The sequence below is a fragment of the Trichosurus vulpecula genome, chromosome 3 (genome assembly GCF_011100635.1).
Source record: "Trichosurus vulpecula isolate mTriVul1 chromosome 3, mTriVul1.pri, whole genome shotgun sequence".
NCBI lineage: Eukaryota > Metazoa > Chordata > Mammalia > Diprotodontia > Phalangeridae > Trichosurus > Trichosurus vulpecula.
The window spans coordinates 284,665,367-284,737,455 of NC_050575.1; the positions used below are offsets into that span (position 1 = coordinate 284,665,367).

Here is a 72,089-nt window from a genome sequence, read left to right on the forward strand (position 1 = left end):
TAAGCAGGCAGGGAAGAGACTACTAGCGGATGGAATCCAGGTGGTTAAGTGAACCACTGATCACCTGGGCTCCTAAATACTGAAAACTTACAGTTGAGACTTAAGCAGCAATAGGCATTGAGGGAAAACATCAAAACATCAGCACCCACCTTCATCACGGCAGGTGCCCTGGAGTAGCAGTCTTTCTTAATGTCAGGATCAAGTTATCTGAAGGGAAAAACAGCAAAAACGTTGTAGAAGACCCTTCCAGAGATACCACTGCTATTGACATTCCCCAAGGAAATAAAAAAAAGAGAGAAAAGCCCTTAAATTATATGCCAAAATATTCATAGCAATAGTTTCTGTGATAGTGAAGATCTGGAAACAGATAGATACCTATTGAGTGGGAAATTGCTTTAAAATTGATACGCAGATGTAAGGGAATATGAATGTGCCATAAGAAATGATGCATATGAAGAATTCAGTGAAGTATGGGAAAAGTTACATGAGCAGGTACAAAGTTCAAAGTAAACAGAACCAACAAATCTAAATAAAAAAATCTACATAATGACTACAACGACGTAAGTGACAAGAACAAAGATGTCAACAGTGAAACAAAGCAAGGCGTAACTTTAAAAATCATACTTGGTCTCAAAGAAGAACTGAGAAAAGGGACCTCCCTTCCTTCTTTATCAAGGCAAGTTACTGTGGGTATGGAACCTTATATATATTATATATTGTCAGACTTAGTTTTGCTAACTGTCTTTCCACTTTTTAAATTCTTTATTATAAGGAATGGCTCACTATGTAGGGGAGAAGGAAGGATATATTCAAAAATGAAAGTTATGTGAGAACATTAGACATAAATGACAATTTGTAATGCTTCTAGACAGCAATAACCGTATTTCCAATAATGTTGCCACACTTCAAACTCTTAGACCACATACTTTTCTTGTGACTTCTCTGCCCTCTCCTTGGCTTCTGTGGTTGTACCATTTCCATGCGTCTTCTCTAGACTATCATCTTGACGGGATTAGGCAGTAGAGGCAGTAGGAATCATGTGCCAGGCAAGTCAAATTATTACCACCACCTTGACCACATCTTCCACCAGACCCTGATGTAGATAGTCCAGGAACCTGAAACAAAAAGCCATGAAAATAGTAGCACCTCTTCCCCAAGAAAAATCACCAGACCTGTTTCCAGGCTATGCCCCTCATCCATCACTGAGGTGAGGAAATATTGTGGAGAAATGACTCGCCTTCCTCTCTCTACTACCAGGAACAACTGCAACCTGCTGATACAAATTTTGCTGTTGTTCTTCAGTTGTTTCAGTCATGTCTAAAACTTTGTGACCCCATTTGGGATTTTCTTGCAAAGATACTGGAGTGATTTGCCATTTTCTTCTCCAGTATATTTTACAGATGAGAAAATGGTGGCAAACAAGGTTCAGTGATTTGCCCAAGGTCACACAGTTAGGAAGTGTCTGAGGCCATATTTGAACTCATGAAGATGAGTCTTCCTTAAGCTTGGCATTCTATCCACTACACTGCCTAGCTGCCCACAAAGAGACATAAGTATAAAGGGCCCCAAGAATGGCAACACTGCCCAGATCACTCATTCAGCCCACACAGACATCATTGGGGGAAGCAATTTCTGTGGATAAGGGATCTTTAATCCCAACCAACTGCCACCCACATGGCAGGCAAGCTAGTTTAGCTAAAATATCAAGAAACCCTGAGAAATGGGAGGTAGCACATGCCAGGCAAGTTAAGCTACCACCCACATGCAACTTAAAAACCATCTCCCCTCAGACCCAGAGGAGACACATTAAGACTTTGAGCCCAAAACCTTGGGAAAAGGAAAGTTTCTAGCCCAGTCCCCATAGCCACCATCTTTGGAAGAAACCCCTATGGAAATGCAGCCTGGAAACTGTTCTTGTGGGTTCCACAGTCAAAGCAACTGACTCAGAACATGCATTTCTTGCCATCAAATTCATTGGCACTGTCAAATGGTTCAATATCAGATTGTATAAGTGAAAATGACATTAAAGAAGAGGTATTGCCATCTGCTTTGCCACTGTACCCTAAGGACTACAGGACCTTTTCATCCTACTTGCAGCTAAAATCTTCCATATGTGTTATGTCCCCCATTAGCATGTGATTTCTCCTTGAGAGTAGAGACTGTTCTACTTTTTTATTTGCATCCCTATCACTTATCACAGGGCTTTACAAATAATAAGCACTAAAGAAAGAATTTTTCATTCATTCTTTTATATTAGATAACAGGTTGCCTTAGTGGTCCATTTTTCATCCTCTTTCTCTGGTGTCCCAGGCATAGAGGGGACAATTGAACACAACTAAGGGTAAAAGCTTTCCTCTTGGGAGGGAAAAAGGTATATCCTCTTTCAAAGTTAGGAAAGGTAGATATTGTTCTGTTAGTTTTACTCTTAACACCGTGTATATTGTGAGCTTGAAGCTTAAAGATGAAGATTCTGAATATTGCAGGTTTAAGAAAACAAAAACCAAAAGTGATCTCTGTAAAAATGTCTAAAGTAATGGTTTGAGCCCAGCTAGCATATTTGACCATAGTGCTAAACATTCATTTTCATTAATGAAGGCCTTTGTATAATAGCAACTGTGAGCTTTCTGGTCACCACACCACTTCCCCTGCCCAGCTATCTCATTCTGTGATATCTAGCCAAATTACCCAATCAGTTCTGTCATCTCCCAAATGCAACAAGCATAATGCCATCTATTTTTTCTTGCTAATTTCCCTAAGAGACATCTTCCCAGTTTTTTAAAAAAAAGTAATTTATTGACACTAACTGAAGGCTAGTAATAGAGATATCACAGTTGGGGGAATAGAAATCATCACTGGGGATATGAGAACATTCTGTTTCTAATTTTGGGTATTGTCGATAGATAAATCATATAAGGTAAACATATCCTTAGCAACAGGGTAACTCATAGAGACTTAGAGCTAGAAAGAACCTTGTCACATATTTAGAGCTGGAAGAGACCTTAGAGGCCATCTAGCTGAGCACTCATTTTCTAGGTGAGGAAGGGAAATCTAGGTAGATCAAATAACTCATCCAAAGCTACACCGCAGCAAGTAATAGAGATGGGATTCAAACCAAGGCTGGATTTGTACCAGCATCCTCAGACTCCAAAACAGCAGCCTTTCCACAGCACCATAATGCCTATTCTATTCCCTCATTTGCCACAGGAGGCCTAGGGATTTTAAATGACTTACTCAAAGGTCTAAGGGAAGAAAAATTGCGAAGTTGGGATTAAACACAGGTCTTCTTCCTCTAAGTCCTGTGATCTCTCCACTGCACTATGTTTTTGTAATTATGTTTTTATTTGAAAAGACTTATAAGTTTATTGTAAATGTAATATAAACAAGACATGGGAATGTAAAATACGGGAATTGTCCATCCTGCAAAAAGCATCCCTTGCAAATAATAATTGAGGTTATGCATCAGGGACTTAAGCATATTTTAATCAGGTTGCCAGAGTATGAATAAGTAAAGTGTATCATATATGGGCAAGATATGCCTCAGAATTTGTCACATATTAGTAACCATCATATAATTGGCCCCTGTCCATTGTGCTAGAATATAACACATTAGCAAACAGGTACAGTGTACTCAGCATCAGACGGATACCTCAGAAGACTATCAGGTCTATCAGATTTGCCAATCATCTGTGACAGTGGTCCCCGAGTAGTGGTTTGGCAACAATTGTCTGAAATAATTGTCCAAGGAGTTCATACTACAAATGCACTCATGATACCATATGTAGTCAATAATTGCCCAATTGTGTTATAAATATGAGTAGTATATTAATTTTTTTGGTGTTTCACAACACACTCTTGTTGTTGTCGTCATCATCATCATTGTCAAAATGGATTCCAGAAACAAAAAAAAATAGGACATACTGACCTCTGGTACTTTACTCAATTGTCCCCTGCTTGACAACTTTCAAAATTCCTTCAGTGCCTCCAGGATAGGCTAGATTCCTTAGGATGACTTTCAATACCTTCCAAAATCTGACTCCAACCTAAGAGAACCACAAGACAGCAAACAGTATTGTGGTATAGAAGAAAACATTACACTGGGAGCCAGAAGGCCAATGTATTTTTTTCCTAACTATGCCATTAAACATCTGTGTGGCTTTGGGCAAATAATATCCACTTTGGGGGTATAAATTACCTCATTGTTAAATGAAGGGTCTTGATAAGGTTGTCCCTAAGCTCTAACATTCTATGAGACTATGATTCTACCTTCAAGCTTTCTCTTTCCCTATTCTGTTAAACAATTTACCTACATCAAACTGGTCTATTTCATGTTCCTTACATGGCCATACATATATTTCCTACCTCCATGCATTTCCTTCCATTATTAATCACGGCTAGTGCCAAGTGCAATACTGTCTATCCTATGCAGAAAGGTGCAGTAAGAGGAGGCACATAATAAAAGAAAACTGATCTGCAGCAATTGAGGTGTGAAGTTTGCAGTAATGGAACTGATGTCTACAAATTCTAAGCTATGATTAATTTTAGCCAGTGATGGTACAATCCAAAAATAACTGTGATATGTTGTAGACAAGGAAAGGCCTAGCAGATAGGGGATCACCAGAACAGGTAAGCATAAACAGTGGTAACTTTGCTGAAAAGAGACAATCATAAACAGGACTGAGTGAGGGAGATGGTGACTAGAATCTGGAAAATCCATGGAAGGCCAAGAAACAATTATTTGTGTGTTAACTTTACAAGGCAGAAGCATATGCAGCAATATGAATGCTATGCTTAAAACTGCAGAAAAGACTAGGGAAGAAATAATGTTCTTTCAACTGATCTTTATTTAGTATGATTTATTCTGGAAGCTCTTTTCCATCTAGTTTGTCTCCTATTAAATATCTTTCTAAAATATGGTGTCTTAACTGAACACTGAATTCAGCGTTGGTATCATCAGGGCAGAGTAGAGTGGGATTATCATCTACATAATTCTGGACAGAAGATCTAATATCCTATGAGCTACAAGTTAGAATGTTAATAGGATACTTGTGGGTAGGATTAATTTCAGGATCAGAGATCTGCACTTTGGTGAAAATAAGATACATGTAGAAAAAGCCAGTTTATTCCATAGAAATGAAACAAAGACAGTCATGATTGATACTCCCCTGCAGAACAGATACTTATCAAAGTAACTAAGCATGCTCCCAACAGAGTCTGTGGCATGTATCAATAAATAGATAGATAGGTAGATAGATAGATAGATAGATAGATAAATGATGAAATGAATGAAGAAATGAAGAAATAAAGAGATAAAGGAGGCGATAGACTACTGGTATGTAAAGTTTTTTGCCTTTTTGCCAGCTGAGAAGTACTCAAAAAAGAAAAATAGAACCATGTTAATATGTAAGTGGACTAGAACATTAAATGTAAAGGCTATGTCTATCCTTGTCTATATCTATACATTAGATATAAATAGATATTGTAGATATAGATTCAGTTACAGATATAGGTATAGCTGGAGACTGATATGTATTACACACCCAGGTATAGATATAGATATAGATCAAGAGGAAAAGAGAGAGATAAAGACAGAGAGAGACAGAGACTGAGAGATACTTTAAATATTCATAGCATATTTTGTGATGGACATCATAAAGCTCCAGGTTGTGGGAGAATATTGCCACCAAAGGAGTCACGATTAAAATAAAGCAGAGGTGAAATTCGTCATAGACATTGTTCAAAACAAAATAATAGTTTGAAGCAAATGAGAAGAGTGCCCAAGAATAGATCAAGCCATCAAGATAAGCATTATCCAGCAAATGGTCATGTTACTGAATTGGCACAGTGTCTGGGCCATCATTATAGGAAGATATTTCAGAATTGCCAAGAAATACTTATTATGACATAGAGGAAGATATAAGTGTAAGGACAGGATTATAGGCAAAGGAAATTTCTAGAGACATAATGAATATGATGAAATATTTGCCCCCATCAATAAAGATAACCTCTTACTAAAGCAAATAGAACGATACATACAAAATTAAGACTTTTTCTCATTTCAATTTATTTATTTAGTTTAGTTTACAACACTCATTTTCACAAGATTTTGAGTTCTATTATGCCCAAAGCACTATAAAAACATGCATACCCTTTGACCCAGCAATACCACTTCTAGGGCTATATCCCAAAGAGATCACACAAGTGGGAAAGGGACCCATATGTACAAAAATATTTATAGCAGCTCTTTTTGTGGTAGCAAAGAATTGGAAATCAAGGGGATGCCCATCAATAGGAGAATGGCTAAACAAGTTTGGTATATGAATGTAATGGAATACTATCATGCTTTAAAAAATGGGGAACATACAGACTTCATAATAACCTGGAAAGACCTACATGATATGATGCTGAGTGGGGGGAGCAGAACTAGAACATTGTACAAAACCACAGACATATTGCTTCTGTGATTACTAACTTTGATAGATTTGGCTCTTCTCAGCAATACAAGGTGCAAAGACAGTTCCAAATGACTCATGATGGAGAGGGCTTTCTAGATCCAGAGAAAGAACTACAGAGTCTGAATGCAGATTGAGGCAAGCTATTTGCTCTTTCTCTTTTTTTCTCCTCTTTTTTGGTTTTGTTTCTTCTTTCTCATGATTCATTCCTTTGGTCATAATTCTTCTTTACAACTTGACTATTGTGTAAATAAGTTTAATGAGAAGGTATATGTAGAACATATATTGGATTCCATGCCATCTTGGCAGGGAGAGGGAGCAGAGGGAGGGGAAGAAAATTTGGAACTCAAAAACTTGTGGAACTGAGTGTTGTAAACTAAAAATAAAAAATCTAAAAACTTTTTAAAAAAGTATTTTGAGTTTCAAATTTTCTCCCCTTCTTTCCCCTCCCCCCATTCCACGATAATGTGTTTTCTGATTACTCCTTTCCCCAATCTGCCCTCCCTTCTGGCTTTCAGGCAGTCCAATAATTTTAAAATTAGCTCTGCTGTCTCTATTTTCCAGATCAGTTGTTTTTCCGATGAGATATTTCACATCGTCTTCTATTTTTTTTCATTCTTCTGGTTTTGTTTTATAATTTCTTTACTTCTCATAGAGTCCTTATCTTCCATTTGCTCCATTCTAATTATTAAGGAAATATTTTCTTCAGTGACCTTTTGGCCTTCCTTTTCCATTTGGTCAATTGTCCCTTTTAAGGCTTTCTTCTCTTCATTGGCTTTTTGTACCTATTTTGCCATTTGGTCTAGTCTATTTTTAAGGTGTTATTTTCTTCAATATTTATGGGGGAGTCTCATTTAGCAAGCTATTGACTCATTTTTCATGATTTTCTTGCATCACTCTCATTTCTCTTCCCAATTTTTCCTCTACTTCTCTTACTTGGTTTTCAAAATTCCTTTTTGAGCTCTTCCATGGCCTGAGACAAATTCATATTTTTCTTGGACGTTTTGGATGTGGGAGTTTTGACTTTGTTGTCTTCTTCTGATTGTATGTTTTGATCTTCCTTGTCACCAAAGTAAGATTCTATAGTCTGATTTTTTTCTGCTGTTTGCTCATTTTCCCAGACAAATACTTGACTTTTTAACTCTTTGTTAAGGTAGGGCTCTGCTTCTAGTATGCAGGGAATACTGTCTCAAGCTTCAGGGATTTTGCGCAGCTATGTTCAGAGATACTTCTAGGGACCTGTAAGTTTTCAGTTCCTTCAAGGTTGTATGATCTAATGAGAAGTGTTTACTCCTCTCTTGGCCTGTGCTTTGGTTAGTGAGTGACCACAAGCACTCTTTTCTACCCTGAGACTGTGAGGAGGGTTTCCTCTCCACTGCTGCCTGCTGCCACAAGCTTTTCTGTGACAGTACTCCTCCTTACCCCAGGACTGCCACCCAAGACTACAACCCAAATCCAGGTATTTTTTTAAATTTTTTTTGTCTCTTCTCCAATTTATTAAAGAAGGAACCAAGACCATTGTGGTGTCAAGAAGAATAGTAGTTACACAGCAAGGAAGGCTGATACTTAACCACTAGGAAGCTGAAGAAGAGAAGGAAGGAGGAGGGCAGCAGTGATGCCAGCCGGAGCCAGGGAGGGCAGTCATCCCACAAAGGGGCAACTGCAGAGAGGGGCCGGCAGGCTGATCCCGGCTGCTCTTTATCCTACTGGCTGCCAGGAAGCAGGGGAGATGGCAGCAGCCAGCTCTAGCAGGATCTGCAAAGTGTAGGTCCCAGGTTCTAGCTACAGCTTTGGAGGGAGAATGAGGAAAAATTTCCTGGGCCAAGGGGCCAACGAAAGAATGGGAAGGGACTGAGCTGGAGGAGGCTGTTTGGGGTACTGCTGCTGGGGGGCATGCTGTTTAAGGGACTTCTGCATGGGGGACGGCTGTCTGGGAGGAAACGGAGAATGGCCCCACCGGACCCAGCAGTCACAAACAGAGCAGCCCAGTGGAGGGAGATCTGAGACATGGGACGTGATGGCAAGCCCCCCTCCCCCCCATGGTGGGCAGGCCGTTCCCTGGTCCAGGCCCAACAGGATGGTTCCCTTGCCATGACCTCTTCACAACAGTGCTGGCTCACAACTGCCCGGTAGCCCATCCGGGCCCACAGCTGGTCCCTCCGACAAAGGAAGCTGGGCAGGAGTTTCTGCCAGCCCCTGCCTAGGGCCCAGGACAAAATCTCATACTTGGGGTCCTCTCTGTCTTCCTCTGTGTCATTAGCTAGACACAAGGCTAAGAAGAGGTTGCTGTGGGTATATTCACTGAGCTGCAGGCCAGTGAAAGAGATCCCTGTAATCTCCTTTCAATCAATTGATTGATCCCCTTACTATCTGTGGGCTGAGTGCTTTGGAAGCAGCCACTGCCATTGCTGCTACAACCCTGAAGCTGCACTAGAGTTGGGGCTGGTTTTCTCTCCTCTCTCACCCAAGTCTGACAGACCTTTCCCACTGACCTTCTAAGTTGTCTTTGACATTTGTTGGTTGAGAAGTCTGGAAATGGCCTCAGCTGCTGGTGATTCAGTCTCCTGAGGCCTGCTCCAGGTTTGCTGGGGCCCGGTTTGTGTTGGCACAGCCCATGCCAGACTGTGCTCTTCTCCCAGCCCGGCATAACCAACCTTTCCCATTGACCACCCAGGTTGTCCTGGACTGGAAAATGCTTCACTGTGTCCCTTTGTGAGTTCTACTGCTCTAGAATTTGTCCAGAGGCATTTTACAGACATCTGGAGGGGTTTGGGGGAGAGCTCAAGAAAGTCCCTGCTTCTACTCCACCATCTTGGCTCCACCCTCTTCAAGATGTTGTTAACAGTAGACTTGGATAGTAGAAATAGCACTTAACTTTGAGACAAATTAACTAGCTTTTCCCTAGAGAAGAGTCCCTGAAGCAGTTACTAACATTTAATTTTTGAACCACAAACCACAAGGTATTAATTTAGTTTTCACAGCCAACAGGTCAAGTGCTCAGGGTGGCCACTGCAGAGCTTTATGAATTGGAAGGAACAATGAAGTTGCCTTGAAAGCATCCAGAACAAAAGCCGAGTTTGTAGGATCAAACTAGTGAATGTAAGCTTTGTTTCCCTATATGCTGAGAGAAAATGGCAGGAAGCAATTCAGTCTATTCCCTGTCAGGAAAATCTTAGAGATGGGGGAGAAGACAGAAAAAAAAATCAATAACTTGTTCTATTTCCTGAATTTGGTTCTTTGTAAAATGTCAAAGAACTTGGTTGTTGTTTTATAATGCTGAAATCACCATGGGGCAGATTTCAATGAGATAAAACTCTCTTCCTCCTGGCAACCTTGCAGAATACATGGTGGATAGAGTCATGGTATTTTCTCATTGATAGAGATAGAAGAAAGTCATGTCATAGGTACAGAAATATCACCAAGGAAAGTTGGCCTGTTTTATTTTCTAGCTCCTCATGAAGTTAATGATGCTGAGGTCTATTCTATTCACATGATCTAGTTATAGCCCTTTTCATGGTTACAGAATGAACCTCAAATGCTGGCCAACCATCCCCCAAATGTGTGTTCTCCATTACAAGGTCCACCATACAAATGAATGTGGCTGATGGTTAGTTCTAATTCATTCTATTTTGTTTGTTTCCTCAGGATTACAATTTCATCAGAGTTGGGTGCTCCTAGTGAAGAACTTCCTCTTCCAATGTAGGTTAACAGTTGCTTTGCAACCAATAATGTTAGAAGTTGCTTGAAACCTGAAGTTAAGTGACTAAACAGCTACTACATATGTATCAAAGGCAAAACTTGATCCAAGGTCTCCCTAACTCTGAAGCCAGCTTTCTAGTAACTATACCACAATGCCTTTCAACTAGTTAAGAACTCCAAGGTGGGGGAGAGGGACAGCCCAAGTCCCTTTGCAATTGGCCACACTCAGGAGAAGATGTAAATACACAAAATCAAAGGCAGTTAAAGCTTAAAGGAACCTGAGAGATCACCTAGCCTAAGCCCTTGGAAAATCTCTGGTAGTTTGTGGTTCCTATCACTCTCCAAAGTTTACACTCACCAACCTGGCAGATGGAGTATCATAGTTATGAGGCCTATATTGTGAAGGAAAAGAGATGAATGAAATTATCATAGGCATGGAAGAAAAAGGAGAAAAAGAGGGAAGATGGGAGGCAAGGGTAAAGGGAGGAAAGAAGGAAAGGACAAAGAGGAGGAAGGGAACAACAAATACAAGGAAGGAAGAAATCAAGAGAAAGGAAAAAGGAAGAAGGAAGAGAAAGAGAAGAAAAAAGAGGAAGAGGGAAGAAAAAAAGAGTAGTATGGAGAAACAGACTTAGAGAAATAAAATGACTTAACCCAAGGTTGCACAGCTACTTGGTAACAGGCCCATAGTAAAACTCTTTCAAACAACAATAAAATACCTCCACCATCTTCTTCTTTGCATTTCTGGTAAGAGCAGGGCAGAAGAGGGGCAATCAAATGACCATGACATGTGAAGTAGGTCCAAACTCAGCATGTCACACCACAGAACTATATGTTAACCCAGCCTTCATTACACTGAAGCATAGCTCTGTGAAATGTGGAGGAACAGCACAATATAGCTACAGGCTCCCTGTGGGGAGGACAGAGCAAGGTTGGCATCTGTGAGCTATGGCTCAGAGAGTCATCATTTTTAAATGGAAAATACTAACATGTAATTCTTTGAACTTGTAGCCAAGAAGAAAGTCAAAAATAATCATTACTTCATTGGACAGGGCTCCACATTTCTTTCTCATTTATCTCTAATCTCCCCCCGCCATTCTTAAAATATGGCCTCAAAAGCTATATTTTTTTCTTTAGAGAGAGCACACCTCTGATCCTTTCAATAATCCTCCTCCTTTAGCAGCACAATCATATTTTTCTCCTTCTTTGGGGGTTTCAATTTTTGAATCCTTTAGTATGGTGAATTCCCAGTAAGAACACTCTTTCTACCAATACAGACAGGCAAGTCTTCTGCAAGGTATAGTCTTACAGAGTTATTTTGTGACATTGAGTTATTAAGTTATTTGCCCGGGGTCACACAGCTGATATATGTCAGAAGTAGGACTTAAATTCAGGTTTTCCTGATTCCGATACCAGCTTCTATCCACCATGATCTCCTGCTTCTTTAACATAATTGTCATTGAATTAATTGCCCTACTACTACACATCTATTGTACCTTCCAGTCTGGAGGATCCTCTCCTACCAGACATTCATTGTCAAATCTATGCAAGCATTAAAACTTTTCATAGTATCAAAGCTAGAGCTAAAAAGAACATCAGGGGCCATGAGTCCAATTTGCTTGTATCACAGATGAAGAAACCAAAATCCAAAAAGGTTAATTTCACATAGATAGTAACTAACAAGGCCAATATTGATACTCAGATCCACTAACTCAAAACCAAGCCCTCTTTCTAACACACGTTATTAACTGCTACCATTAAGGTCTCAGGCCCCAGTCATCCCAGTCTAAGAAAAACATGGAGTTATGGGACTGCCAACGCAGAGTTGTACCATGTTTCACAAGTCTTCTGCCAATGAAAAATCTGATCTCGTAAAGACATATTTGTATTCAGATGAATCAGATGAGTAGTGTGAAATATAAGAAGGGAGAGTTATTTGTATATCCAGTTTACATTTGTTTTCATGGAATCAACTGGCTCCAGGGATAGAACAAATCCATATAAAGTTATATATATATATATATATATATATATATATATATATATATATATATATATATATATATATATAGCTATTTATTTGGATATTTTATAGTAAATAATAGATTAATGTAGCCAAAGGAGATAGACTGTGGTAGTTCCTCCTCCTCCTCCTCCTACTTCTCCTCCTTCTTCCCCCACAAAAAACCTGAAGTACCCTCCTCCCATCACATCCATCCATCTAAACCCTACCCATTCTCCCACAGGCCAGGTCAAATCTTTCTGTCTCAAACTCATATTTAATTTTTCCTGAGTGTTGATCTTGTTTTTACAACTAGATTATATTGCTTGTTATGCTTCTTTGTTTTCCCACAGAGTCTTGAATATAGTAGCTGCTTAATGGGAATTGGATAGAATCATAGACCTAGAAAGGACCTTAGAAATCCAGTCTAAGCCCTTCATTTTACAAATAAAGGTCCAAAGAGATAATGGGTCCTAATTTTGTGAGTTACAGAAGTAGAACTCAAATTCACGCCAATTCATTTCCTCATCCAATGGTCTATTCAGCTAAGCTATATGTCCAGTATAGAGCAACTGCTTGATTTAATGAATTTGATTCCATGCCATGTTGGCATTAAAAACCATTAAAGAAGATATAGGTTCTGAGAGGGTACCTCAGTAAGCAGAAATGTCTACGGTAGGGAAAGAATGTCATATTGATCTCTTAAAGGCTGCATTTTCGGTCTTCCAAAAACACTATTTTAAAGCAGAAAAAAATTCATTCTTTCAGAAGGTAAAGTATATGGATACAGACACAGGTCATAAAGTTCTGTGGTTGTTGCTTCTAGATCCAAAATGTTTTGCAATAATGGAGGCAAGGAATGAGGACAGAAGTGTGGGGAGGTGTGAGGTATGAGAAATAATGTTCTGTTGAGAGTGAAAAAAGAATAAAATAAATCCCCATCCCCAATCTCCTGTTTCTTTATATCCCACTGGTAGAAAGATTTTCAACAGGGTAGAAGCATGCTGTTATTACTAGGTCTGGTCCCACCTAGCACTTCTTTCAGAGATATGACCATTTGTTTCTGATAGTGAGATACAGCTCAATTCAACCCCTTTATTTGTTCGACTCTAAGGAATCAGAAGCACATAGAACAAAATTGCTTTTTTTTTATTCCTTAGCAAGTAATTAATCAATGGATATTTATTTATCAAACACTTACACTGTGCCAGGAACCGCACCAAGCACTGGATACAAAGAAGAAAAAAATAGTCCCTAACCTTGAGAAGCTTATATTTTAATTAATGAAGTAGCACATATAAATAAAAGTATTTTCAAAATACAAAGTAAATTGAAGGCAACCTTAGAGAGTTATCTAAAAAAAACAAGAGAGGCCCAGTTATTCATTGCTTCTAGAATAAAATATGAATTCTTCTATTTGTCTTTTAAAGCCCCACTTTTGTTTCAGCTTCATTATTCACTGGTCCCCTTACAGTGGCCTTCTCTCTCTCTGATCCTTACTCCTGGCATTCCACCACTTGTCTCTAAGCCTAAACACTGACTATACTCCATGCCTGGAAAGCATTCCCTCCTTACCCCTTCCTCAGAGAATATCTATCTTGTTTCAGGACACAATTTTTAAAATGCCCTCTACAGTATGGATTTCTTATGATTTATCATTTCATGGCCACTTTGGGAAATCTCATGAAGCTTAAGGACCCCTCCTCAGCATAATGATTTTAAAGGCATGACATAAAACGCATAGATTACAAAGGAAACTAATTATGTAATAATAATTAATAATAGAAGCTAATAGTTTATAGTGCTATAGAGTACTAAGAACTGCTCTAAGTACTTTATAATTACTATCTCATTGATCCTTACAACAATTCCAGTAAATAGGTGCTATTATTATCATCATTTTATGGATGAGAAATTGAGGCAAATAGAGGCTAAGTGACTTACCCAGGGTGACACAGCTGGTAGACCGTAACAACAATGCTGCTTACAGCTACTTTGGAGGTGTAAGGCCAATAACACCATCACACAAGAGGGCTGCTAGCGCAGGTTCTTTGTTCAGCTTTTCTAAGGAAAGCAACTTTAAGGGGTTTACAATCTCACTTTAATTAAACATACATATATCATTCACTTAGTTCAGGCAGGAAAGTCAGCACCCCAAACTTCAGAGAAAACACAAACAGAAATTACAAGCAAAAATTATATAAACAGAGTAAATAACACAAATCAGCAGACAGGGCATCTAACCATCTGCCCATAACAATACATACATAGTTACCAGAGACAGAAGCACCAATATCTGGGTTTTCAAAGCCTGGGGGGGAGGGGTGCTCCTTAACAACTACCCAGTATCTAGTCTGGCCAAATCACCTGAACATCCTCCCAATGAGTGAGCCCCCAGGCAAAATACTAACCTCAGAGTATATATACACTTCTTCAGGGTAAGGGTGTCACAACCATGTGACTCGAACTCATGTAACTTAGACTTTCTTGTGACTTGTCTAAGGCTCTTTGTTAATCAAAGGCTCTTGAATCAAACAAAGGCAAGTCTCAACCAAAGGTATTTGATTACCTTAGTGCTGAGAAGAACTAGAACTCCAAAAGAAAAAAGAGCAAAACAAAAAGTCCCACTTTGCTTGCCATTAAATAGATATACCCCATATATTATAATTATGCTGCCCTATATGTTGAACTTTTTTTCCTATTCAAGATTACAGATTCCCTGAAATCTATCTACATAGATGAGGCTGATAACCACTGGTCTATACAAAGCCTTTTCTTACTCCCTCCAAATCCTAGTGCCTTCCCTACCTACTGTGTAGTTATTCTCTTTATTATGGTATCTTCCAAGCCAGAATCTGAGTATTACCTAACCTTTCCTTTTGCCATGAACTGAATCCTCCTGTATGTGTTTTCTTGAGAGAAGAAACTTTCCTCCTCTCGTATTTCTATCCCCAGTACTTATTAGCACAGTGTTTATTTTTCATAAAGATCATTTGATATTATAGTATATTTAAGCTATTTTATCAAATTATTAATTATTAAACTATGATATTAGTAAATTTTATTGCCATTTCCATTTAAATTATATTCATCTGTATAAGTTATACTTACTCTGTTTACAATTATATGTAGATTCTATGTCCTCAGGAGAATATAAGCTCCTTGAGGAAGAGGATTACTTCATTTGTTATAATTGTATCCCTAGCACCTAGCTCAGTGCCTACCACATAGCCCCACACACTTAGGAAATGTTTGGTAACTCAGTGATTGACTCCTCACTGTAGTGAAAGAGATCCAGTGCAGAATACAAATGCCAGAGAGATTCCCTATAGATGGGAAGCTCCCCCTATTTGTAGATGATATGTAGATAATCACATCAAGCCTTAGAAAATAACAGAGATTTCTAAATGAGATCCATATTACCTCAAAAGAGTTTAGCCTAATAACTACAGTCGAAAAACCAAGTACCTTGGGTATAAACTATGACATGTCATTTAGATAGAAACCCATGGAGAGGGTACATCAAGAGCTGGCTGAATTGTCTTTGGGAAATAATACAGTGCTATTACTGATCTTGAGCTTTTCCCTGAAACAAAAGTCTTTCCTTTTCTTTAATAATAACGGTCTTCTTTTAGTGCTATATAGCTGCAAGTCATGGAATTCCACAATCTCCCAAAGAACTAAAGTTGTGGATCACTCAAAGTGCGATGGAGAAGGACATGAAAGGCATGAGTACATTGTAACATATGATCAACCAAGAATTACAAGAAAAAATGTATAGAGGATGTCAACAGACAGATATATAATCAGAAAAGAATGTGAGCCAATCTTACAGCAAGAGTGAGGGTGGACTCCACTGGTATCCATGAAACCTTAAGAGTTGTACAGGAAGACTACCCGCCCCTTCACCCATGCCCCAGAGGATAAATAAGAGCACATGAACAAGAATCATATAGGAGAATAGGCCATGAATGGGGTAGGAATTTCAGTATTGGAAGAAGTACTCACATGGATACATCTCACTGAAGTAACGAAACAAGAAATCCTAGTGTGCTTTAAAGACAATTTCACAGGGCTTGTACATGCAATTCTCCTAGCCACATCCCAGAGTTTCTTGATGCCCCTGTCATATACAGAGGCTTGAATCTTGGCTTGTTTGGACTATAAGCGTAACCTGGCAATGGGATTTCTTACACTCCAGTGTGCTTAAGAAAAGACTGCTCTGAGACCTAGTGATATGGGGCTGACTGTGACAGAAAACTCTCATGACTCCTTGGGATAGTGAGTTCGGTCACTAAATAGTTCATCTCCAAGACTGTATGCCAGGGAGATTCAATCTCCATTGCCAGGGACGTTGATATGTTTTAAATTGACTGCAGTCATTTGTCAGGATAGAAACACTCTCCCTAGATTCTAAGCAAGGCTATAGGCAGTTCTTTCCTAGTTCAGTTTTAGGAACACTGGGAATCATGGATTTTTAGAGCTAGAAGTGGCCTTGGCAATGATCTGTCCTCCTCTTTAAACCAGAGGTTATTAAACTAGGATCTGTAAACTTATATAAATAAACAACTATTTCAATATTGTTTTCCTTGGAAATCCTATGTATTTTATTTTATTCATTTAAAAAAGATAGATAGATAGATAGACAGACAGACAGACAGATCTATATACAGGGAGAGAGAGACAGAGAGGGAGAGAGAGACAGAGACAGAGACAGAGAGAAGTGGTTCATTGGTTTTACCAAACTAGCAAAGGGTCTTTGAATAAAAAAGGTTAAGAACCTCTGCTCCATGCTATCCTAGACATCCCTTCCTGCTCCAGAGATCAAAACTTCATTAAAATGCAAATGGCCCTAGGAGAATGATGTGGAGAGCTAAATTTCATACTAGGGGAGATAACAGCAGATTCTCTCCCAGAAACAAGAATTTGGACGTTGTGGTTGTTGTAGTGGTGGTTGTGGTTGCTGCTACAGCTACTGCTGTTGCTGTTGTTGTTGCTATTGTCTTTTGTAAGTTTTGTTTTAAAAGGGAGAAAAGAGAGAGCCAAAGAGGAAGGACTTTCCAATGTAGTCTCTAGGGAACAAAAAGGCAGCTCCTTATTTAGGATTTTATTTTTCCCTCTGAATATGCAGCTGTGCATAGTAGAAAGAACTCTTCTATAGTAAGATTTCAGGTTGGATTTCTAGGTCTGCTACTTACTCTTTCTGAGTCCTTTGGCAAGTCATTTCCTTCTTTGGAACTTCGGTTTCCCTGTCTGTAAAATGAAATACATGACCTTTAAGGCCCTTTCCAATTTTAATCCTAAAATGATCAATTGTCCCACAGATCTAAGGGGTCAATCAATCTGTTCTCTCCACTATCACTAGTAGTTCTTCCATCTGGATATTCTCTCTTCCCAGGCCATCTGTAAAACCACTTTAGTACCTAAGCAAGCAAGCCACACTTTTAGGACACCAACAGTGGCAGCAACTTTGGGAGCTCTCAAGTCAGAGACAGTAAGAGGATCAGGTCAGAAAGAGATTATAGGAGATTCCTTTGCTACAACTAGTCACAAGACTAAGCACTGCTTTGTAACTCCATTACCTACACTCACTTCAAGATCACAGCCTCAGGGCAGAAAAGAGCAGTTGGGCTGATGAAGAATCAGGGACCATAAGGAACAGTAGCAGTTGACCAAGGGCATTTCTACCATAAGGTTCAGAGTAAAATTCAGTAGAGCAGCAACCACAGTTCTTTCCAGATGACACCACATTGAAAATACCAAAAGCTTTCAAACCCTGAGAAACAGCACTGAAAAGAGCATTACAAAAAAGCCTGAAGCTTGGGACAGTATTCACCCCATCACCCCACCCGGGTGAGCAGAGCCCAACTTTGATATAAACTTCAATGTTAAGAAATGGGCTAGAAAAATGAGCAAATAAAAAAAGAACCTGACCATAAAAATCATTATGGTGGCAGGGAAGATAAGACACAAACTCAGAAGTCAATAAGATTTTTTTAAAATAGCTACAAGCCAAGACTCAAAGGAAAAATTGAATTGGACACAAACACAACAAGAATTCCTGGAAAAGTTAAAAATTATTTTCAAAATCAGTGTCAGAGGAAAAAGTGTAATGTCTGACACTCCATGACCTCATTTGGGGTTTTTTTTTGGCAAAGAAACTGGAATGATTTACCATTTTGTTCTCTGTCTCATTTACAGATGAGGAAACTGAGGTAAAGAGGGTTAAGTGACTTGCCCAGGGTCACACAGCTAGTAACTCCAGGGCCCAGCATTCTATCAGATAGAGACAGACACATAGACAGATAGATAGATAAATAGATAGATAGATAGATATAAACAGATTTGTATATGTATGTATGTATGTATGTATGTATGTATATGCTTATATAAACTAAACATCATGACATCATATTCATAAAGGAAAAAAATGAATTATAGGAGGAAATAGTAAAACTATACAATTGGGGTCATCAACTTTCCCCTCTCAGAGCTAGATAAATCTAACCATAAAATAAATAAGAAAAAATTAAGGAGATGAATAGAATTTTTAAAAAGTTAGATATGATAGACCTCTGAAGAAATTAAATGGGAACAGAAAGAAGTGTGCCTTTTTCACAGCTATATATGGCAGCTTCATAAAAATTGATCAGCATAAAAGCCTTAAAAACAAATGCAGTAAAGCAGAAATATTAAATGCACTCTTTTCAGACAATATTGCAATAAAATTATATTCAAAAAAGGGCCACAGAAGCATAGATTAAAAATGAATTGAAACTAAATCATCCTAAAGAATGAATGAATCACAGAATAAGTCATAGAAACAATAATTTCATTAAAGAGAATAACAGTGAGACAACATACCAAAATTTATGGAGTGCAGCAGTACTTAGAAGAAAAACTATACCTTTAAATCATACATCAATAAAAGAGAGGAAGAGTAGATAAATGAATTGGCCATGCAACTAAAATAACTAGAAAAAGGACAATAAAAATCACCAACTAAACACCAAAATAAAATTCCTGAAAATGAAAGAAGAGATAAATAAAATTGAAACTTAAAAAAAAAAAACATTGAACTAATAAACAAAATAGGACCTGGTTTTGTGGGGGGGAGGGGGAATTGATAAACCATTGACTAATTTTACTTAAAAAAGAAAGAAGAAAACCATATTACAAGAATCAAAAATGAAAAGTGTGAATGCACCACCAACACAATGAAATTGAAGCAATTATTAAGACATATTTTCTCAATTATATTCCAGTAAACTGACAATTTAAATGAAATGGATGAATATTTACAAACGTGTATATATATATATATATATATATATATATATATATATATAGTCCAGATACACAGAAGAAGAAATAGAATACTTAAATAACCTATCTTAGAAAAAGAAATTGAGCAAACCATTAATAACTCCCTAGGAAAAAAATCCTCAGGACCAGATAAATTTATAAGTAAATTCTACCAAACAGTTAAGAAACAATTAATTACAATACTATATACATTATTTGAAAAAAAACAGATAAAGAAGGAGTCCTACCAAATTCCTTTTGACACAAATTTGGCTTTGATACACAAACCAGGAAGAACAAGAATGGTAAAAGAAAACTGTAGGCCAATTTCTGTAATGAATATTGGTATAAAAAATTAAATAAAATACTAGCAAGGAGATTACAGCAATATACCTGAAAGATCATACACTATGACCTGGTAAGATTTATATCAGGAATATCGATATTAGGAAAACAATATTAGGAAAACAATCAGTACAATTGACCATGTCAAAAAGAAAAACAAAAAAATTCATATCATTATATCAATTGATGCAGATATTTATAGCAGCTCTTTTTGTGATAGCAAAGAAATGGAAATCAAGGGGTTGGGGATTCATGATGTTAATCAGGGCAGGAATTTTTGCTGTTCTTAAGTGCCTTTGATGAGATTAGCCTTTGTTTGAATGGGGCAGGTAAAGTGGGAATTTTTTTTTTGTCTTGGAATGTTTCTCAGCACTAAGACAATCAAGAGCCACTGAATTGTATATGATGTGGTACTGGAGATTCAAGAGCTTTCCCACACCCTAAATGGTGAGCCTCTAGCCCTCAGGGCCCTGAACACCATGTATGTACTGGAAGATTAGCATTTCACTTTTGGGGGTACACTCATTGAAAGAATGTGGGTGACCAGACTCTGGGCAAGCCATTGAACCCACCCCCCAGCTTTGTAACCCAGATGTTGGTGCTTCTCTGGTAACTATGAATTTTCTGTTGATATTTGTAATTTCTGTTTGTATTTGCCCAGAAGTCCAGGGGGCTGATCTTTTCTCCCTGAACTAAGTGAATGATATATATGTTTAATTAAACTGAGATTCTTAACCCCTTAAAGTTGCCTTCCTTAGAAAAGCAGATCAAAAAACCTGTGTTGGCAGCCCTTCCTGTGTGCTGTTGTTGTCAGTCTTACACAGCCACAGTAGCTGCTAGCCACATTGTTGTTACACCATCAATTAGGGCTTGTGATGGAATATGATCATGCTATAAAAAATGATGAGCAATATTGCTTCAGAACAACCAGGAAAACTTATTGAAGTGAGCAGAACCAGAAGAACATTGTAGAAAGTAACTGCAATATTATAATGATGATCCACTGTGAAAGATTTAGCTTCTCTGATCAAGACAATGACCCAAAGTTTCCAAAGGACCGATGATGAAAAATGCTTTCCACTTCCAGAGAGAGAAATGAATTCCGTAGATTGAAACATATTTTTTAAATTTTTCTTTATTTTTTAAGCTTTATGCAATATGACTAATAGGGAAATATGTTTTGCCTGACTTCACATGTATAATTGATATATTGTTTGCTTTCTCAGTGGGTGGGGGAAGTGTTGGAGGGAAGGAAAGAACTTTAAGCTCAATTTTTTAAATGAATGTTAAATATGAATCAATTAAAAATCACAAGAGAAAAAATTTAAAAATCAATAAGATCCTGAAAAGGGGAGTTTGAGAGGAAGGGTAACCTGCAATGACAGTAAACTATTTTCTAGGAGTTAAGTATTAGAACAAAAATCCAATTTGGGGTGGTTGCCACCAAAGTGTCTTCTCATTGGCTCCTCTGCTCTGGAAGAAACAAACAGCTTCCCCACTTCCAAACTTCTCTATTACTATTGAGAGAACTGCCATCCTCCCAGTCCCCCATACTGGCAATCTAGGAGTTATACTTGATTCCTCACTATTTCTTACGCTCCATATCCAATCTATGGCCAAGGCCCACCAGTTTCACCTTTGCAATATTTCTAGAATATGCCTCCTCTGATACTTCCTCCATTCCGGTGCAAGTGTTTATTTTCACCTATATCCTGGACTATTGTAACCTACTGGTTGGTCTGCATGCCACAACTCTCTCTCCACTCCAGTCCATCTTCCACTATGTCGCAAAAGCAATTTTTCTAAAGCACAACTCTGACCATGTCACTAACCTATTCAATAATGTCACAAAGATATAAGGAAAAAAAGGGAAAGTCAATTTTCAAGCACATTTTTTAAAAATACCTATTTTACACTTTTACTCAGAGCTGGGACTATTTCTGCATATTTGCCTCTCTTAATGCTAACAGGTATGACCTGGGAGCTATCAATTCATGAAAGAGAAGGAGAGAGAGGAGAGAGGAAGAGAGAAAGAAAGGAAAGAAAGGGGGAGAGAGAAAGAGAGAGATGGAGAGAGACGGAAAGAGAGAAAGAGAGAGAGAGAGAGAGAGTTCAATTTAGAGCAACTGATGTCTAAAGAGTACTTAAATCACTGTAAAATTCTGTACTTGGTTGTGACGCTTGGGCCTCTATGGCTCAGTTTGTGATGATGTCTGTGCGCTACTTGGTTCTCCCTCAGAAATAGGTTGATATCAATCAAACATAATGTTGTTGACCCCTTTAAGGACCACCCATGAGGGAAGATTTTGCTTCTCCTTAAGAGGAAAAATATTGATGCTGCTAGAATTTTTATATTTACTCTCTAAGTTTTACTTTACTAAAGTGTTTAAGATGGCTAGTTATTCCCTTCCTACAAATGACACCATTTATTTTATTGTCAGTACTTGGGGAAGTTGAGGAATCACCTACATAAATACTGAGTCATTGATATCACTAGTTAGAACTAAAAAGAAGAAGCAGCCTCTGATATAGATAGAGAGATAGAGAAAAATAGATATCTTACTGTGTTCCTCTTAACCTCTTGGCTCCTGGGCAAGTCACAACCTCTCGATAATCCACAGGCAACTGTTTCTAAGAGTACAAAACTATTGATGATTTGCATTGGTAGAGGGAATTTCATACACACACACACATACATGCATACATAATACATACATACACACAGTATTAATGTGGTCAAGTAACTTTAAAACCTAGATACTGGTGGTTAAAGGCTTTTTTTTCTATTATTAAACAAAACCTTACTTGAACTTCAGCTCGCAGCTATCCTTCAATACTTCTTTTTTTTTAATTTCTTTATTTATTTTTAGTTTACCACATACGGTTCTACATAGTTTTGAGTTCCAGATTTTCTCCCCTCCCTCCCCCCTTCCTCCCCAAGACGGCATGGAATCTCATATAACTGTCATGTATAACTTTGCATTGAATTAATTTATGCACTAGTCAAGTTGTGGAGAAGAATTTTGACCAATGGAATGGATCATGAGAAAGAAGAAACAGAACCAAAAAAAAAAAAACAACCCAAAAACAAAAACAAGAGAGAAGCAAAAAAGGCGAGCATGTAGTGCTCCTCGATCTGTATTCAAACTTCACAGTTCTTTCTCTGGATGAAGACAGCATTCTCCATCTTGAGTCCCCTGGAGTTGTCCTTGCACCTTAGGTTGCTGAGAAGAGCGCAGTATGTCAGGGTTGGTCCTCACGGGATCCATATATCTGTGGCTGTGCACAACGTTCTCCTGGCTCTGCTCCGCTCACTCAGCATTATGTCGTGTAGGTTTTTCCAGGTTGTTACGAAGTCTGCACCATCCCCATTTCTTATGGCACAATAGTATTCCATGACCTTCATATACCACAGCTTGTTCAGCCATTCCCCAATTGATGGGCATCCCTTTGATTTCCAATTCTTGGCTACCACAAAAAAGAGCTGCTATAAATATCCTTGTACATATGGGTCCTTTTCCTGTCACTACTTCTTTAATACAGCATCTCATAGCACCTCAGTCCCAGGATAAACCAATTACCTGGGACCACAATCTCAAATCTACCTATCTTACCCTAAGCTCTCCATTGAGCTCCAATCTCACATTTCCAACTGCTTATCAGATATTCCAACTCAATGTACAATAGACATCTTAAATTCACCATTTTCAAAATTCAACTCATTATCTTTCCTCTAAACCCTCCCCACTTCCAAACTTCTCTGTTATTGTTGAGGAAACCACCATCCTCCCAATCCTTGAGTCCTTACTATTCCTCATGCCCCACATCTAATCTATTTCCAAGGCCTACCAATTTCACCTCTCCAACAGTTCTAAAATATGCCTCCTCTGATACTGCTTCCATCCTGGTACAGGTGGTTATCATCACCTCACTCCTGGACTATTTTAACCCACAGGTTGATCTGCCTGCCACAAGTTTCTCTCCACTCCTGTCCACCCTCCATTCACTTTCAAAAGTGATTTTCCTAAAGTATAAGTCTGACCATGTCACCTCTCCGTTCAATAAACCCCAATGACTCCCTCAAATAATATTAATAAATGACTGTTTTGACATTGTGCAGAAGCAGCCTGTGACTCAAGGTAAAGTCATTCTATCCAAACGCATTAATGGATTTTGGATATGACAGAGTAATGTAATTTTAGATCTGTAATGTACCTCAGCAACCATTGAGTTCAACTCATTCCTGAAAAGGAATCTCCACTAAAACCTGACTGAAAGGTGATCATCTGGGCTCTGCTTGAAGAGTTCTAATGATGAAGAATCCCATTATAGCCTGAAAGAGGGCCCATTCCATTTTAATTGAGTACTACTCGTTCACACGCTTTTCATGATAGCAAGTTTAAATTTGCCTATTTATGACTGCTACCCAATGCTCCTGGTTACATCTTCCGGGGCTGATGATGATGATGATGATGATGTGATGATGATGATGATGTGATGACGATGATGTGGTGATGATGATGTGATGAAGATGTGATGATGATGATGTGATGATGATGATGTGATGATGATGATGTGATGATGATGGTGATGGTGATGATGGTGATGGTGATGATGATGATGTGATGATGATGATGTGATGATGATGATGTGATGATGATGATGTGATGATGATGGTGATGGTGATGATGATGATGTGATGATGATGATGTGATGATGATGTGATGGTGATGTGATGGTGATGTGATGGTGATGTGATGGTGATGTGATGGTGATGTGATGGTGATGGCGATGGTGATGATGGTGATGATGTGATGATGGTGATGATGATGTGATGGTGATGATGATGTGATGGTGATGATGATGTGATGGTGATGATGATGTGATGATGTGATGATGTGATGATGTGATGATGTGATGATGTGATGATGTGATGACGATGATGATGTGATGATGATGATGATGATGATAGCTATTATTTACATAGTGCATTAAAGTTTACAAAGCATGTTAAAAATGTCTCATTTGATCCTTTCAACAACCCATGAAGATAGGTGCTATTATTATTACATTTTACAGATTAGGAAACATAGATAGACAAAGATTAAGGAATTTGTTAAGAATCATATGTGTCTGAGGCTAGATTTGAACTCAGGACTTCTTAACTCCAAGCGTAGTGACACCACATAATTGCCCTTAAAATACTTGAAGACAGTTATCATGTTCTCCCCGATTCATCTCTTCTTCAGGCTAAACATCCTTAATTTCTTCAAACTGATCTTCAGATGTCAGGATCTCCACAATCTTCACTGTCTTGGTTGCCCTTTTATGGACTCACTCTCACCTACCAGACTTTCTTCTGAACTGTGGTGCCTAGAAGTGATCACAATCCTACAGATGTGGTTTAACAAAGACAAACCAAGATGGTCCTGTAGCATTTATGACAATTCTACTTATGTGACATTAAAAAAATTCAAACATAGGTAAAGTGGATTCAACAGCAGGAAAATGAATAGCACAAAACCGAAACACTAAGTTGAGCCCAGTGCCTGGCGCATAGTAGGCATTCACAAATGTTTATCATATTGTATCTTAAGAAAGTCTTAATTCTCTTCCTTCCTTCAGTTCAGGCAATATTGTGTGTAGATTTTCATCAAATTCTAATATAGTATGATGACGATGATGACTGAATGAGTATCATGAGTTAAAAAAACGAAACCTTAGAATTTATTATGAAAGTCTCACATCTCATAATGTTGTTTGATCCATTATCTCTTACTTGAAGATTCTTTTTTTCTATAAAGTAGGCAACAGTCTCATCTAGAGTGTAAGGTGATATCAACTTACTGAATTGCCTTAGAATTTATGCTTGGAGTTGGGGCAGAGCGGGGTATGGTTCCCACACTGGAGTAGAAAGTAGGCAATTACACGGGGACTTAAAGAGGCAACTTTTTGGAAGAGGAAGAAATTCAAGTTAACAAGACTCACATGTAAATTCAGCCAAACCAGAAATTCCTAACCGTCTGTCATCAGGGCAAATGTCCTTGAACTTCCACTTTCTCTCCCTCATTCCACGCTCTCGCTCAGGCTGTATGGTAACCTTCATTACTTTATTTTTCCCTCGAGGCTTTTCTTCATAGGATTGTAAATTCAGGCCTAGAAGGAACTTAAGAGAGGTCATTAGTCTAACCCGCTTATTTGACAGGTGAAGAAACTGACTTCACCCGGATGAAACGTGTGCCTGAATTGGGGAAGGGGAAGCATTGAGCTTATAAAGTCTAATCGCATAAAGATGCCAGAGTCTCCTTGACCCCTCAGGCACACCCTACTAAAGAACTTCTCCCTTACGTTTGTTATAAATGTGATGCTGGGTTACCCTTCTCATCTGAGTTACGTCTAGAATTTACCGAGTTTAAAATCACAACCTCATTAAAATCACACTTTTCTTTACTAAATTTCTTTAATACATTTAACACATTGTAGCGGTCACTCATTTATCATCCGCCAGATAAATTCCTTCCATATACCTAGCCTAAGAATACAGACCAGAAACAAAGGACCATTTTGGAGAGGAAGAATGAGACTAAAGGATAAATACAAAATACAGATGCAATAAAAATGCATGAAGTCACTGGATGAGATGCAAAATTTAGACCAAAAAAAAGCTTATTGCCCTGAAGGAATTTACAGTCCAGTAGGGAGACATGACATCAATACAAACAGTGATAATATACAGTAATAAGTGTAAAACACATGCCATGCCATGTAAGGAATGATGGGAAAGGTGGACCTTCCACTAATGGAAATAAAATATTTCATAGCTCAGAGGTGATCAACATTAAAGTAGCCAATATAATTTCTACAACCACACAGAATGACTGGTGGATAAGAAGGTGTAAGTGTTACTAGAATGATTTGGGCCATAACTCTTTTTTGCTTAATAAAAGCCATTTTATTTCGGCCCTTAGGGAATTCCCTCTCTCCAGACCTTCTCATTTTCACACACACACACACACACACACACACACACAAACAACCTGTCACCAGAAAGTACTTCCTGTCTTATGCTTTCTGTCTCTGTCTCTGTCTTCCTATCTCTCTTTCTCTTTCTCTATTTCTCTGTCTCTCTCTGTCTCTGTGTATATGTCTCTGTCTCTCTCTCTCTCTCTGTCTCTCTCTCTCTCTCTCTCTCTCTCTCTTTCTCTGTCTCTCTCTCTCTCCCCCATCCCCCATCACTTTCCTCTTCTTCACCTCTTAGCCCTTTTGCCTTCTTTCTCTGTATTACAGGAGTCGTAAAGTATAAATGATCTCAAATGTGGACAGGTCCTGCTAGATATAAGATGCGTGGTACAATGGATGGGCCCCGGACCTGGAGCCAGGAAAACCTGGATTCAAATCCATTAGATACTTATTAGTTGTGTGGTCTCTTGGCAAGTGACTTAACCTCTGCTTGCTCAGTTTCCTTATCTATAAAGTGGGAATAATAATACCTCCCTCCTAGGGTCATTATAAGGATATAAGGAGATTAATATTTGTTAAGTGTTTTATAACCTTTAAAATACTACGTAAATGCTCTATTTTGTCATTATCCATCTTAATCCTCTCTATATGAATACTCAGGAATATATATGTATATGGATTTTTGCTTAAGATCCTCTTTTCATTGTAGAAGTGTAATTTTAATAGATTTGCATGTTCATTGATGACTTTATAGGTCTAATAGTACATGGGCTGCACAGTTTAACTCATTCTAGGCTTGCAAGTTAGTTATTGATTTTATCATTTTCCCTTATAGTCTATGTGCTGTTTATTTCATTGAATCTCTTACCTCCTTAAGGAAAATTGTGCATTGATTTCATGGGTATAATTTTTCATATATTGCATTCTGATGCCTATAAGTTCCAAAGACCCCAGCCCCCCAATATATTTGGGGTATATCAGGCTCACTAATAGACTAAAGGTATTCTTCTTTTCACTGGTCAGTAATCACATCCATGCTGCTCATTCCCACCGTCCAACACTCACAGGGACAGAGCAAGAATAATTTGGGAGGGAAGTAGTTTAAGGTAGTTATTTCTAATATCTTCCTAACTCCAGTGAAATATTAACCTAAGATAACCAGGTGCCACATAATGAGACTTTAAATTAACAGAAAGACATAAGCTACATTGAAGGCAATGGCAATGCCACTTCATTTGAAACCGGCTATAAAGAATGCTTTGTGCCTTCATTATGTCTTTTTCAGACCACAGGCATTCCAAGTCAGGGTGGGGGGCCAGGATATTGAAAGACTAAGAAGGGTTTTGAAAGCATCGTTTGGCCCTTTTTGTATGACACAACAAATAATAAAGAACAGAAGACTTGAGACACATGGAGAAGGATTTCCATTTCCCTGAAAAATCACTGTGGTCAGAAAATTAAGAATAGAAACAGCATTGAAGGAAAAAATGTGAGTGAAATTCTAGTCACATGAGAAACTGGATTACATGTCAGAAACAAAAACAAAACAAAGACTGGTATTCCTCAACTGCTTGCCTTCAGTTCTCCTCTTCTTCCTCTCTACTTCAACCCTAGGAGAAGGGAGGCTCCCCTGAGCTAATTGCATGAGCTACAGATATCTCTTCAGGGCTGTTAGGTTTTTTTTCTGCAATCTCTGATCTCATTACCCACACTCCAACTGTTTGACATTTTTCCTCCAGGGCTCCAGGTATTTGGCAGCTACCTAACTGCTGATAGACAAGGGTCTGCAGGTTTTGGTTATGGCTGGGGCCAAAAAGGAACAAAGAGAATAGGCTAGCTCAGTCTGTAGGGGCCTAAAGTTGTAGAAACACTCAGACCCCCACCATCTCTCAGCTACTCCATATTAGGTTGGACCAGAAGAGCCACAACTGATTAAAATCAAAAGTCAGCTTTAGTTGGTTGCACATAAGGGAGGAAGGGGAAGAGACACATGATGACAATATTAACATAACAAAGATAAGAGTTGAAGTTAGTAAATTTTATATTCTAATCCTACCATTCATGACATTCATGACATTAACATTTGGCCCTCCTGTTCTCATTATTCCTGGAATTTGAAGAAGAAATCAAAATTTTATTTCTCACCTCCTATTAACTTAAAAAGCAGAATTATACTGTATGGAATATGGGCTTCATTTTCAGCAAATACAGCAAGTACAAAGTATGAAATATGACACGTTTTTCTTCCTCAACCCAAATCCATCCTTTATACGTCCTTGTCACCTAGCCCTAATTTCTAAAACTTTGGTTGGGGGGAGGAATTTAATAGTGTATCAAAACCTGTTAGTAATTACTTATACTTCAGTGTATAAGCCAGTTACACTCTTCTCTCTTCTAGATGCATTTGTATTTTAAGATATCTCCCTCCTGGTGGAGGTGTCTGGTTTGAGATTTTCTATTGGGATTTTCTGGAAGACCATGTATAAAGGTATTTTAGTATATGAGCACTGCACCAACCATGAGGATAGTGAAGTATTTCTTGACTAATAATTAGAACACATTATCTGACAAAGGTTTTTCTCATAGATATCCCTTGTTCCTACAAAAAGCCTCTTGAAGTCCCTTGCACTTTGACATGAAAATAAAATATACAACCTCTGGGTGCAAAACAACTCACAATAATGTATGAAGACGCACTGAATTTCTTCCTGAAGTGAGAATAAGTTAATTGCCTTGATATAACTGGTTACATTTTGTATTAGGCCACCATTTGTGTTTTGAAGTTTGTTTTTCAAACTTATTTTTAAATATCAAGTTAAGCAAATGTGTAACTATATTGCAAATACTAAAGCAAAAAGATCTTCCCCTTATGTAGAACACCTTCTCCAAAAATCAGTTTCACAGATGAATGGTATGAGCAAACCAATATGGTCACTTGATTTCCACAGCCAATAACTGTGAAAATTCTAATCACAACTTCTATATTGACCCTTGACAGAAATGCTAACTCAGCATCGCTCATGAATAAGATCCACTGATAGTGGCATCTAGCCACTGTAACTTTCTGCCTTCCCATCTAAAACTAAAATCCTCATGGAACACAGCCCTTTTAAGGTGTGCCAAGGTTCATATTACTTTCTCCCTACCTTTTGCAGATCACTACTAAAGACAACCTATGACTCTTTTTTAATATATCAGTTTGTCATGATCACTGCCCCAACCTAGGTTAGTATTACCTATACAATACCCAGAGAGATCAGATATGGGTACCATATGCTACCCAGAGTGAATGATTATAATTTCTGGACATTTCTAGTGACAACTGAAACCTCATGGTAGGTAAAAGATATATTGGCTGACTACATGAAAAAGACAACCTCATCATATGAAAGACTAAAATGATATTCATAAAATTGAACTTTGATGTAACTAAATACCTGCCATAATCTGGAAGGAAGGTTGAGGTAAACATTGTCCTAGAGACAATAAACCCAGACAGAGAGGTAAATGAGCAGGCAACAAAAGAAAGTTATTGGGAGTAGAATCATAAATAACCATAGGAGCCAAACTGACAATAATCATTGCTGGTAGCTATGTTCACTGGGACATATCTCACTTACAGCAAAATTCTCCAATTCAGGACTCAGATATGACTCTAAGCACTTTGAATGCTCCGAGACTGTCTGATAAAGCCCAAATAAAAACTTTTAAAATTGTATTTATGATTATTAGTATCAATGTCACCCTCACAGCCCTAAACAATATTTTTTAGGACTTTGACCAAACCAGTACTTTCCAAATGGACACCACCAAGGACATCCAAGTAAAAGAATATTTCATTGTTTTAGAAGAGCAACTAGAAGCCAAATGGGAGGAAATTATAAGTACCATGACCGCTGGATATCTCCACTTTGTGCCTTACATGGTAGACCTGATTTGTTCCCTAATGAGAATCTCACCATATAATAGACAGACAATACTTGGTAAAAATAGAAACTGCTGCTAGTATATATGTATGAGACACATAGGCCACAGAAATATACCACAATGGCACCAGATTTGCCAATAACATCTTAGTTTTCATAAAACACACACTTTTTGACAAGTCAGATTAGATGAAATGGTAAGAGGACATATTTATCTCACAGGACAAAAGATCACGTAAAGACAAAAATGATCCCCTGGTAGCAGAGAGCTTCTCTACTAGGACAACACTGCTTGGGAACTGAACTGTCCTAATCTGTTGCCTTCCACAGACAATCAACATTTTATACTGTATCAAAATGATGAGCTTCTCATACTCCAATAGGACTGCACATGCATGAAAAAATTATCAACGTAATGGCAGGGAATATCACCCATTACACCCCAGACTTGATGGTAGATAGAGATGTGTAAATTCATCCCTTCTTAAATACTCCAATTGAAGTAGAAGGTATACAACTTTTGGATATGACTGAGACACAATTAAACAGCACCAAGATAAAACAGTAATTGCTTAAGTATCACCAAGAGCTAGAACAGGTAATCAAAGATTTTAGTTGAGTCTTTCTTGAAGAAAGACAGATCATAAAGGACATAACACAGAAAATCACAGGACATCAGCAAGAATGGGAAGAGATTAAGTAGCCGTATAACATCTTCTCTTATATGGGCCCCTATCTTGGCCTATAAAGGACTTGCCATGAAAGATCCTGAAACAGTTGGAATGACCCATTATCATACTCTAAAAAGAACATTTTTTAAAAATGTGTTGATGGGAAGTGTGATACTGAAGCTTGATATTGACACATTTGCTCTCATCTTAAGTGATGCAAACATTGCATGTTTGAAATTGTCATCTGGATTGCATTAGTGATAATTATAACATGGGCATATTGCTATCCAAAGGCAGAAATGCTGCTTTTATAATGACATTTCCCAAAGGGGCTTTGTTTGAGCTGGTTTGGGCTCAGGCTGTATTGGAAATCTGTTGCAACTGTCTTTGAAGCCGAAAATATATTTCTGTTGTCTCTTGACCTTGACAATTTCCTTTTGAAAAAAAAAATCAAAGAGAAAAGAGACAGGGCAAAGGAGGGGGGATGGTTGAAAACAATTGCACATCCTCTTATTACAGAGGGCTTGCCCTACATACGCCACAAAATATTTATCTGTCCATGTAAGCTCCCATTTTCTCCCACTGCAGCAGCCAACTGAGGCTGGCAGAATTTTGATCAGAAGATTTATTTGGCTCATATTCCCTCATTAATGGAAAGAAAGTCCGCTGGTAGTCAGAATTCTCTGGCTGATTGCCCTGCTGGTTTCTGTTGTGAAAGGCCAACTCTCTCTTCACCTTCTCCCTTCTTGCCAATCACTCTAAACCCTGTCAGCACTCACAGAGTTTTCTGCACAGAGTCCATCGTCAGAAGAAAACACTTTGGCTCTTTCCCTCAGAGGACTCTGCCAATAAACATTCACTAACCATCCTGCCAAAAGCATTTTTCCTGTTCTCCTATACCAATCTATCTTCAAGGTGAAACTGGGGCATGTCTAATTGGATTAATTTGCAAATAGCAAAGACTGGACGGGGGAGAAAGCCTTCAACTATTTCATGGAGAAATGACTACGATAATTACCTTTGGTTAGACCAAGTCAATGAGTTGTTTATTGAGTGCCTACTATGTGCAAAGAACTGTAGTAGGCACTGAGGCACCACTAGTATAATGATAAGCACCTACCGTAAATTTTCACTCAAATATAGATTGGGCCCATAAGTATTCTCTTTTGCAACAATGATGGTGGCAACAGGATATTGCAGCAGCACTGGCCAAAAGACCTCCACTGCAAAGCTACCATGCCAAAGTGTTAGCTGAGCCATAGGAGATGGCAGCATGGTGTGTAGCCAATCTGGCTCTTCTGGCAAACACTGCCCCAGCTCGTGAGGGAAAACTCAGACCTTGATCACTCATACCTGCAGATTAGAGTACATGCTGATGCTAAATAGTTCCAATAGGTTTTAAGTATATTAGTCATCTAAATGGACAAACATTATTCTCAGCGTCCCAGATGCCTATGGCAGCATGTACTATTCTATACTCCTCCTCTTTCCTACATGTAATTAAGGGGGAGTCTTGATTCCAGAAATTAATTCTACTGTCTCATGGCCATGAAATCCTACATGAAATCCACAAACTTATTAATGATTTTCAGATTGATGTCCCACCAAGTCAGCATGTCAAAAGTATTTAATATACTTCTCTAAAACACTGCTAACCAGTTACTCTCTGCAACTCCAATGTCTTGAGAGTTTTTTTATTTATTCTGGGTATATTTTGTTTTTTGTTTCTGTTGATATCTTCATTATTCCTGTCATTCATACTCAAAACCTTAGAGTCATCTGTGATGCTTATCATTTTCTTTCTCCTCCGCACCCTCATATTCAGTCAAATTTTCTTTTAAAAATATCTCATTGTCACTGTGATAGTAATCCCACATCTACAACTTAATTCTAGGCCTCAGATTATTTCTAGACCCTCTTAATAGATTTGCCTAAATCCAGGTTCTCTCTACATCCAATCATTCTGCATAACTCTGGAAAAAAATCTTCCATAAATAATCACTCCATCATATTTTTTTTAATTTAATATCCTATATTCTATCACATCAAATCTAAATGCTTTCAAGGCTTGCCATTATCTGGGTTCACCTTATCTTTTCAAACCTTGTTCTCCAATATTCACCCAACATATAATCTCTAGTCTAATTGAAAGGTTTTTTCTTTTTCTTAATAAGTCAATTTATATGTTTTTAGCCTTCAACATTCACTTTCATAAGTTTTACATTTTCTCTCCCTCCATCTCCTTCCCCTCCCCAAGACAACAAGCAATCCAATATAGGCTCTACGTATACATGCCTATTAAACATATTTTCACATTAGTCATGTTATATAGAAGAACTAGAACAAGTGGGAGTAATCATGAGAAAGAAAAACATAAAACAAAACAAATCAAAAAAAAGACAATAGTCTGCTTTGATCTGCATTCAGACTTTATATTTCTTTTTCTGGATGTGGATGGCATTTTCCATCATGAGTCTTTTGGAATTGTTTTTGGTCCTTGCATTGCTGGAAAGAGCTAAGTCTATCAAAGGCAGTCATCATACACCATGGCTGTTACTGTGTACAATGTTCTCCTGGTTCTGCTCCCCTCACGCAGCATCAGTTCATATATGTCTTTCCAGGTTTTTCTGAAGTCAACTGTTCATCATTTCTTATAGCGCAATAGTTTTCCATTACATTCATACTCCACAGCTTGCTCAGTCATTCTCCAATTGATGGGCATCCCCTCAGTTTCCAGTTCTTGGCCACCACAAAGAGAGCTGCTATAAATATTTTTGTACATATGGGTCCCTTTCCCACTTGTGTGATCTCTTTGAGATACAGCCCTAGAAGTGGTATTGCTGAGCCAAAGGGTAGGCATATTTTTATAGCCCTCTGGACATAGTTCCCAATTGCTCTCCAGAATGATTAGCTCAGTTCATAACTCCACCAACAATGCATTAGTGTTCCAATTTTCCCACATCTTCTCCAACCCTTATTGTTTTCCTGTTTTGTCATGTTAGCCAGTCTGATAGGTGTAATGTGGTACCTTAGAGTCATTTTGATTTGCATTTCTCTAGCCAATAATAATTTAGAGCATTTTTTCATATGACCATAGATAGCTTTAATTTCTTCCTCTAAAAACTGCCTGTTCATATCCTTTGACCATTTATCAACTGGGGAATGACTTGTATTCTTGTAAATTTGACTCAGTTCTCTATATACTTTAGAAATGAGGCCTTTATCAGAGATACTAGTTGTAAAAATTCTTTCCCAGTTTTCTGCTTCCCTGCTAATCTTCATTGCATTGCCTTTGTGCAAAAACTTTTTAATTTAATGTAATAAAAATTATCTATTTGCATTTCATGTTTTCTCTCTCTTATTTGGTTATAAATTCCTCCATTATCCGTAAGTCTGACAGATAAACTATTCCTTGCTCCCCTAATTTGTTTATAGTATCAGCCTTTGTATCTAAATCTTGTACCCATTTGGACTATTTTTGGTATACAGTGTCAGATGTTGGTCTGTGTGCATTTTCTGCCATACTATTTTCCAGTTTTCCCAGCAGTTTTTGTCAAATAGTGGGTACATTCTTGTCCCAGAAGCTGGGGTCTTTGGGTTTATCAAACAGTAGATTACTATAATCATTGACTACTGTGTCTTGTGTACCTAACCTATTCCACTGATCTACCTCTCTATTTCTTAGCCAGTACCAAGTACTTTTGATGATTGCTGCTTTATAATACAATTTAAGATCTGGTATGGGTAGGCCACTGGAAGATTTTTTTTTCACCGCTCTACGACTAAATCATATGAGTTCTTGATTTCCCAATTTCAATCACTTGTTTAACCAATCTGAAATGCTCTTTCCCTCTCCACTCAAATTATTCAAATTTCATGTATCTTTTAAGACCTGGTTCACATCTCACCTCTATAGTCACTTCCCTGATTATTCCATCCTTCACTGATCCCCCTCTTTTCTGAACACCTATACAAGAAGTTCCGTGTCACTGTGCTCAGCACTTACCTATGTACTGGCCAGTATTGTCTTAGCTGTTCTACATATATTAGTCTTGTCTCCCCAAATAGCTCCTTAAAATCAGGAGTATCTCTTATCCTCCCTTATCCTCTAATATAGTGTTTAACAAAATAGGCACTGCCACTTAATGAGAATGGAAGGTAGGTTTGTGAGTGACTGATCAGTGGGCACTGAGAAAGGATCTTATATTGCTAATAGCAGTATGTCATGGAAATAACACTGAAGTTGGAATCCAAGACTGGGTTCACATCCTAACTTTGCACTTTTTTCCAGGTTCCTTGGAGCAATTATTTCCCATTTTTCAAAGGGACCTTGGAAGTCAATCTAGTTCAGTCCCTTAAATTTTGAAATGGGAATCTTCTCTGCAAAATCCCCTATAAAGTTATCTATACTCTGGGTGGGGGAAACACCTCCAGAAACAAGAAACTCACTATTTCCTGAACAGCCTACCTAATTTTGGGGCAGCTTTAATGAAATTTGCTTCTCTATAATTTCTACCCATTGGTACTCATTATCTTCATTGAGGTGAAATTTTTAAAGACATGTCTACCACTTCTCATAACTTTTTGATATGTTCAGAATTTAAGGGTTTTTCCCCAGTTCTGGCTGCATGCTATTAAAAAATGAAGTTTATTTTTAACCATCCTTTTAAGAATACTACAATAATTTCCAAAAGGAAATGATACTGTAGTTTTTGCAGTACTATTGCTGGAATTATATGTGTATATTGTATGTGTTCCACTATCTTTCCACCTGTCCTGCTGCCCCCTTTTACTTGGAGCAAGTGAACACAGGTCCTCAAGAGCCAGACTCCCACACCTTGGGAGATCAAATCCACTCAGTTTTGAGACTCTGCCCTGGAGCTAAGCTAGCCTGATTGATATGTGACTGAGTGAAAAATTTACCTGACCAACTATATCTAGTCCCTTTAAACCATCCAACAAGAAATGAGGGCCTACCCAGCTCTAGCATCTCACCATCTGTCCTATATATAATCTCTTCTCCTCCATTTCCTCCATCTCTTATTTTCTGAAACATTGTTAAAAGAGTTTGACAATCAATTACCCATGGCTCCACTCATAGCCTTTGCGATTCCACAGATAAAAACTCCATTCCTTGGCTATCCCCCCCCACTATTTGTATAGTTTCTTTTTATTAGAATATAATTTTATTGAGGAAATGGCCTATCTTACTTTCTGTGTATCTTTAGCACCTACCATAGTGCCTAGAATATATTAGACATAGTTTTTCCTCCATTCATTCATTTACCCATCCCCCAAGTCTCTTCATTAGTAAATATTCCTGGTTCTGTCAGCCTATCTTCATATACCAGGAACAGAAAGGAAAAGCATGTATTAAACAATTACTTTCTGCCAAGCACTATACCAAACCCTGGGGATAGAAATTTTAAAATGAGACCATTTTTTCCTGTCAAGGAGCTCTCATTCTCATCAAGGGACATAACACAAATGGGAGAGGTCAACTTCATGACAGATTGGAAGAGACAGGAACAAGCATTTATTTGTGCTTACTGTGTGCTAGCTACCATACTAAGCACTTTATAAACGTTCTCATTTTATCCTCGCAACGACCCTGTTAGGGAGATGCTATAATTATCCTCATTTTGGAGTTAAGGAAACTGAAGGGCCGAGTAGTCCATGTTGGGGGGAAAGGGCAGGAGGGGGAATCGGTGGGGAGGTGCAGTGGCAGTTTGAATAACAAGGTCCAGGAATTTGTAAGGTATAAAGGCAGGGCAGATGATAATGCCCAGGGATACAGAGGGCAAAACAGAAGGGCCTATAGGAAAGCCTAGGCAACCTTGCAGAAAAATGGTTGGCTAGATGGTTCAGACCAATAACTGCTAAGAAGGGGGCAGTAAGCTTGAAAATTAAAATGGGGTGGAGTTCTGAGTTACCTCAGAGTGGGGAGGTAGATCATAGGTCAGCATCTAGCTGGAAGGGTCTATCAAGTGCCTAGTGGAAACTGAGCAATAGAGGTTGAGTGGTGGAAGAAAAGGGATCCCTCCTTCTTACTTCATCTTGTCCTCCTTTGGCTACCCATTATCATGTGCATCATGGACATATAGCAGTTTTTGTTGTTGCTTTTGTTGTTTGTCCTTCATTTTCAGAGGGCCAATAACATCATGTGTGATGTCTTGATTCATAAGAAATTGGATTTAAGTGAGGCAGAGTTGCACAAATTTGTCATCTTCACTTTCTCTTCCAGAGTCATCGAAGTCCAGTGGCAGGTCAAAAGTCAAAACTACTGGTGATGGCCCAGGACACAGTGGCATCTTCAATGCCTGATCAAGTTCTAAGCACTCTACAGCACCTGCTTCAGTGGCCTTCATGGCCATTAGAACAAAGTGTTCTTTGTACACCATTTTTGTTCCATCCACCTGCTGAGGGAAGTCTTCACATACTTAGAATAGACATCTCACTAAGTTACCAAGGGATTTGAGTCCCACTGGTTGGTTACTTTCAACTTGGTTTCACTCATTTGCCAAGATGGTATACCAAGGTGAGGCCACTGCTCATGCTATAGCTTCTTGGAGCCACAGGTGAGAGTTTGGTGAAAGATGGACACCAAAGGTGAATGAGCAGCCCTGAAAAAGGCTTAGCAAGCCCTCATGCCAGAGGTAATAATCTTTCCTGAACACCCCATACACACCCCAATACATCCCATACAGCAAAAAGCAATAGTTCTCCCAGTGACTGTTCCTATCTAGGCCCTTACTTGTTGTGTATCTCACCATTCTGATTACCCTTTTCTGAATAGCATCATTTCAGTTTTTCAATGATTTCTGGAAATGTAGCACCTCGAACTGAATATAATATGGCAGATGTGCTCTGACCAGCTAAAAGTACAAAAGGGTTTTCAATCCCTTCTAGTTCTTAATCATTGGTCATAACCACCTCATTCTGGGTACCAAATTTATCTTAATGAACAACATGGATAAGGGCCACACAGGATGACAAGGCATGGAAGTGTAGTGATTTGCACCATTGAAGGGAGTGTCCATGTCAGTGAAATGAGAGATACATCAAAGTATTAATGATTGCATATTGAGCTTTTAGCTGATGAAAACCCTGTTGCAACCCATGGGACAAGACTTTCATAAAAAGCATCTGTGACTAGACTGTGACATCATCATTTAACTCTTGGAATATAATACAAAACTATCCATATAGCAGTCCATTATATTTGATGATTGGATTGTATGGTGACTAGTAGCCCTCAAAGTAACAAAATAGGGCTCCATTGATCATACTTTAGAATTTTATCCACAATCTGCACCCTATCACAATTATTGTGAAGCCTTTACAGACCATTGTAATGCCTTTTATGAAACTGTGTTGTTTTTCAGTTGTTTTCGGTTATGTCCAACTCTTCCTGACCCCATTTGGTATTTTCTTGGCAAAGATACTCGAGTGGTTTGCCATTTCCTTCTCCAGCTCATTTTACAGATGAGGAAACTGAAGCAAACAGGGTTAAGTGACTTGCCTAGGGTCACACAGCTACTAAGTGTCTGACACTGTATTTGAACTGAAGATGAGTCTTCCTAACTCCAGGCCTGATAGTCTATCCACTGTACCACCCATCTGCCCACTGATGAAGTTACTATGGGTTAAATTCAATAATTAGAAGTGCTGGCAACAGTCTTGAGGGAAAACAAATTTAAAGTCACAGATAAGTTATGGAAGAGCTTTTCAGCCAAGGGACTTTATACTGTACTGTCCAGGGGAAGGCATCATTATTCAGTCTCTCTTGTGGAGTATCTCTCTCTGATATTTTAACCAAGAGAATAAAAAATACTATCTGGAATATGTCTCACTAAATAGTCTTGCCATTAGGACCTTGACTGGCTATGCCTTTGACCCAAGAATAAATCAAGCAGCCTCTGCTCATTCCTCCTCAACTGGATTTCATAAAAATCAATATGAATATAATAGATAAATAATACCAATATAAAACCAATCCTTTCTAAAATATTTACTGTCCTTGGGCAATGATACTCTGGCCTCTAATCCAAAAACCTGGGTTTCTGTGGTAACAACTGCAAGGTGCCAAAGAGTGACAAGCATATTCTAACAGGCAAGGCCTTAGAGAAAGAGGAATTAGCATTTCCCATTACTGCTGATAGCTGATATTGAGGAGACGTAGAGATAGCCCTGAAAAGAGGCATTTCATTTTACTGGTATGGGGAGCCTCTTTTCTTCCTTTGACCTTTGGAACATCCTATCCTAGGATAGCAGGCCAAAGATGGCTCCATGTGGATTTTTATTTACTCTTGTGCTTTCTTTATTTTCACAATGTTGTCCTCACTTCTCCTTTCCTTCTATGCCTTTCTGAGCTCACAGCATAAAGGCAAAGACACTGAACATAGAAACAAAACCAAGAATTGGAAGAAAGTTCAAGGCATCACTCAGTACATCTCCCTGCCCAGAGGCAAAACCAGATTTAAACCATGCCAGGTCATGTGGAATGTGTTCAATTTTTAAAATTCTTCTAGAGAAGGGTGGGTGTTTTGTTGATTGGTTGGTTTGTTTTTCTTTGTAATCATATCCCTTAATAACTCATACGTACCTGTAGATCTGGTAATCTATAAACCACTTTCCCCACCAGGACCCCATGAGATATTTAGTGTATTATAATCGTCATCTTGCAAATAAGAAAATTGAAGTTTAAACTTGTCAATGCCAATGGATTGACTTGACCCCAGTTATTCTGTTTCTAGATGCCATATTTTTCCTCTTCCCATCTATATTGTGCGGCAAAATAATTATTTTTATTTCTACTAAATCTTGTGGGACCAGAGTGTAAGCTCCTTGAGGGTAGGTACTATTTCATTGTTAATTTTGCACTCCCTGCACCTCTAAGGCACTAAGACAGAGTGGATAAAGAACTGGCCTCAAAGCCAAGAAGATCTGAGCTGAAATCTCACCTCTAACATATGTTGGTATCGTGACCCAAGTAAGTTACTTGACTTCATAGTGCATTAAGCAAGGCTCAAACTTGTCTTGCTCTTAGTAGCTATTCAATAAATTCTTATTGAATTGTGAAGTATAATGATAGCTGACATATCAAGAATCTTTAAAGTACATTGTATACATTGTCTAATTTTATCCTGACTACAGCTCCGGGAGATAAGTGCTCTAGGCTTTATCAGCATTTTACAGATAAGGAAACTGAAGAAGAAAGAGATTAAATGAGAAGCAAGAGAGGCTAAGTTCATACTCTCTTAGCTTGCAAGGTTTAGAGGAAGCACTCAAGCTCAGAGCTCTCTGAATTCCAGGTCCTTTCTCCGATATCATCATGGCGATTGTACTTTTTATGAAGTTCCAGCTTCACATTCAGCGGAGAAGAAGAACTCCCTGTTTTGGAAGAAAGATCTTAGGCACAAATATTGCCTAAGTAGCCCCTGAAATATGAGGGATAGGGTAGGCCTTGAAAAGATAGTGAGGTGTGTATGTGTGTGTATATGTATATATTTATATGTATATGTATATACACGTATGTGTGTATGTATACATATGTATATCACAATACAAAGTACAAAATAGGGTAACTTTCCTCAAGAAAGCTAAATGCCAGTGCAGACAAGAGCTCCAAGACTCCTTTTATGCAAAATATTGAAACATTCTTGAAATACAGCCTCTTTAGATTTGCACAAAGGAAAAAGCTGGAGGAATGGGTGGAGAAGCTATTCTCTATGAACTTAACTTAATGGAGGACGTAGCTAGAACTCATGGGTATTTCATCATCTTTTTTTACCACAAAGCATCAGACTCATTCCCGGATGTGAAACTCATTGCTTTTCAATTTTGGATTCAGCCTTATTTACTGTATTTCTGATAGGGCTCAGGATGCTAAATCCACTTTTATTTAAAAAAGGAAATGAATTTTAAATAAAACTGGGAGTCATATTCTCCTGCTTAGACTATTTCTTAGAAGATTAGGTATGATAAGAAAATAGCCTTGGAATCCCTTCCTTTCCCAAGACAAGAAAGAATTTTGGCAGCATATCCTTGCCATAGATCTTTTGTTTAATTCATCTTTTTAAAAAAAAATGAATGAATCATAGATGAAATGGACTTGAGACTCAGAGAAAATAAAGAGGACATTTAGATGGGTTATCATTGATTTAGTGAAATTGAGGTTGTATTAGGAGGGCAGAGTTTATAATCTCAAAGAGGATCATAAACATGTCTGAAAGGTTCGGAACTGCCGGATATAAGAAACTCTCAAAGTAGAAGGCAGAAGAATCAAAACATATATTTAGGCTCCACAGTAACCAACCCATGAACCAGCAACCCCATTTTGATATATTGATCAAAAGCTTCCAGGCCCAATAAGTACGCCTGGAAAGAGTAACCAGGAGGCTACAGAGAAGCATGATTGCATAAAGCAAAATCATGCTTCCCCCTCTATGGTAAAAAGATTACCCACTGGCCTGAAGTCCTTGTTCAGCTTCCTCCCGTAGGTCAGGTCTGCCACTGGCAGCTCCTGCTTCAGCTTCGGCTGCGGCTGCGGCTGCGGCTGCCTCTGGCTCCAACGGGAGCTGCTTTTAACCATCCGGCTTCTGCGGGGTGTAAGGTACGCCGGGGAAAGCACAGGTTCTTTCAATCTGCTTAAGCAAGGTGAAGGGGTTGACCGGGAAAGCACAGGTTCTTTCCATCAGCTTAAGCAAGGGAAGCAAGGTGAAGGGGCCGACAAGCTTACTCCAGTTCAACATACAAACAGCATTCAGTTCAGGGGAAAAAGCCAAACTAGTCAAGGGCACTTGTTGACTAAGTGCTAAGGAGCCCATTTTTGGTTGCCAACACAGAGGTACATAGTGCCTTGTACACAATAAGTAAATCAATGATGACTCTTGGAATCAGGAAGTTGTTTTTTGTTGTTCAGTCATTTCAGTCCTGTCCAACTCTTCATGACACCATTTGGGGTTTTCTCAGCCAAGATACCAGAGTGGTTTGCCATTTCCTTCTCCAGCTCATATTACAGATGAGGAAAATAAGGCAAAAAGGATGAAGTGACTTGCCCAGGGTCACATAGGTATTAAAAGTCTGAGGCAGGATTTACACTCAGGAAGAGGAGTCACAGCACCAAGGCTAAGTGGAACAATAGTTTTCCTGGCCTTTAAAGGAAGTCCCTGATTTTCAGATTTTAATTTTCTTGTTATTAACACTGAAAAGCCAAGTGATTTTTCCTAAGGTCTCACAATCATCGTGGCTAAGGGAGTAAAGATCATATGTGTCAGAAGCAGTACCTGAACCCAGGCATCCTAGTTCCTAGATCAGATCTCTATCCATTATACCTAGATGCTTTAACCAATCTCTGGTTAAATAAGGTTTCTTATTAGTTAAGTTCAGTTAATTAGGTTTTTATTGCCTATTTCCCTTGTCAAATGTGCCAGGGCTACTATTATTTAATGTCAGGCTTTTTCTGTCAGCATACCTTAATCAGATATCACTTATAGGGTCATATCTACTTCCAATCTAATTGAATAGAAAAAAATAAGTAAATTTCAAGGCTTTATACCCATTGGCACTAACTAAAGTTAGCCCTGTGGGTATGATTCATCACCATGAGACAAAAAACTAGGAACCTCTTGGTTTTCAGGAAGTGGTCCACATATCCCCATGTCCAAAGTTGAAGCATCTTTGTTCTACTCAGGATAAAACTAAACCAAGTCCAATGATAATTAATATTAATAATAATAATGGTGCTTTTTTTTTCTTTGAGGGATTGGCTTAAAGTCCAGAATCAGCCACTCAAGGGGATGCAGTTATCTGTTTCTGCCAGAACAATTTAGCCCCTGACATTTGAATAACCTGATGTCAAGAAGTTAGGATGCTTCCCAGGAAATAGAAAATGAGCTAACTCAAGGGGGTAGTTTATTCTAAATGAAAATGAATCAACTTTCTTCTAAAAATGATTAAGTCATCTCATACTATCAATTAGTGTCCAGGGAACTGACTCCCATGGAAGGGAAAACCTCTAAGCTGAATGAAAGACAAGCCAAATATGATACAAGTCCTATAGGTCCAATTGCCAAATATTAGCATAGCATAAGACACAGTCATTACCACATTAATTCAGCTCAGACTCTCTAATTGCCAGATTCTGTGGGGAAAGGAAATACTCTTTTGCTTTCTGCACTTCTGACAATTATGTTAAGTGATTCCCAAAGCAAGCACTAAATGTGTATCTATATAACCAGGGGGAGGAGCATTGTAAAAACTATTTGTGCTGAGTATTATGCAGGCAGGGTAGAAAGTTGTCTATGTGGTATGATTAGAAAGGGATGGGACAGATCTCTCAGGCTCCAATACGTTGTGCCCTCAGCCATCAGCCATACTGCCTAAAATTTCACTATTAGATATTTTCTACGGTTTAATGCATTCCCTTTTAAAGTATTTAACTACAGATTAATGCTAGTAGCCACCAGTCAGATCCTGTTTGCCATAAGAATCAGGTACTGGGCAGTGCCATGTTCTCCCAGGTAGTTGTGTACTCTTACCACCACCACCCCAAAAAAGAAAGCACACTTATAGGAGGCTACTAAGCTCTCAATGTCTCTCTATGCCTTAACCCCATGAGTATCTACGTGCAGCTGATGACTACATTAGTTGAAGATATGTGGTCATTGTGCATTTATCCAATCAAAATTGCTCTTTAGCTCCTGTTGTACCCAGAAAACTCCTTCCTCTCTGTGTCTCCTATATTTAACTGAGTAGGGAATAATGGCATGTAAACAAGGAATAATGGAGTAGAACAGGGACGTTTAACCTGAGGTGCAGAGAGATTTCATAGCTATCATGAATTTGAATGAGAAAAAATTACATCTTTATTTTTGCTAACCTCTAAGTGAAATTTAGCATTTCCTTCAATTACAAACCTTTTTTTTTAAATGACATTATTCTGAGAAAGGGTTCATAGGTTTCAGCAGATTGCCAAACGGGTCCATGAAACACACAAAAAAAGGTTACAAACCCCTGGAAGACAGATCAAAAAGCTTGCTTCTTTGTTATATAGTTTTTGCTCATATGCATATAATCATCAAAGGGAATACATCTGTTTATAATTGAACAGTGACCACAGAGCTAGTCCTGAAGCTTCTCTCAGACTCCTTATAGAGGACAATTTATACTATAAAAAGAACATTATAAAAGAAAACCAACCTAAGAGTTTTAGTAAACACACAAAGTTCCGCTGTTTATTCCCACCCTGTCCACTCCCTGCCCTTAGAAACAAATTACAATCAAACCATAAAATACTATTCCCAAAAACTGGTCCATTCACAGCCTCTGAGAGAGTAATAGTTAAGTTAGTAAGAGACTCAAGAAATTGGGGGGTGACGGCTGTAACTTGTGATGTGGGGATTTAAGAAACTTCCTGTTGGCTGCTCGCTCCCTTCAGAACCACCCTCTAGAGACTCTCTTGCCTTTCTAATTGCCTCATGAACTAAGACCAGGATTTCATGTGTTCTGATCACCACCTTGGCTCCTATAATCTCTATCTTCCTTTGTGTTCAGGTTCCTGTGCTAAGCAAAAGCAATATCCGTTCCTTCTATCTCTTTAGCCCTCCTCTGAGCCCTGCCACTAGATGTGGCAGAAAGAAGGTATTACAAATGCAAATAACCCTTAAAATGCCTCAAAGATTAACCTGTGTCATTCATACTGGAGAGAAAGTACTTTGTAGGCCTGAAGCATCTCAGTTTAACTGGGTCCTTTTCCCTGTGAGAGGGGAGTCAAACTAGTAGGGTGGTTCATAAATCCAAAGGTGTACTCACTAAGCACCAAAAGAAGTATGCCAACCTCTGTGTTCACCTTGATCCCATCCCCTCTGGAAGCTAATTTTTTCAATTATCCTCTTTCTCATTAATTTCTAGTATGTCCTTTTTGTCCTGTGTTCTTTTTTGCTATCTGTGAATGTACCCATCTCCTCCATCCTTAAAGAATCTTCACTTCACTCTTCCATTTAAGCCATCATCCTATTTCTTCCCTGACTTTCATAATCAAGTTCCTTAAAATGAAGCCAGTTATATTTCTTCACTCCACTTCCCCTCTTCCTGGTCACTTATTAGCCCCTTATAACCAGCCTACTCAACTGACATTGTTAGCTCCAGTGAAGTCTTAATTTCTAAATCTAATGGTTTATTCCCAATAACATTTGACACATCTTACCCTCCCCACTCCTCCTGACTACTCTCTCTTCCTCGGGTTTTTTGTGACTCTGCTATGGTTCTGACCACTATTCAGTTCCTTTATTGGATCATTATCCTGCTCATAGGTATCCCCCAAAGTTTTGTCCTGAGCCCTCTTCTTTTTTTCTCAGTATTATCTCTTTTCCGGTGGTCTGATGAGCCACTACAGATTCAATTATAATCTCTCAATTACTATCTTTATGCAGATGACTAGTGTATAAATGTATACATATATGTGTGTATAAATATCTGTTTATATGCATACATACACACACACCCCTTGTCTCATATATCCCCACTCATGAGCTCCAGTCCACCATCATTTGCCTGTGAAATATCTACAATTGAATGTTCTATAGGTATCTCAAATGCAATGAATCCAAAATGGAATTATCATCTAAAAATAAATCTCTTCTTATTCCCAAAACTTCCATAGTTTAGCCAATGATGCCCTTATCTTTTAATCCTCAACTCCTTGTGCTCCCTGATCCTTCTTATCCAAATAGCTATTAAATATTATGGAATCTACATTTACGGCACCTCTCACATCTCTTCTTTTCTCTCCACTCTTGCAGCCACCACTGTAGTTTACGCCCTTATCACCTCTCCCCTAAGCACTATAGTAGCCACCCAATTGGAGCCTTAGCTTCTAGTATTTCCTTTCTCCAATCCACAGTCCTCACGGCTGAAAAAAGTAATCATCCCAAAGCATATCTGACCATATAACTCCTCTCCTTAAGAAGCCTCAGTGACTCTCTATTGCATATAGGACAAAATAAAAACTCCTCAGCTTAGCATTTAAATCCCTTCACAATCTGTTTCCAGATTACTTTGCTGCCCGTTACCCACTCCTCCCCACCTTACCTATGTCATATTCCAACTAGCTTGGCCTACCTGCTCCTCCCCAGATTTGGTACTCCATTTCTCCCTCACACCTGGCATGCACTCCCTCCTCACCTCTGCTTCTTAGAAGATCTAGTTTCTTTCAAGTCTTAGCTCATGTGTTATCTCCTATGGAAAACCCTTCTAATTCTCCTAGTTTTCATTCTTTCCTCCTTGAATTACTGTATTCATATATAGATAGAAGATACATAGATACAATCACCCATATATAATTATGGATAATATATGTACATATGTCTATATATACATTCACATATGCATATATACATGTATGCCTACACATATACGTACATATGTACATATATATGAGATAGATATAGATAGCTATATCACCATTCCCTCAGCAAAGGGATGCAAGACTGGCAGGTCTCATCAATCAATCAAACAAAAGATATTTTAGTAATTACTATGTGCCAGGTACTATGCTAGGAACTGAGGCAACAAGCATAACATGAGATAGTTCTTGCCTTCAAAGAACTTACAGTCTACTGGGAAGTATAACACATTTATAGATAAGGAAATATGGCAGGAAATATAAGATAGAGTTTTAGACATAAATATATAGCTATGGATATAGATACAGATGATAGAGATGCAGAGATAGTGTTTGACAGAAATAGATATAGATACAGATATAGATATAGATAGATACAGATATAAATATGGATGTAGATATAGATATAATAGAAAGTCGTTTGGGGAGGCACTAACAAATGGAGGGTTCAAAGAAGGCCTCTTGATTCAGGGAGCAGTTGATCTGATTCTTGCAGCTGATTCTACCAGCAGCTCAGAGCCACAGTAGATAGAGTGCTGGGCCTGAGTCCACATCTAGCCTTACACATTTACTGGCTGTGTGATTCTGAGCAAGTCATCTAACCTGTCTTACTTTCCTTATCTGTAAAAGAGTGATAATAATAACCCCTACCTCCTAGGTTGTTATGAGGATCAAAGGAGATATATGTAAAGTTCTTTGCAAACCTTAAAGTCTTACATAAATGCTAGCTATTACTGTTGCTGCTCCAAAGGCAGAGAGCCTTCTAGGCAAGGGGGTCAGCAAGAGATAGTCTGTCATATATAAGGAAAAATAAGCAAGCCACTCGTGCTTGAGTACAGCACATAAGGGGAAGTCACACGTCATCACTCTTACCAGTGAATATATGTGTGTGTGCATATACATGTCACCCTTCCCCATATAATTTGAACCCTAATATATAGAAATCCAGATGAGTAAAATATGGCCTACCTACTTTATTATGCATGCCTTTGCACTAGTTTTGCAAAAATGGGATAGCTTAAACTAAACAGCCCCCAAGTGGCTCTTTAAGCTCTGTCTCTCTGAGGAAGTCCAAGCAGCTTTCTAGTCCCCCAGGCTTTGCCCTGCCTGCTAAATTCAGGGTTGAAATTAGGATCTGACCTAGCCCATAAGTCTTTTGTTCCTTTGAGGTTTCACAGCAGCTGTGGTATATCCTTGAGTTCATCCCACACACAATCTCTAGAGGAAGAAGTAAATCACATGGATGGAATAGAAAGAGGAAGCTGGGTTTGGGTTGTCTATTCCCCAGCCAGATGTTACTCGACACAAGGATATTCTTTTTTTTAAAAAAGTATTTCGTTGTTCAGACAGAGGGTCAAAACCTAGTAGCAACCTGTCTTTCAGTTCAATTCACACCAGGTGCTATACAATGATAAGGTAATTTTCTTTATGGAGGTTTCTGGAGAATGAGTAAGGATGTGTTTGTGCACTGTGATTATAAAAATTGGAATCCAAATGACAAGCATAAAAAAGAAGTGTGGGCACTATCTACTTAGCATGGAAAAATGGGGGAAAGCACTGAATACAAAAACAGGGGTTCTGAGCTTGCATCCTCCTTCTGCTATGTCTTAGGTGTATGAACATGGACACAATGCTTCTGAGTCTCAGTTTCCCCGTATTTACACTACCTACTAGGGCTGTTGTGAGGAAAGAATTTTGCAAAGCTTAAATTGCTACTTAAGGCTAGTAAGCTGGCCTCAGAAGCAGGACTTGGATCCAAATTCTACCTCTGATACATATTGACTGTGTAATGTTGGGCAAATCACACAGCCTCAGTACCCTCAGCATCAATCTGAGACTAAGTTACCATGCTCATCTTCATTAGTAAAGACAGTTTCTTCACTGGGAGTTCTCAATCCCAAGAAAACAAAATATTTTTTATTTTAATAATATATCTAAAAGTATTTTTTTACTTTTTTACCCAGTAAAAATAAAAAGTAGAATATAATATAGTATTTACTCATTTATTTATTTAATAGAGTGTTTAACTCCATGTTTTGAATTATGTATTTAATTCCTCGATAAGGCTTAAGTCTTGTTCTTTGAGGTCATCTTCCTCCCATTTGTAACATCCATGTTACTTCTCCTCAAAATTACATCTTTGCTCTGTACCATAACCAGGCACCCTTCCTTCCACCTTAATGTACTTCATTGCCCTTGTTCCTAAGGTGAAAGGTTACACTGTCTCAGGTGATTAGCCTATAGCTTTAGAATAAATAGGACCTTGTAAGTCATAAAGTCCAACCCCCTCATTTTAAAGATGAGGAAATTAAAATGCAGAAAAGGAAAGTGACTTGACCAAGGTCATATAGCTAGTGAATGTCTGCGGCAAGATTTAAACCTAGCGATTTTTGCCTTGGAGTCCAATGCTTGATACACTACATCATGCTGCCTCTAAAGGCATAGATGACAACTCAGACCACCCTTTATACCTTCTTCCTTGTATTTTTCCTTACCTATTGAGTACATAATGGTATTAGATTCATTGCAAGAAGCCTAGTATTATGGAAAGGGGTTTCTGGTTCTCTCATTTGCTTTATAACAGGCAACAGGCAAGAATTTGAATCCAAGTCTTTCTGCTTCTGAGACCAGCTCTCCCATTAGCCTTGAGTAGCAATTTAAGGTTTCCAAAATTCTTTCTTTACAACAACCCTATTATTATCTCCATTTGACAGATTAGGAAACAGAGGCTCAGCTAGATTGTGATAGGTTCATATACCTAGCAAGTAGCAGAAAGAAGACTCAAGCTCAGCTCCCCTGTTCCCAGTCCGACCCTCACTACATATAGGTACAGTAATTCAAACCCAAAAAATCTAAGTTAACTTGCTCGACATTTTTCAGTTCTGAGTCCAATACTATTTTCATCATACTACATTGTCTTCCCAAAATTAAACCTAACCAATCTAGCTCATAATTTTCATTCTTGCTCTCACTATTGGCCATTTACTTGGAGCTCTTTTAAGAAAAAAGAAAATACCCCTTTGCCTGTATAATTGTTCTCATCCCTGATACCATGACACTTATGGTGACTAGTGTCTCAACACTCCCAAATACCAGCATTCAGAAGATGACAACAATTTCTGACAGAAGTCAGGAATCCTTGGCATTCTCAAGCAACAATCAGCTAGTTACCAAATATATTGGGGTGGAAGATTTGGAAAAGCATCAGCTTTTCTCTTTCTTTGAATGTGGCTGTAAAATGAAGAAAAGCTATAAGATTACAGCTTAAAAGGATGAAAGGGTCAAGTAAAGGCTTTGTTTTGAAAATTGGGAGACCTGGATAACAAGGAAAAGGTCAATAAGAGAGAGGAGGGAGAGAGACAGAGACAGAGACAGAGAGGCAGAGAGGCACATGAGACAGAGAGAGAGACAGAGAGAGATAGAGAGAGAGATGATAGAGAGATAGATAGACAGGTGATGGATGGATTGATAGACAAACAAACAGATAGGGCAAGCAAATAATACGCACTTATTATGTTAGGCACTGTGCTTAATACTGGAAATGCAAATGCAAGCAAGCAAGGCAGCCCCTGTGCTCGTGGTGCTTACATTCTAACAGGAAAGATAACACAAAAGAAGGTGCTAGAAAGGGAGGGTCAAGAGAAAAAGGCAAAGGTGGTATCAGTAAGAAGGCAAGATAAAGGGAGTGTCATAGGTAGTGTCACAGTGTCAAGGAGGCCTAGGCCTTGGAACAATGCCAAAACCTTACCAGTCAGTGATAGAGGACCTGTGAGTGGGGGGTGGGGTTCATGGATGGTGAATAGATAGCCAGGCTCTCTTATGGAGGCCTGAGCCCCAGAAAAATAATATTAAGGTCATCTTTCAGAGCCTGGGGATTCGGGGAGCTAGAGTAAATAGACACTGAAGATGTGAGGGAAAGAAGAAATAAGTGAAGGGGACAAATTCCTAGAGAAGATGGGAGGGGATTGGAATAAGTAGACAGATTGACTTTGGTAAGAAGTCTTTAGACACTGGAGCAGAGGAGGAAAGAATGTAGAATTTAATAGCTGGTCAATGAGGGAAAAATAAAAGCATTATGATGCAATAGTGAGCATCCAGAATAAATTAGATAACACACATTTACAGAAAATCCAGTTCTCCAGATTGTTTTACTCTTCTTCCTTCCCTTATGGAGTTGTTTAATCCAGCTTTTAGATGTCAGCCAGTTGACTAACATTTATTCAGAATTTGCTATGTGCCAAGGACCAAAGTAAGAACTGAGAATAAAAATACAAGTAGAAAGATAGTGCCTGGCCTCAAGGAGCTTATATTGTAATGGGAAAAGACAACTCATAAAAGAAAACAGGAGTATTTAGGGGATAGGGTGATGTATCCATTGTAGGGGCATAATAGAGGAAGCCTGAAGTGCAGCTTAGAGAAGAAAGGCTGACCTGGGAGTCATCTTAAATCTGATTCTCGGAGGAACCATCTAATCAGGAGAGGCTGCAGGAGCAAGAATTCTTCCAATGTGTGAATTCAAGGCCTAGATCAAGGCTTTAGGATGAAGAGCTGGAGTAGAGAAAGTCTAGAGTGTAGCCTGAAGAGAAATGAGACATGACTGATCTAGGCACTCTCCTTAATTGGAGGTCACAAAAAAAGGCATTACAAATGGTGGACACTCTTCTAACCTAAGGTCCATCTAATGACAGTGATCATGGGACCAAAAAAGCTATATTTCTTCCCTTCTTTTATCACAATTAAATTCTATTCAAAAGGCATTTTTCAGTGCCTTCTATGTACCAGGCTCCTTAGCAGGTATTAGTCATAAGAAAAAAAAAAAGAAAAATCTCTGCCCTTGAACATATTAAATTCTAATCTTTTGCTACCATCTTCTCCTTCATTCAATCCCACACCTTACTAAGACCCACACCTCCAACTGAAAAAAATCATCTCATTCTATCCCTTCTCCTCCAACCAATTGCCCTTCTGTCACCTGCACACTATAATTTATTTTCAATGTCTCCCTGTATTGACTCTTTCCCTACTGTCTACAAACATGCCCATGTCACCACCATCCTCAAAAAACCCTGACTCGATCCTTCCATTGCCACCATCATCCTATATCTCTTCTGCCCTTTGTGGCCAAACTCCTTAAAAAGGCCATCCATAATAGGTGCCTCCATTTTCTCTCCTCTCATTCATTTCTTAACCCCTTACAACCCAACTTCTGATCTCACCATTTCACTGAACCTGCTCTCTCCAAAGTTACCAGTGATTTCATTTGTCAGATCCAATGCCTTTTTCTCGGTCCTCATTCTTCCTGACTTCTCTGCAAACTTTAACACTGTTGATCACTCTCTTTCTTCTTGATACACTCTTCTCTTTAGGTTTTCAGAGCACCACTCTTTCCTGTTTCTCCTCCTGCCTATTAGACTGTTCCTTCTCAAAGGATCCTTTGCGGGATCCTTATCTGGGTCATGCCCTCTAATCATAGTTGTCCCACAAGGTTCTTTCTTGAGCCCTCTTCTCTTCTCCCTCTATACTTGGTGATCCCATAAGCTCCCATGAATTTAATTACCATCTCTAGGCTGATGAATCTCAAAGCTATCTATCCTGTCCTGACTTCTTTGTTGATCTCTAGTCTAGTATCCCCAACTGCCTTTTAGACATCTCAAACTGAATGTCAAACTCAACATATCCAAAACTCAACTCATTATCTTTCCCCCTAAACCTTTCTTATTTCCATACTTTCCTATCATTGTCAAGGGCACCACCATCCTTTCATTCACCCACACTGGCAAGCTAGGTGTCATCCTCAACTTCGGTCTCTCACCCCTTCTGTCCAATCCATCACCAAGGCCTGCCAGTTTTACTAATGTGACATCTCTTAAATTCATCTCTTCTCTCCTCTGATACTGCTTGTTGGTCACCCCTTACTTGGACTATTGCAATCATCTGCTTGTGGATCTGCCTGTCTCAAGTCTCTCCCCATCCTCCACTCAGCCGCCAAAGTGATTTTTCTAAAATATCTCTTCATATTGTTCCCCCATGCCTGCCCCCCACCCCACCCCACCCCACACACATACACTCAATAAAGTCCAGTGTTTCCCAATAACCTTCAGGATCAAATGTAAAATCTTCTGTTTGGCATTCAAAACCCTTCATAATGGACCCACCCTGCCTCTGCCTCTCCTATATCTTATTGCAAACAGCATTTTTATGGATGAGTTTGCCTCACCAGTTTGTTACTACTTTCCTTACTAAGATATTTCATTAAATGTCTTGAACTAATTACCTCCTTTGATTAGTAAAGTAAACAAAAGGAAGGGGATCATGATTATTGTTTTTGAATAGATGCAAACCAATAGGGCCCTTGAATGTTTGGACACAAATTAATAAAGATTAATGGGAAACGAATGTAGAAGAACATATCTACAACTATTACTATAATTTTTATAGGAGTTACCAATGTAAAGCAGTTATCATAATGAGAAAACAAGAACCTAAACACCTTAGTCAGCAAAAAATTCATCTCCCTGACAAGCAGAGAACTACAGTAGCCAAGAATAATGCCAATTTGGGACATAAATTAACTTGAAAATTCTCACAAAAAGAATTGTCTTATAAAACAGTGAAAAGCAAAAAATGAAAATCAGTATGATACAGTGGATACTAGAGTGCTGGACTAGGAATCAGGAAGACCTAGGTTCCAATCCGACTTCAAATATTCACTGGCTGTTTGGCCCTGGGAGAGTCACTTAAAAGTTTCCCATTGCAACATGATAAGCAAATACTCCCCACACTTCTTTTTCGTGCTTGTCTTTTGGATTCCAGTTTTAAAATTATAGTGCTCAAACATTCTCCAGAAACTTCCATCTCAGCTCATTCATTTGCAAAATGAGGGGGTAGGATCATTGGTTTCTAAGATTTCTTACAGTTCTAAATCTAATCCTAATATTCTTTGAAAGAAAAGTTCAAAGTATGACACAAGTCACAAATAAGCAAGTCATGAGCTTTACTTTAGCACCTTCTCCAGAGGTGCAGTGGCCATCCCCATTCACTCACTTCTTGGTTTCTGTCTTCACCATAAGATCTTCTCCAGCATTCTGGATGGCATACCTTTGGACCAGATGCAGCTACCAGCTTCCTGACTTCTTTTCTCACCTCCAGGGACTTTAGCATGTCCATCATGCACCACTGACCTGACTAGATTCTCCATGGCCCAATCTTTAGCTGTTATTACCTTCTATGAAAGAGGCCTCCTAGGATACAACATTGCCATCTGCCATGAGTTTTGATCATGAGGAAGGATCTTGAACAGTCTAATAAAAAGCCTACCTCGAGAGACCTCTCTCCAGCAACCGACACTCTCTCTGGATTAATTTCTCAATGTTTACTGTACTCCCATAAATTTATATTCTCCCCACCTCAGTTATTCTGAACCCTGACTGCCAGTACTACAAGCCTTATTCTCTAACCCCAATGCACACTCTCTCTCTTCTATCCACTTCAACCTTACCCCGCCCTACAATGTTCCACTCCAGATTTGTACAGCCTTTCTACTGTACCCTCTGAAATACCTGTTTCACAAGAATAATGTTTCTTTCTTTTTTTGGAGGGGGGAAGGCAGGGCAATTGGGGTTAAGTGACTTGCCCAAGGTCACACAGCTAGTAAGTGTGTCAAGTTTCTGAGGCCAGATTTGAACTCAGGTCCTCCTGAGTCCAGGGCCCATGCTCTACTCACTGCACCACCTAGCTGCCCCAGTAATCTTTCCTTCATCCTAAAGCTTTTTACTTTCTCACTCCTCTCACTCACTGAGAACTGGCTGCCTACTGATAACCCTTGGCCAGCCTTTCTAAAATTGGTAACATTTTCACTTATACCTTCCCAAATCATTGGTCATAGGGTATGGGGGGGAATCAGAATACTTTGTGTTCCTTATCCCTACTTCAAGAGCCTCCCTCTAACACAATTACTCCACAACATCTCTTCCATTGAAGTTCATATTATACACATTTATTGCCCAATTCAGATCCTTATGGATATCATCTACTGATCCCCAAAACATTCTCCTTCCTCCTTAATGACCTCATTTCCTGGTTCACAGTCTTTCTCTCCTCCCAATTCCCATCTTCATACTAGAAAACTTAGATAAATAGATAGACAGACAGACAGATGGATAGATATAGATATATAGAGATGCTCCCTCAAATACCTTAACTTTCTAGTTCCTCGGTCTTCTCAATTCCCATGGCATCTCCTAAGATACACACAGAGATAACCACCTTTGATCTTGCCATCACCCACAACTCTTCAATTTCCATGTCTATGAATTCCAAAATTATTTTATTATTCCATCTTCACTATGCATATCCCTGTTGTATCCCCAGCACTTAGTAAATTGCCTAGAACATACTAGGCACTTAATAAATATTGATTAATGATTGACAATTACTTATGAGCCCTATGCCTATTCTTCCTCCTCACTCTGACTTCCATTCCCTCTACTCTTCAATTCTTTTCCAGGCCATCATCTTTTCACTGGTTACATTCTCCTCACTTCCCAGTCTCAACCACTTGATGGGCCAGTTCAACTCTGCATTATAATCTACTCTTGAATCCCTTGCCTACTTGGCATATTGCCAATCATACTTTGCCAAAGCCCCACCCTAGATTACTTCTACCACCTTCCTTCTTCAGTCCTATTCACATGCTGTTAAATTGAGCTGCAGAAAATCACAAAACTGCAATGATTCAGTGACTACAAATTTATGTTACAAAATCTCAACTGGGCCTTCACTGAACCAAGGTAATCCTTTTATGCTTCACAAATCAATTCCCTACGACATTCACCAAATAAGTTATTCCAAACCTTTTCATCTTTTTTCAAGCCTTCTACTACATTACCTTTCTCAATTCTTAGCTAAGGTCCATACCTCTTACTGCAGGGGAAAAATTGAGGCCATTCTCTTCTCTCACTCATCTTATTCATTACTTATAAGGGAACTGAGGCTCAGTTAAATGACCTATCCAAGGTCACATAACTAAGAAGTGCCAGATTAAGGACCTAGAGTCATCTCTTTGGTGACTCTAGGTCCAATGTACTTTCCACTATGCGTTCTCAGTTGCCATCTTTCAGGAATCTCTTACTTGCAAGTATTCCTTATATAAACAGTCACTGTTTTGGGACCTGATGCCCTTCTCCAGAGGTCAACAAAATTCTCCCTCACCCTCACACCAATGACTTAGGCCCCTTTCCCCCATTTCCAACCTCCAGACTTTCTATTGCTACTTGAACATTACTCTAGCCTCTCCTTCTCAGAACCAATTTGCAGGCCATATGGGAAAATTAGTCTCATAACTTGAGAATAATTTCTTGATTTTTTTTTACCAAAAATCATATTATCAAGCTTGAGTACACATCTTTGTCATTAGACTTGACTCCAAATGGATTTTTGACTATTTCCAAAAGTCAATTCCAAGCTTATAGGATAAAGGAACTATAAAGGCCAGGGAAAGAGGCTATAAAGGCAGGGGAAAGAGCTCTGGGTTTGGGAAACAGAATACATTAGTCAGAATCCTGTAACTGTCACTTCCTACCTCTGTCACCATAGGGCCTTCAGTTTCCTCCACTGGAAAGTGAGAGGGTTGGATTTGATAACCTTAAGGTTCCTTGCTGCTATAAGTCCATATTCCTATGAATATTTGGTATCACTGAGGACAATCAAAAGAATGTATGAAAATTCCTGAAAGAAACTCCTAAAGAAGAGCACCTAAAACATTTTGAGCAATCCAGCATCCTCACAATAGAGAGCATGTATAATCTTCCAAAGCAAGAATTTTGAAAATCCTTTGGATGTGAAAGTCCTGGGGTGTTCACGAACCATAACAGAGCCATAGAATAAGGAAGGAAACTTAGAGGTCAGTCAATCTAAGCCTTTCATCCTTTAGGCTAAAAAAAGTATTTGCAAACCAAGAGAATCTTAGGACTTATTCTCCTCTGGTATTTCAAGAACACTTTTGTTTTATGAAAAGCTTTCTTAAAAATGTCAGTGTGATCCAATAAAAATATGTCCCTCTGCTGAATTCAAAGCAAAGTTCACAGGTGATGGAAAATCGTTAGTTGTGTTCTAACATATCACAGATGTGTGAGTAGAGGTGAAAATAAGCACAAATATCCAGTGCACCAAATACTGAGTCTCCCCTTACCAAGAAAATATCAGACATCAAAGCCTCCCAGTTTGGGTTGGACTAGGAAGTTGCATAAAGGAAAAAATCAGCTAGACTCCTATCTCATGACTACAGTCATTGTTTATTACAAGAGTAAGAACTGACATAGCATCTACATAGTGCAAAAGCAGCCCCATGCTTGATTAGAAAAATTAAAGCTATAAATTCCATACACTGCACCTCCTCCCACCCTCCACCAGGTTGGCAATTCACAACATTAACTCTAATGCTGCTGTCATAAAGAATAATAAGCCTTGCCTCAAAGGATGGTCACCTTTGCTGCAGAGAAGCAAGCAAAATATAAGATGCAAAGCAATGTAAGAGGAGGATACAGACTACCTAACAGGAGCACCAAGTCTTGCATAATGAGGATGGTGAAAATGAGGATATTACTAATTATTATTATAACTATAAATAGCTAGAGGAGAGATGGAAAGATGGCCTGGGAAGGGAGATGAGGTATTCTTTGCTTACTGATGATGGACTAATTTGATAGTCAATCTATTGTCAGTGAACATTTATTAAGCCCTTACTTTGTGCCAGATACTGTGCTACTGAAATAGAGAAGTTTGAAAGAAGTTAGGATTTGAGGGAAAGATAAGAAGTTCTGTTTTGGGATATGTTGAGTTTGAGGTGGCAGTGAGACATGTTATTGGAGATGCCCCAAAGGCACATGGAGAGGCAAGAAGTGGTAAAGCCAAGAATATCATTGTTAGCATAATGAGCTGCCTCAGGCACCAGTAGACACCTGCTTCCCCAAGGATCAGGAATGGCAAGCCCTCATTCTCCACAAGCTCTGCTTACATAACCCAAAAACCTTTCCCTGCTTCCCTCTCCTTCACCTTCCTCTTATAGCCCATAATGTGCCTTTCTGTCCAAAGGGCTCCTGGTGCTCTGTTACTTGCTCTACTCAGCATTGTATATCAAGCCTCAGGTTCCATTGTTATTTCTCCTTCTGTATCAAGTCGATTTGTCCTACTCTGGGCTAGTGTTCCCTGAGCTCTTGTCCTCACAGCAGCCTGCCAGTGAGCAGAGTGAGAGAACATAAAGTGTCTCATTGTACTCTCTTCCTCAAAGAGAAAAAGGCTCCCAGAAACCAAAGAAAGACACTATGACATCAGGCAGGCATGATAATGAAACAGTTGCTGAGTTTTTGTTTTATTTTGCCCAGATCCAGGTCTCCACCATACTTTTCTGCCATATCCAAGCTATGCTTTCCCCTGTAGAGCCATTATCTCCACTTTCTCTTCACTGGAACCTTGAACTCTTCCTCCTGGAGCCATGCTGGGGTCTGATTGGCATGTTTTCATCTTATCTTGCCTGGATCCAGACCTCTACCTCACTTCCTGGGACCATCTCCACATGGAACATCTCCAGTGTCTGCTTTGCAGTTCTACTTTATGTTATTTCCTTCTTTCCTATGAATGTAAGCTCCTTGAGGGCATTCACTATCTTGTTTGCTTGTAATTGTGTCTCCAGTGGCTGGAACATAGTAAATGTTAACAAATTATCTCTCTGTCTCTCTCTGCCTCTAAATGTTTATCTTTGTCACTGTGTATGTCTCCTCTGTCTCTGTTTCTGTCTCTCTATATATTTCTCTAAATATAGGGCTCCCAGAAAGTGAAAAACGCTACATGATTTATTAATTTTATCATTTAAAAAAAGAATCTACAAACAAAATAGACAAGATCTTAATTAAAAAGTGTTTATCTTAATAAATGGGGCAACACAGTGAGGTATAGAGAGTGCTGGACCTGAAGAAAGGGAGATCTGGGTTCAAATCTTGTTTCTAACATTCACTAGTAATATAATCATGATCAGGTCATCTGTTCTCTCTGAGCTTCAGGCTAATTTTTAAGACTTATTTTCTAAGTTAAAGATGTCTTACCATCTGTAATAGTGGAAGGAGTTCCCCCACTAATGGAACTGCATATCCTTAACATATTGATATGTGCTGATAAGTTATATTACTTTGCCTATTGCAATAATTTCTTAGCAAATATCCTATAACTAAAACCTGCCATTTTAGATCCTCATGTCACACTACTGTAAAATTCTCTGGTTATGGGGTTATTCTGTGAATCCAGTACTTAAATGGATGATTACCAGGAGGGGGAGGGGGAAAGAGTAGTGGGGTCATTGGTTAGCTGCCCAGATGAGTCCAAGAATAAGAAATCAGGAGGCAGGTAAGAGCTATTAGTCCATTGAACTTGAGATTCTACTCTACGAATAATGAGAAGTCTCTTCACCATCAGGAAGAACCACAACACAAAGTAGATATAAGGTTATTTTAAACACCAAGGCCTGTAGGTCCATGAAACTTGTAACTATTATCCTTCAAAGAATAAAGTGTTTTTTAATCCCCTGGCATGTAGCACTGCGATATATGGGAAGACCTGGGCAAAGATCTTTCAAGATAAGGAATAGATTGGTTATGATCTGTGCCTATAGAGAGAATACAATTAATAATTCACAGATTAGGAAGCTGATATGATGACATCGAATTCAAGATCTTCATCTTACAGAAGGGAATACTGAGGTCCAGACAGATTGGAAGACATCAGAGGCCATGCAGGAAACAACTGACAAAATTTGGATGTTCATTGCCCAGGACAGTGCCTGCACATAGTAGGCACCAAATAAACTTTTATAGACTGACTGCTTTGAAATGAAGTCAGAGAGCCTTGAAACAAAGCCCTCTTCACAAAATCCATCAGAAACCTGAAATATCTCTCTGAAGAAACAGACCCCGGGTAGGCACGAGATTGGTGAGCTTCAATCTTACCTTAGCTTTTCTTCCTTTTCTCTACTTTTCTTGGATGCTTTGGGGGTCAGGGCTCACCAGTACTTGCCCAACCACCAAAATATTTCAGCCCCCATGATTTCCCAACTTATGTACAGATATGCTTGGTGTAGTTAAAAAAAGCACTGTATTTTGAAGTATGAGAACCTATGATCAACTCCTGAGTTGGTTAATTGCCATCTGTAATCTTGATCAAATCACATCAATTCTCTGTACCTCAGTTTCCTTACCTATAAAATTAAAAGTTTGGATTACATGATTTTTAAAAACCATTCAACTCTGAATAGTAAAACTCTGTAATCTTTCCCCTTTTAAGAGAGAACAGATGAGCTTAAACCTTCAAGCTACCTAACATGGGCATAAAACCTAGCAGTTTCTTTGACTAACTTTATCTGCTTCCATCTATCTAGAACTTAACTCATCTCATGGCCTAGGCAGTGTGCTCTACACAGCCTCTCCCTAATCTCCATACTTAAACCCTGCTCCAGGCTTCTGCCAACTCAGAACAAGTGTCCCTGCTTGTCTCTGCCATCAGTTTTCAAAGAACATTCTCGAAGACACTCCTTGGCAATGAAATTAGAAAAGCCCAACTCACCAATTGGAAGAGAAGAGTCATTTCTCCTCTTGAGCCTTAACACTGACATTATTTGACTTTTATTCCTGCTCCACATTGTTTCAACAATTTGGCTAGCAGCTGTTGTAGGGGTGAAAGACCAACACAAGCCCAACAACAAGCATGCTACCAGCACACTGCAAAAGCCCAGGTTCTTTTGATCTGCTTTAGTAGGGAAAGCAACGTTAAGGGGTTGACAAGCTTACTTTAATTCAGCATACAAATATCATTCACTTAGTTCAGGGGAAAAAGCCAGCACCCTGAACTTCAGAGCAAATACAAACAAATTACAAACATGGACAGACAGACCAAATACAATTCAAATCTCAATACATAGTTACCAGAGTTTAACAAAGTCCCAACATCCGGGGTTTATGAGCTGGAGGGCTCTTAGCTACAGCGGCCCAGAGCCTCTACATCATCCTGCGCCACCAAGAGTGAGAGCCCCTGCGCAAATAGCTCTGTCTTCTCTTCTTATACCGTTTCAGATGTCATCAAACGTCATCTGAATGACCAGAACTTAGGCTCCTATGATTGGCTCTTGAGTTAGCACCTCCCCTTAGTACCCTGGGAGCTTCACACCCACATAGGCTTAGCACCTAATAAGGGTTTGGACCTGGGGCTTAGCAACTAGTAAGACTCAATGAAATACACTGAATTAATCAAAGGAAACAAAAGCCAAACTCTTCAAGGGCACTTGGTTGAACTGAGTGCTAAGAGCCCATTTTGCTTACCAACACACCTGTTTGTCCCCTCCCCTTGATCACTTCCTGTAGTAATGTTGCTAATTCCCTTATTGTTCCTCCATTTTCACTGTGCACTCTTCTTGAGGGCGATGAGTCAGAAATTTTCAGCCTACTCTCTTAGAGGCACAGCCTGTCGACTTCAGGGGAAGAATAGGGTGATTGTTACTACATTACTTCCCCATCATTTGCTTTGGATTCAATGTTTAATGTTAACTGCTATACAGTGAGAGGCTGACAAACATTACCCATAGGACATTTTCCCCATGCCTGACTAGTGAAATGATACTGTGAAGCACTGAGAGTTTTATTTTTGACCTGTTTTAAACTGCTAAACTTCTTGCAGGGAGAAGGGATGAAGGAAGAAGGCATGGAGATCTCCAAGGCTATATAATTCCTTTTTGGCACTGTCACAACTGTCTTCAAAGTGAAGGAGGAATCTGATGATGATGGTGGATGATGGTTCAAATTTACCACCTGGCTACTATTATCCAAGATGCAAATGATTTATTCATAATCCAGACAACAATTTTTCCAAGTGTAACAAATTTTTATATATTTTAACTGATGTTTTTCCTCCTCGATGCCCCTGAAGATGTACATATATGTATCTTCCAGGTGTTGTGTTCTTGAAGAATATGAATGGAGCTTAAGTTCTAAAAGCTGCTACCAAGCTAAGAAAAAAAAGACTTTACATATGAGCCAGGCACTGAACTTGTATGTCTGTCAGCTGAGGATTAAGTTAGTCCTTACTGAGAAACTCACCTTCATGTAGGCTGAAGGTTGATGAATTTTTCCAGTGTAGCAGCTCTTGCAGATAATCTCAATAAGCCATAGCAGGGTTGTGATCTGTATAATTGAAGGGAATAACCACATTGATGAAATCATGGATCCTTGAAATATAGATATGTGTACATGTCTTTGAGCTTGAAAGGAGGCAGTATAAAGGCGGCAAAAACTGGATTTGTACTTTAAAAGCTTGCCCTGTCCATTTATAAAAAATACCACACACACACACACACACACATACACACACACTAACACATACACACAGTACTGAATCAACTTGCAAGGTCAAAAGAAAACTGGAAAATTGGTTTGTTTTCCAAGAAAAGATTTTTGCTATTGCCTGACTTTGACTTTTATAACTTTGGTGCCACTTGGCATTAAGAACAGAGAAATACTTCACATTGAGAATCAACAGGGAGGCTACAGGATTATTTTTTTTGTTTTGATCAGGTTGCAAGCTTTACCTTTTTTCATTAGGTTTATAAAATATTCTAATCCCACATGCCAACCCAATTGCCTTTGTAAACCTTAAAGTGCTAGACAAATGTAAGTTATTATCATCATCACTATAATTATCATCATAGGCTAAATTGAATTTACGCACTGTTATATCACAGTTGGAAAGTACAACAGAGGCCATCTAGTTGAACAAGAATCCTCTCTACAACATACATACTTTAAAAATATGCTCGCAAACTTTGCTTCAAGAGCTCCAGTGATGGGGAAACCCAAGGCAATACATTCCAGTAGATAGCTCTAATTGGGAAGTTTTTCTTAAAATGATGCCTAAATTTGTATTTTTGCAACTTTCAAGCATTTCAGGTAGTCCTCTGAGTCCAAAAATAAAAAGTCTAAACCTTCTTCAACTGGTACGTAGTAAGTGCTTAATAAAATATTTGTTGATTGACAGCCTTTCAAGTAATTGAAGACAGTCACATATTCCCTCTAAGTTTAATTTTATCATTTTACATACAAGTATCTTTATCATCCACTGAATCTTCCTCTAATACCCCAATGCTTCATTGTGGTGTAGAAGTGACCTGGGTTTTGAATATCTACTAGTAGAGCACAAGCTCTGTGCATCATACCAAGAGGTAATCTTGAAATACAGGAATGACTATTGACTCTATGTGCCTATTATTTGTGAAACAACCTAAATTCTAGGAGGTTAATCCACAGATTAGGGCAAAAAACTCAAGGTAAAAACTCATTTAATTACAGAAATTATTGATGACCATCTACCAAATTGTGGTCTGCCCTCCTGGCCAGTGTACCACCATCAAGCAAAGAATGGATCCTTGAAATATTGAAGTTAGAGATCTTTATGAAGTGAAGAGTGTGGAGGCAAATTCCATCGCCTGCCAAATAGCTTTTCAGTATTTTTTGTGACCCAAGACCTTTCCATGTTTCTGAAAAACTGTGAATTAGACATGAAAGAGGCTCAGCCTGAATCATCTTAGAATGCATCACAGTACATCTGGACCTGACTGATGGATGGTGATTCTGGGGGCGGGGAAAAGGGAGAGACAGCGGCAAAATAAGAGACATGAATCATGTGAGATAGAAGCAAGATACTTGCCCTGTGTGAAAAAAATCAGCACTTTATTACAGGTAAAAGGGCTTCTCAGGTAATATTATGATGAGTCAAAAAAAAGCAACAGTGCAATTCATAGATGGAAATAAAATTTCAGACAAGAGCCAAATCAATAAGTAAAAAAGTCAAAAGATAAGACAGATCAATATTAACTACAGTAATTTGTCATGCTCAGTTTCTTGAGGTGTCTTGAAGCTCTCTGCTTCTAAACTAGTTTTCCAAAGTTTTCTGATATTTTTATTTGGTGTTTAAAATTTTAATTTAGGATTTCTGGGAACAGAGTCAAGATGATAGAGTAGAGGAAACAGCTTAATTCTCCCGACATTCTCCTCCAATAAATTTTAAAATAATGCATCAAAGCAATTTCTAGAGTGGTAAAAATAACAAAAGGTCAGAGGGAGACATTTTTCTAGCCCAAGACAACTTAGGAGGTCTGAAGGAGAGGTCTGTGACTTGGGGGTGGTGGCTGACCTAGAATACACATGACTGTAAAACCAGTTGTGGACCTTGGAGGCAGACACAGAAGCAGCAGCACCTTTAGAAGTTCTTGAACCAGAGAATGTAAGGTATCTGACAACTAATCAGAAAGAGATTGCAGGAGACTCTGTCCTAGCTTTGGGCACAGGATATGGTGGTATTTGGCAATATCATTGCCCATACCCACTTCCAGCAGGGTGGAGAGAACTGCGTTCTGTCCTAAGTCATCAGATCCCTTAAGGAGTAGTATCAATTGCTGTTCTAAAGGAGCAGGGGCCCTGAAAAGTGTTATAACTTGTGGCTGCAAAGGATTGGGGGCCCTTCCTGGGTAAGGACAAGAGCGAAGACTGGGAGAATAGTGACTACACCTCTCATAAGATCACACAACCTGAAAAATTGAGGGGCGGAGCCAAGGTGGAGGCTGGTAAGCAGGAACTAGTATGAGCTCCATACCGAGTCAATCCAAAAACCTATAAAAATTGGCTTTGAACCAATTCTAGAATGGCAGAACCCACAAAACAGCAGAGGGAAGCAGGGCTCCAGCCCAGGACAGCCTGGATGGTCTCTGGGTGAGGTCTATCCCACACGGAGTTGGGAGCTGGGAGCTAGGAGCTGGGAGCTGGGAGCTGGGAGCTGGGAACGGAGTGGAGCAGAGTCCAGCATGCGCAGCATGGACCATCCAGCCCAGAAGCCGGGCAGAGGGGGCCCTAGCGCCCTGAATCAGTGAGCTGCGGCAGTTACCAGACTCCTTAACCCACAAACACCAAAGACTGCGGAGAAGGTTAGTGGGAAAAGCTGCGGGAGTAGAAAGGGTTCGCAGTTCGGCTTCCAGCCCCGGGGGCAGCGGAGGTGGGGCAGCTACAACTGTTGTTACTTCCGGCTCCAGGCCCACCTGGTGGGAGGAATTAAGTGGCGGATCAGAGCAGGAGTGCACAGCCTGCTGAAGATCTAAGCCCAGTCCGGGTTGGGGGTTGGGTAAAGAGCAGTGCTGGTATGGCAGAGCTGGCACTTCCCCCCCAAACGTGGAACACAGAACTCTCTAGTCTACAAGCAGTCATACCTCGCTGAAAAACTCAAAGGTCAAGTTAGTTGGCTGGGAATATGGCCAGGCAGCGAAAACGCACCGAGATTCAGTCTCAGACTTTGCATTCTTTCTTTGCTGACAAAGAAGACCAAAACAGACAGCCTAAAGAAGTCAATAAAGTGCAAGAGCCTACACCAACAGCCTCCAAGAAAAACATGAACTGGTCCCAGGCCATGGAAGAACTCAAAAAGGATTTGGAAAAGCAAGTTAGAGAAGTGGAGGAAAAATTGGGAAGAGAAATGAGAAGGATGCAAGAAAACCATGAAAAACAAGTCAATGACTTGCTAAAGGAGACCCAAAAAATACCAAAAAATACACTGAAGAAAACAACACCTTAAAAAACAGACTAACTCAAATGGCAAAAGAGCTCCAAAAAGCCAATGAGGAGAAGAATGCCTTGAACATTGCTCTCATGAGATTTGGCCTAAGGAGGGAATACCATACATACCCAATTGGGAATCTTACCCCACAGGAAAGAAGAGGGAAGAAGATAAAAAAAAAATGGGGGGGATGATGGAGGGGAGGGCAGATGGGGGTGGAGGTAGTCAAAAACAAACACTTTCGAAAGGGGACAGGGTCAAGGGAGAAAATTCAATAAAGGGGGATGGGTTGGGAAGGAGCAAAATATAGTTAGTCTTTCACAACATGAGTATTGTGGAAGGGTTATACATAATGATACACATGTGGCCTATGTTGAATTGCTTGACTTCTAATGAGGGTGGGTGGGAAGGGAAGAGGGGAGAGAATTTGGAACTCAAAGTTTTAAAAACAGATGTTCAGAAACAAACAAAAATGTTTTTGCATGCAACAAGAAAATAAGATACACAGGCAATGGGGCATAAAAATTTATCTTGCCCTACAAGAAAGGAAGGGAAAGGGGGATGGGAGGGGAGTGGGGTGACAGAGGGGAGCGCTGACGGGGGAACAGGGCAACCAGAATATATGCCATCTTGGAGTGGGGGGGAGGGTAGAAATGGGGAGAAAATTTGTAATCCAAACTCTTGTGAAAATCAATGCTGAAAAGTAAATATGTTAAATAAATTAAAAAAAAAAAAAAGATCACACAACCTTGTAAACATCAAAAACCTCCAAACCCCAAGTACTAGTTCTGGAAAAGAAAAGCAATGAAAAAAGCCTGAAGTTTAGGACAGTGCCCCTCACTCCTATGAATGAATGAAGGAAGGAAGGAAAGGAGAGAGGGAGGGAGGAATGGAAGAGGGGAGGGAGGAACTGAAAGAGGGAGAGAGAAAGGGAGAGAGGGAGAGAGAGAGGAGTGGAAGGAGGGAGAGAGGAAAAAATTTATACTTCAATTTGTGCTCAGAGTTCATCAGTTCTCACTCTGGAGGAAAATAGCATTTTGTTCATTGTGGAGGTAGGTAGCATTTTTTCATTATGAGTCCTTTGGAATTGTCTTGTATCATTGTGTTGATCAGAGTAGTCAAGTCTTTCACAGTTGATCATCATTACACTACTACATTGTGTGCTATTTCACACAATGATCTCCTGATTCTTCTCACTTCATTTTGCATTGGTTCATGCAGGTCTTGCCATGTGGTTTTTTTTTTTCCTGAAACCGCCCCGTTCATCATTTCTTACAGCATAATAATACTCCATCACAATCACATGCCACAACTTTTTCACCATTCCCCAACTGATAAGCATCTCCTCAATTTATAATTTTACTGCCACAAAAAGAGCTGCTACAAATATTTTTGTACATAGGTCCTTTTTTTAACCTCTTTGGTGTACAGGCCTGGTAGTGGTATTGGTGGGTCAAAGGGCATGCATAGTTTTATAACTTTTTTTGAATAGTTCCAACTTGCTCTCTAGAATAGTTGGACCAGTTCACAACCCCACCAGCAGTGCATTAATGTACCTGTTTTCCCTCATCCCTGCTAGCATCTGTTATTTCTGATAGGTATAAAGTGTGACCTCTTAGTTATTATAATTTGAATTTGTCTATTCAATAATCGATAGCTTTGATTTCTTCTTCCAAAAAATGCTTGTTCATATCCTTCAATCATTTTATCAATTGGGGAATGGCTCTCATTTTATAAATTTGACTCATTTCCCTATATGTTTGAGAAATGAAGCTTTTATTAGAGAATTTTGCTATAATTTTTATATTACTTTGTTGTCTACAGTACCTTAAAGCAAAATATAATTTCCCTGATTACTTCTTTCAATTAGGTCTAGTTTTGCTTTTTCTTTATCTGATATTATGATTGCCACCCCTGCTCTCCCCTCTTCAGCTAAAGCATAATAGACTCTACTCCAGCCCTTCATTTCAACTATGTGTGTGTGTTTCTGTCTCCAGTGTAACTCCTGTACATAACATATTGTCGGATTTTCGGTTTCTAATCCATTTTTCTATCTGCTTTCATTCAATGTGTTAGGTCATTCTATTCACACTCACAGTTATGATCACTAACTGTGCATTTCCCTCTCCTATTTTCCTGTTTTTCCTCTTTTTATCCTAATCCTCCTTAAAAAAAATCTGTCTTGCTTCTGACCACTGCATCCCCCAACTCCCCCTCCCATATTTCCTATCCCCTTCCCCTGCTATCTTCCTACTGGGTAAGGTAAATTTCTATACTCAATTGAATGCACTATTCTCCCAGTGTGCACTCCGGTCTTTACTGAGAAAGGGTGCCTGTTCCCTTGAAATTACTGCAATAGCTATTGCTCCTCTTGGCCCTGGAGCTTTCACAAGGTCCCTTGTTCACCTGCAGCTACAAAGATAGTGGCTTCTCTCTGCCTTGTAACCATGACTAGGTCCCCCGGTCTCTTGTTGTCCAAATGCAAACACTCCTCACTGCCCTGGAACTGTGACCCAGAACAAATTATGGGCAATAGAGCTGCCAATCAGCCCCAGCTACACCCAATGCCAGCAAAAGTTCCCCTGTAATCTCTCCATGACCAGCTGTCTGACCCCTTTACCATCTATAGTCTGAGAATTTTTAAAGCTTCTGCTGCAGTTATCACAGCTGCCTCTGAGGCCCACCAATATTGCTGCTGCCATGTGTACTCCTGGCTGGCACCCACCCTTGTGTCACAGACCTCTTATGCTAACCTCCTAAGCTGTCTTACACTGGAAAAAGTTGCTTAGTCAGACCATTTGCTGGCCACTCCAAAATTTTATTTGAGGAGTTATTTTAAAATTATTTGGAGGGGAATGTTGGGAGAGTTCAGCAGGGTTGCTACCTGTACTCTATCTACCACCTTGGCTCCTGGTATCCAGAGCCCAGTTTTAACATGAAAATAAAAGTAAAGAAATAGGCTGGAAAAAAATAAGCAAAAAACAAAACAAAAAAGAACATGTTATAAAAAGCTATTATGGTGACAAACTCAGAAGAAAACAATAATGTTGAAACAGCTACAAGCAAAACCTCAAAGGAAAAAAAATATGAATTTACCCAAGTCCAATGAGAATTCCTGGAAGAACTAAAAAAAATTTTCAGAATTAAGTAAGTGTGGTGGAGAAAAAATTGGTGGGGGGAGAGAATGAGAGCAACTCAAGGAAATTATGAAAAGACAACAGTTTGGTAAAAGAGGTACAAAAAACAGAAGATAACATCATAAAATAGACCATATCAATAACAAAAACAACAAAAATCATATGGTTATATCAATAGATGTAGAAAATTTTGTTTAACTAAATGTAACACCCAGCACTATTAAAACACTAGAAAACATAGGAATAAATGGAGCATTTCAGAAAAAGTTAAGCTATCTTATCTAAAACCAAGAAGAAGCATTATCTGTAATGTGGACAAGCTAAAAGGCTTCCTCATAAGATCATGAGTAAAGCAAAGATGTCTACTATCACTACTATTATTCATTTGTATCATACTAGAAATGCTAGCTCTAGCAATAACAAGAAAAAGAAATTGAAGGAATAAAGATAGGCCATTCAGGAAACAAAACTATGAATCTTTGTGGATGATATGATGGCATATTTAGAGAAACTTGGAGAATCAACTAAAAAAACTAATTGAAACAATTAACAACTTTAACAAAGTTGCAGAATATAAAATAAATCCACATAAATCACCATCATTTCTATATATTACCAACAAAATCCAGCAGAAAAACATAGAAAGGGAAGTTCCATTTAAAATGACCACTAACTAAAATAACTACAAAACACTTGGGAGTCTACTTTCCAAGACAAACCGAGGGACTATATGTACATGATTATTTTGTTGTTCAGTCATTTTTCAGTTGTGTTTGGCTCTTTAGGACCCCATTTGGGGTTTTCTTGGGAAAGATAATAGAGAGGTTTTCCATTTCCTTCCCCAGCTCATTTTATAGATGAGAAAAACTGAGGCAAACAGGGTTATGTGACTTGCCCAGGGTCACACAGCTAGCATATAAAGCCAGATTTGAATTCAGAAAGATGAATCCTCGTGATCCACTCTAGCCACAGCACCACCTAGCTGCTTATTCATGTACACAATTACAAAATGCTTTGTACAAAAATGAAGACAGATCTAAACATTAATTGTTTATAGGTAGACCAGGCCAATATAATTAAAATGACAATTCTATTGAAATTAATTTATCCATTCAGTGCCATGCTAAACTACCAAAGAACTGTTCTATAGAGCTTGAAAAAATAACAAAATTTATCTGAAAAAACAAAATGCCAAAGATATTGATGGAATCGATGAAAAAATGTGAATGAAGGTTAGCAGTACCAGATTTCAAATTATAAAACAAAGTCATGATCATCAAAACAATCTGGTACTGGATAAGAAATAGAGTAGTGGATTGGTGAAATAGATTAAGTATATAATACACAGTAGTAAATAACTATAGTAATCTAATATTTGATAAACTCAAAGACCAAAGCTTTTAGAGGCAAGAACTCTCCATTTTACAAAAATTTGGGGGGGAGGGGGATATGGCAAGCAATTTGGTAGAAACTAAGTATAGAACAATATCTCAAACCATATACCAAAATAAGGTCAAAATGGGTACATGATTTAGACAAAAAAGGGTTAATATTTCAGGGAGTGCTGAAAAATTTACTGGTCATATCTATGGATAGTGAAGAGTTTATGACCAAACAAAAGATAGAGAGAATAATTGGAAGTAAAATTGATAATTTTGATTACATGAAGTTTAAAAGTTTCGCACAAACAAAATCAATGGACAAGGAAAGCAGACTGTGAAAAAAATTCACAGTAAGTTTCTTTGATAAAGACATCATTTTACAAAAACATTAGGAACTGAGCCAAATTTATTAAAATATGAGCCATTCCCCCATTGATAAATGGTCAAAGGATATAAACTGGCAGAAGAAAAAATCAAAGATATCAAAAGTCACATAAAATGCACTAAATCATGGTTGAGTAGAGAAATACATATTAAAAAACTCTGAGGAAATACCTCACACCTATCAAATTGGCTAACCTGATGTAACAACAATGCTGCTTGCCACTACTGTAGCTGTGTAAGGCCAACAACACCAGCACACAGGAGGGCTGCTAGCACAGGTTCTTTGATTTTCCTTTCTAAGAAAAGCAACTTTAAAGGGTTACCAATCTTACTTTAATTAAACATACATATATCATTCACTTAGTTCAGGGGGGAAAGTCAGCATCCAGAACTTCAGAGAAAACACAAACAGAAATTACAAGCAGAAATTATATAAACAGAGCAAAATAACACAAATCAGCAGACTGGCTTCTAGCAGTCTAGCTTCTAGCCAAGACATCACATACATAGTTACCAGAGAGAGAAACACCAACATCTGGGTTTTCAAAGCTGGGGGCTCTAAAGGCTACCCAGAGTCTCATCTGGTCAAATCACATGACACTCTTCCAGCAAGTGAGCCCCAAAACAAAATGCTAACCTCAGAGTATATCTATACTTCTTCAGGATCAGAAGGCATCACAACCATGCCACTCAAACCCATGGACTTAGGCTTTCCTGTGACTTAATCAGGTCATCAAAGACTCCCAATTCAATCAAAGACTTGATTGAAACAAAGGCAAGACTCAATTAAAGGCACTCATCACCTTAGTGCTGAAAAGCACTCAAACAAAAAACAGCAAAAATTCCCACCCTGCTTGCCATTACATATGACAGAAAAGGTAAATGCAGGAGGGGATGTGGAAAATAGATATCCTAATGCATTGTTGGTGGAGCTATGAACTGACTCAACCATTCTGGAGAACAATTTAGAGCTGTGCTCTAAGGGCTATAAAACTGTGCATAAGTGTTGACCCAGCAAAGAAAAGGGGAAAGGGCCAATTTGTACAAAAATATTTGTGGTGAGAACAAATTGGAAGTTGAGGGTATGCCCATAAACTGGAGAATGGCTAAACAAGTTGTAGTGATTGTGATAAAATACTATTGTGCTCATATAAATGATGAGCAAGATGGTTTCAGAGAAACCTGGGAAGACTTATATGAACTAATGCAAAGTAAAGTGAGCAGAACCAAAAGGACATTGTATAGAATAATAGCAATATTTTAATGATCAACTGTGAAAGTTGTATCTACTCTAATCAAGATAGTGAACCACAATAATTCAAAAGGACTCACGATAAAAATGCTTCTAAAAATCCACTTCTAGAGAGAGGAGTAATGAACTCTGAGTGTATATTGAAGCATGCTTTTTTAAAATTTTCTTTGTTTCCAGCTTTTTAGGTTATTTTTTAGCAACTTGGCTAATATGGATGTCTGTTTGTCATAACTACACATATTTAATTGATATCATATTGCTTGCCTTCTTGAGGATGAGGGAGGGGAAGAACAGAGAGTGAAAATTTGGAATTTAATTTTTAAACAAATGTTTAAAATAAAAATATCCCCCCAAAAGTTTGATATTCAAATCAATATCTTTTCTTTTTACATCACCTTCATTTCCAAATAAATCCCATCACCTCCTTTAGATCTATCCCTTCTAACACAGAACAAAAGAGAAAGAAAAAAAGTTCAGCAACATCCTATGCGTTAACCATATCAACATGATATAGAATTCCATGCTGACATTCTGCAAA

The 72,089-nt window shown here is 38.8% G+C and overlaps 1 pseudogene; it reads right to left on the minus strand.

The window, feature by feature from the left end:
* Positions 1–8,147: 8,147 nt before the first annotated feature.
* LOC118842493 lies at positions 8,148–21,481 on the minus strand (annotated as a pseudogene).
* Positions 21,482–72,089: the final 50,608 nt, after the last annotated feature.